The 72,089-nt window shown below is 31.4% G+C and overlaps 3 protein-coding genes across 4 annotated transcripts; 2 read left to right on the forward strand and 1 right to left on the reverse strand.

Moving 5' to 3' along the window:
- Nucleotides 1–42,254: 42,254 nt before the first annotated feature.
- Nucleotides 42,255–43,374, forward strand: Osi21 (Osiris 21). Its single transcript, XM_065502416.1, has 2 exons — nucleotides 42,255–43,030; nucleotides 43,106–43,374. Exons 1-2 carry the CDS (start codon nucleotides 42,255–42,257, stop codon nucleotides 43,212–43,214), a joined length of 885 nt encoding a protein of 294 aa, XP_065358488.1. The 3' UTR covers nucleotides 43,215–43,374.
- Nucleotides 43,375–53,450: 10,076 nt separating this feature from the next.
- LOC135951082 (probable RNA methyltransferase CG11342) lies at nucleotides 53,451–54,182 on the forward strand. The gene has a single exon (XM_065500660.1). The coding sequence runs from the start codon at nucleotides 53,453–53,455 to the stop codon at nucleotides 54,161–54,163; it is 711 nt and encodes a 236-aa protein (XP_065356732.1). The 5' UTR covers nucleotides 53,451–53,452; the 3' UTR covers nucleotides 54,164–54,182.
- A 5,174-nt stretch (nucleotides 54,183–59,356) lies between these two features.
- LOC135951429 (transcription factor SPT20 homolog) lies at nucleotides 59,357–68,817 on the reverse strand. Of its 2 annotated transcripts, XM_065501082.1 has the most exons (4): nucleotides 68,682–68,817; nucleotides 68,090–68,181; nucleotides 61,631–61,729; nucleotides 59,357–61,500 (listed from the first exon to the last, which is right to left on the reverse strand). In XM_065501082.1, the coding sequence occupies exons 1-4, from the start codon at nucleotides 68,697–68,699 to the stop codon at nucleotides 60,255–60,257; spliced, it is 1,455 nt and encodes a 484-aa protein (XP_065357154.1). In that variant the 5' UTR covers nucleotides 68,700–68,817; the 3' UTR covers nucleotides 59,357–60,254. The 2 variants fall into 2 exon arrangements, with proteins under 2 accessions (XP_065357154.1, XP_065357155.1); XM_065501083.1 differs by lacking the exon at nucleotides 61,631–61,729.
- Nucleotides 68,818–72,089: the final 3,272 nt, after the last annotated feature.

The following is a 72,089-nucleotide window of genomic DNA, read 5'->3' on the forward strand; positions in this document are numbered from 1 at the left end:
GGATATACTGGTTTTTTTTATCCACATCCATTCGGTGTGAGAGTGAATGGATTTTTTAACAATAATGTTTAGGAGGCCATTAGCAGCATCAGTATTGGTTCCTTTTCATTTTAGTTGTTCTGTTTGTTGTATGTCATAAATTGTCACCCAATTTACGTTTGTTTCGTCTGTCGTTATATTGCTGTGCGATTGCTAAGAGTAGGAGGATAAATAATTTGATTTAAAACTTAACAAACAAACAAAAGGTTTTTTTGTTTTTTTGATGAAAAAATATTTTACGGTGATTTTTATCGGATTTAGATGAGTGCCCAAAAACATCCACAGGAACTATTACAAGCCTTTTCACTACAATACCCTAACATTGGTCAGTCACAAAGCATGTGATCATAGGCCTTATCGTGCATCCCGCAAGATCTGCACTGTTTTGTTCCAACATTACCCAGAACCTAGTTAATGATATCTAAATAATAGTGTAATAAGTATTCTCAAATCTCCATTTCCGAGCGATAGCACGTATCTCCACGAGAACCCCATGTAGGAATTCTTGTGTAGCGATCTGAGCCCCAAAGCATTTGAATTGTAAATTAGTTTAACATGATTGTTTTGAAGTCCTTTAATTCCCCTCAGTTAAGATAAGGTTTCTGGATGAAACCGATATTGATGAATCTACGGACTTGAGGGGCGGGAACATTCATGTTTCATGGACCGATCAGCAACTACATCCTTTACGCGACCGTACCCAATAAATTGTCTGCTATATTCTTTGGTATATCGGGCTTGGTAAGTGTTCCAGAACAAGATGGTTGGATATTGAACATTTCGGATACTTAATATCCTCTATCCAATTTTCCTAGAGTTTAGACGCTATTTTGGAAAAATTCCAGACTTTTTGAGAAATATCCTGCAATTATTTCTGTCCTTGGTACCTCGTCTCTGAAACAACTTTTAGAACAACATCGTTCCAGGGTTTTAATGTGGAAACATGAACACTGATCCTTTGTGCTATATATGAATTCTATCGGACATCACAAACAAATTGCATGATGTTGATTGCACATTTTCGGATACTTAATAACCTAAATCCCCTTTTTTCTTCAGTTTCGAAGCTATTTTTAGGTAAATTGCAAGTTCAGCAATGTTATCTTTGGTAATCCGACTCAAGACCTTCCAGTACACCACAGAAAGCTCATCATTATGTTCTTTGATGAGAGAAAGTATTCTGCTAGTAGGGTTTTCAGGCAGTTATTTCCGGCCGTGGTAACTAGTCCTCCGAAACAACTTTTAGAACAACATCGTTCCAGGGTTTTAATGTGGGAACATGAACCTTGATCCTTTGTTGTGAACATCAGACTCCACCAACAAATTGATTTTGGGTCATCCGATGTTGATATATTCAGTTATCACATAATGTTTAGAGTAATTTGGTCATTTTTATTTTTATTTCATTTAATTTCGAAAAACTTTCGATTTTATTCAAAATTTTTAGTTTTGGAAAATTTTTAAATTATTTTTAATCTGATTTTTTGCCACATTTCCAAACTTTAGGGGCGATGCGGCACGGGTTAATATTATACGATTTGACTCAAATTTTAAGCATTGAAATTTAATACCAAAAAGTAATTTTTCAAGAATTTTGGTTTTAAATATTATGCATTATTTTTAATTGGACCCAAAATTAATTTTTAATCTATTGACGTTAATGAAATCTTAGATGTATATCTTATGATAGATTGTTCGGGAAAATGCTGATCAAATTTATTCTGATAAGCTCTTTTTTCCAGAAAGAGCTTATTGTATTTTTTGGTATCCTTATCTTTATTTATATAAATACATACATATAAATGTATGTAAATATACACATACTAAATAAGTATGAAAATAGGCTTAATAATCATACCAAAAAGTATTAGATATAAATTTTAAATCCACATAAGCCGCGTCATAAGCAATAATGTGCCATTGTCGTCTTTTGTTTTCTCCCTCTCTCTTAACTTTTTCTTTAAGAATTCGTAAAAAGGAAAGGAAGTTTAAGTTCATACACATGCAAATGGTTTTATTTAATACATACAAGTAGATTGCATTTCCTTTTTTATGTCTTATTTTTATCTTTTAAATATGGCTGCTTGCTGTTTCTGATGATGACGATAAAATTGTTGGTGATACTGCGACTGATGCTCCTTATATTTGGTTGGCTGCTCGAATGTTTGACAATAATTTTCCATCAGATATAAATGAAAGAAGAGCAAAAGAAAACATACAAAAAAAATTATCATACGAAGTTTTATATGCAAAATAAAATTAGATTTTCGTTTTTTTTCATGTGAAAAATGTATTTATTATGCTTGATAAATGTAATAAGGGAAAGAATATTTATTATTCGTGATAATAAATAGCGATTATTAACATTTTGGGATATGTCCATAAAAAAATTTGAAAAAAACCGAAACATGTATTACCCGAAATCCCACTTTTATAAATAGTTTTTCGTTAATCTAAATGAATTTTCTTAATGTGTTACTTATTTATTTGTATGTTTTTGTAGAAATTTCAAGAAATGCGGTTCGGACTATTGTGACAATATAATATTCCGACTTCGACTCAAATTCGATTGCATCTCAAATTTGGAAATGTGTTTGTTACAATTTTCTTCAACAGTTAATAGTTTTTCTAGTAATAAATAAAAGTAAAGAAAATTGGTTGGGAAATTATCAAATTATTAAAAATTCGTCCAACCATATTTGCGCCAGGAAACAAGTAAAGAAAATTTTTGGAGAAAATTGTCTACACAGAAAAAAATTACGACAAATCAATTGTTATATTAATTACCAAATTCGTCAATACAATTATTTTTTTAATTAAAAAGGCACCAACAATCACTTTTGTAAATACAAAAAATATATTTGTTACTCAAAATTGTTAACACCTAACAAATTTTTTTTTACAATTAGTTTGTAACATTGAATAACAAATTTGTTATCAATCAACTAACTGTATCTTAACAATTAGTTTATCATATTGAACAATAATATTGTTATTAGTTAATTAGTGGCCTGAGACACATTAATAACTTTAACATCTTTTAAAAAATGTTTGTCTTTTATATATCATTAGAACGACAATTACGTACACATTTCGATTCTTTTAAATTAAATTGCAAAAGTATTTTTTTAATGGCAAAATTTTTACAAAAACTGGAAAAATTGCATATTTCCACCCTGAAAATGCACTCATAACCTTGAATGACGAAGGCCGACCTTCTTAGAACAAGCTAAAAAAAAAATTGGTAGTATTTTAGGTCATTGCGAAGGTATTCAGCGGGTACCGTGTCAACATTTCAAACATTTAATTCTCCCTTAGAGTCCCTTAGAATTAAATGTTTGAAATGTTGACACGGTACCCGCTGAATACTTTCGCAATGACCTAAAATACTACCAAATTTTTTTTTAGCTTGTTCTAAGAAGGGCGGCACTCGTCATTAAAGGTTATGAGGTGCATTTTCAGGGGTGTATTTGTATAAAAACACATAGTTACTATTTAAACTGTTGTTGTGTACATTTGAATAAATAAGAGTTCCTACAATTTTAAGTTACTAAACTGTTATTATTTGCAGTTTATTTAAAGGTAATAAACCACCGTTTTTAAAAGGCAGAAACATAACAATATTCATACTAAACATCGAGAACCTATATTCAAAACACGCCAACTTCAATTTTGTTCGAAATAAGTCTTTGGTGGCAAATAGCTCACTAATGTATTTCCATGTCCGATAAAAAATTTTTAAATTTTGTGAAGAAATTATCACAATGAATTAGTGAGTTTACTTAAAATATATTATGGAAGTTATATTGTTTATTTGTACAATAATTCTTGATCCATTTAAAAATTTACTTTTTTGAAATTGGCATATTTTTAATATAAGCTCTTTGTTTATACATAAGTAGCAGATATACATAGTAAGTGTAAATATTTATTTCGTTATGTATATTTGTATGTTTATTCCACATCATTGTCGTATAATAATTTCGAACATTGAAACTCATAAAAATACATTAAATGATGGCACCCAAAGATACATATCAAATAATAAAAACTCGTCAGAAAAAGAAAAAAATAAAAAGAAACAACAACAAACGAATAAAAACAAAATAACGTTTAGACATTTATGCCACCCTTAAAAATTGCTTGACAAGCATAACAACAAAATAACGACAACGACATGAAATCATTTAAACCAAAAGGACTCAAGCTCCCAACACCCCCACAACGCACCCCAACCACAATTCCAATAGAAAATATTTATTCATGTACGAGAATATGTTGGCATGTACTAAAATTCTGTATGAAAAGAAAACAAAAAATAACATTTTATTAACAATATTCTATAATAACCTCCCCCGTACATACATATGTATTTGTTGTTTTTGAGGGGCAGAGGATCGTCTACTCAGAAATATGGCGCTTTATCGTAAGACATGGGTTGGGGGTGGTAAAATAATATGCTTGTATTTTTTCATAAAAATGTACAAAAAATAATCTACAAAAGTTTGTAGCCTTTACGAAATTACTTCTTTTTTTTTTTGGAAAATAAAAGAAAAATGAATATAAATACAATTTTGTAAGCACCCACTGATATTCAATGTTGATATCCTTCTTATTAATGTACAGGGCAGGTTTTCAAAGTATTCATTCATCACTTGAGTTTTTATTCGTATCCAATACAATTTTATTCCCGGATTTGAAAACCAAACCAAAACTAAATATCTGAACAAATCTGGAGGTTTATAGTCCCAAAATAATATACATACTATGATGACCACAGTCTGTATGCTTCATGTTTTAAATACGAAGATCAAATTCTTTGCTTCGGTAAGTTTTCAAATATCGAATCGTTAATTTTTTAAAAATATCAGGTTGTCTCCATTACTTTTCTGATCAACAAAGAATATTTGTGAACAATTTCAGAAAATAATCGAATGGCGTTAATTCACATAAACGAGGTGGCCAGTTAACAGATCCATTGCTTGAAATTATTCGTTCGCCAAATGTTTCTCGAAGTAAATTAATTGTATCGCGTGCTGAGTGATACGTGTCACCATTCCGCTGAAACCAAATATCTGCAATACTAATACCTTCCAATTGAGGCACGACAAAGTCTGTTTATTGGCAAAGCCATTTCACCAAAATTGTGCTTCATCACTGAACAAAATTTTCAAATGAAGGATGTGTGAAAATTTGCCTCCAGATTACGCCATACCCAAAATCATATTTAAAATTAAAAACAAAATTTCTGATTAATAAAGCAAATTGGATGGATATTAAAAACGGTTTTCTCTGTTTTATTTCAATTTAAAGTTCTTATAAAAAATCCTTTGCATAGTACATATATCGAGTTGAACTAAATTTCGATTGAATGACCGTTTATTCCATTAAAGGATAACATCCTTTAAAATGTCTGTTTATAAACAAGTGTAAGTAGAAATATGTACAAAGAAACATAAAGCAAAACAAGGATACAAACATACAGAGAAGAAACGAAACGTAATGGAAAATGCCGTTTATGTTTGTTATTTTATTGTATTTTATTTATTTACATTTTTATTTTCAAATACCAATATTCCTTAAGTACGTGTTGGTATGCCATAAATACAAATACAACCAAACAAATTTTCTATAAATGTTATATTTTTCTATGTATGTGCAGATATAACCCAGCAGTTCTAGGCGACAGTCCCGAACTAGTGATTTTACTCATCATTTAAGGTGGGAACTAGTTACTTCAATAGCTACATAACTAATTATTTTTGTTTTAATCCTTTTTGATTACAATGAGACTGTCTAATAGATGGTCCAAAGTAGTCACTCATTGGAGTCACATTCTGGTTACATAGCGTCAATTATGTTACTAGCTACATAATTGGTTCCCTAATGAGCTATTTATCTAGTTATTTTAACATGTATGGGTGCTAATTGACCTCAAATAGTCAGCTTAAGAGATATATCACAGACAGTCCAATAAACGATTGCTTTTAAACAAACCTTCCTCCGGATCCTTTATGGTTTACTTCCCTCACCCCCTCTGATAGGTAACACTAGGGATATTGAAAGCGCTGTGGAAAAGCTCACACTTTCTTTCAGTGAGGCCACAAGACGTACGTGAACTCCCTCTGCACGCAGAGGATAGGCGAACACTAGACGTAGTTGTCGTAAACTATTCAACAAGGCGAAAAGATCAGGCAACTGGTCAATGTACAAGCCTATGGTGAATAAATTCAAGAATCAGGTCAGAAGCGCAAAACGTAAGTCCTGGAGGAATTTCTGCAGCGACGTCGAAAGTTCCTCTGAGACCAATCGTCTGCGGAAGATCCTGTCGAAATCACCAACTGTTCAGGGTTATATTCAGAAACAGGATGGTAGGTGGACTATTTATTGATGGAGGTGAGACACTGGAAGTACTCATGGACACTAATGTTCCAGGGAACTTGCCATAAGATATGGCTAATGCTTTGACTTTTATAAGTCTCCGGGCCCTGGTGGCATAATACCCGCTGATCTACAAAATAATATAGATCTAGTCACTCCTTGGCTGATAACTATTTATCATGCCTGTATTGTATGGTTGTACATACCAAAACGGTGGACCGAAAGGTGGACTGTGACATTCATTCCGAAAGGAGGGAAAGCGTCAAACACCAAAGCAAACGATTTCAGACCAATAAGTCTATCAGTCGATCATTCTTGCTGAAAACCCTTGAAAGAATCATTGACATCCACATACGAGTCTTTGAAACAAGGATTATTATCTCCCTCTCAATACGCCTATATGAAGGGCAAATCTGTTGAGACAGCACTTCACTCCTTAGTGGGATATATTGAGAAATCCATTGAATTCGGTAACTTTTCATTAGTGGCCTTTCTGGATATAGAATGAGCCTTCAATAATGTAGAATCTGCAACTATAGTTTCAGCTCTACAGAATCTTGGTCTGGACCAATCAACTGTAAGGTTCATCACGAACCACTATCGGAAAATGCGAAATACTTAGGAGTTATTTTGGATAGCAAACTATCCTGGAAACCCAATACACTTTCAAGGACGTCAAAAACCTTGACGGCTATGTACGTCTGTAAGAAGGCAATAGGTACGCAGTGGGGTATTAGACCACAGTTCGTTAACTGGCTATTTGATACTGTCATTAAGCCGACACTATTTTATGGAGTTTCTGTCTAGTGGAAGGCACTAGACAAATTCTCAATTCGCATGCTATTCGAGAAGATTTTAAGAAGAATAAATTCTGATAACAGGAGCTCTAAGGACGACCGCAACAAAGTCGCTCTTGACTATATTGAACTGGATCCACGTGGATCTAATGGCATTTACCTCTGCATTCAGGCTTAACTCGATTGGGACGTGGAAACACGCTCCTTAAACAGAATGGCGAGACATTCAACAGTCGTACTCAAATGAGTACGGGGACACGGAGATACTACGGGCAACTGCGTTGATGATGACTTGGCGAAAAAAGGCGCCACGCTACCTGACGAAGACATAGATTTCCTATGTGGGATTCCGTTATACAAATGTAAGCTACAAATTAGTAGCTTCTACTATGAGCTCGCTCAGAAAAGATGGGGTTGTGAACTCACATGCTCTATTACCAGGAATCGTGGATGAACAACATATCTTCTAGGCTTGACATGCTCACAATTGAGTGGTGTAGTGGCGGTCATAACCTTTGGCAATCATGCGAGGAGACTTGGCTTGCCATACAACGACTTCTGCAGAAGCTGTCAAAACAAGGAGGAGGATGAGACCATATTTCATCTTCTTTGTCACTGTCCGGCATTAGGGGATCTACGCTTAAGGTTTCTGGGACATCATTCCCTAAATAGTCTTTCAGAGCTCTCGAATATGAGGCTAGAGGGCATTAATGCATTTATAAGGAGCAGTAATTGGTACGCAATATATCTCCTCTCCTTCTTTCTTCGGACATCTTCCTTTTAACTTTTTCAATCTTCCCCTTCTTTATTTTCACTTATATCTGTCCCTCTTTTTCTGAATTTCTACTTTCAGGTAACACAAAGGGACCTATAGCTTTGGACCCACGTGAGCTGCTATTCTTTTCTTCACTGCGCGGCTGCCTGAAGACCTTACCTTAACCTTCCTCCGACAACTCTCCAATAGATTGCTTCTGGTGGATAAAATAACTACATTCTAAAGTGCAGTACAAAATAAACGTTTAAAGTGACTTCACTATAAGTTACTAAGAGACACTAAAGTGACTATTGACTTCATGCTATGTTACATAGGATATCAGTATGCTTAAGTAAAAATAAAAATAAACTATATGAGAATTATATCAATACAATTTGCATAAAACAGTTTGTACGAATTACTCACAAAACGTTTAAAGTGACTACACTCTAGATTACTCAGAGACATATAAGTGACAATTGTCTTTACGCTAGATTACCTGGGATGTATAAAGTAACCAATTGTATTCTCTCTGCACTACAAAGAGTTGCAAATGACCCAAATATATTAATTAGAGTCAGCCAAGTGATCGGACATTAGTGACAATAACAGTCTACATGGGATACATTGACTACTTGCTTAACTGCTGGGATGTAAGTAAATGTGTAAATGATTATGGTGTTGGTATGTGGTAACGATTTATTTATTTATTTTTGTATAAATATACATTTTTTTCTTTTCCATTTTCATTTTATGTGTAGTTGCAATACCCGTAACCTCCCCATTTTCGGTCGTACAATCATAAAAATCCACAAATATGTATATTTTCCAATTTAATACCACATCAGAAAAAAAATGAAATGAAAGGAATAAAACGATATAAATAAGATGTGCAAACATAGACATTGATACAATCATAAAGAAAAACGAATTAAATTGGAAATGTCTTTTTTTTATAAACTTTTTATTTTATAAACTTTTCCAACACTTCTGAAATGTATTTTTGCTAATATTTGAATAGCCTTTGATATGTTGTTCATATCAGACAAAATCTCACAGCATCAACTTTTGCAAATAGTTTTATAACTACAAACCATTAATAAACTTATTAATTATTTAATGCTTCTAATAAGTAGTTACCATACCATACTCACCTAACTAAAATATATATTTCTTAACGAAATCAAAAAAGTTGTTTAATTTAAATCATTATTTATTTCCTCTCTTCTTTTGTATAAATGTAACCTTAAATCCAGTCCATTAAATACTATACACAAGATCACCATCAAAACTAATCAAATTGTCAACATTATCATAACACATTCAGAAAAAGTCTAGACTAAAAAACCCAACAGGCAAAAGCCACATATAACACCTGCAATTATGTTCTGAAATTCAAAATGTATATGGATTTGTGTATGTTTAATAAGAACTTAAATAAAATAATGATAAAGCCTTTATTATGACAGATGACAACTAAAATTGTTTAATTTCGAATCTCAAGATGATACACTGTGAATTTGTGCTTTGCAACAAGATTATAGAATGTATATGTATGAAGAAGAGTGGAGCAAAGTAAACCCTTGTCAAAAATGAACATCATGATCAGCATAATTTGATATTTCCTTGATGATGAGATGAATGAAACTGAATATTATTAAATCGAAATTTTTGTTCATTTTTATAGACAACAAATTATAACTTCAACTTGACACTTTTGAAATCAGTTTAAAGGTAATTGAGCAGAAAATTAACAAGAGATAATAAAGATTAATATTTGTATCAAAATAAAAAAAAAATACATACCACTATTTTTATACGCACTACAAAAACGATTGTCGATTCCAAGAGAAAATATAAAACTAAGCAGATAAATGGTTTTATATTAAATGCACACTAATCGGTGCCAGTATTACACTGTTGATGAGAATATAAAAATCGGACTAGTCGAATATAACACCCTTACTTGTTCATAAAACAAATATAGAAAAAATTGGGTAGAAATATTTGAATAAATCGATTTAAATTTGTGGGCCGATTTTATTATACTGATGTATTAATCATGTATAAAAGTTATTTGATGACTTCTGAAAGTCGAATACTTTCAAATACTTTTAAAAAAATGAAGCGTATCCCAGATTTTTCGGTCAATGCTCGTTCAAACGAATTAGTTACGTTCGGTACAGGTTCCCTGTGATAGTTAAGTATTACCTTACCGCAATGGATACTCGATATCGATTCGGCTGGTTGGCCGGGCTTCACATACGATCTTTTTTATCGCTATTAATGATTCGGGGAATTCAATTTCCCTGCTTTTAGATTAATCTTTCTGCTCACAAACTTTTTGAAATTGCTGATTTAGTATGATTTTGCAAGCTCTTGTTGAATTTGACAACAATCTTCACATTTGTTTGGTTTGACTGGTCGATTTTTATCTTCCGTGTCAAAATCACCACTTCTGAACCGCGCAAAACATCTCTCGCACGTTGAAATCGATGTAACATATTCACCATAAGCTTGGTGAGCAATGGCTGTGCTTCTGCTGCACTTTTTTAAAATTTAAAGTAAAGCAAAACTTCCCGCTTTTGACGTTTTATTTGTGCAAACTTAGAAATTTTCGAAGCAAAAAAATACTTTGTTGTTTACACAATAAATAAGTGAGAATAAACAAGTAAGAGCTATATTCGGCTGTGCCGAATCTTATATACTCTTCACCAAATTATACTTAAAACTAAAAATTTTAAATATTTTTAGGTAAACAAAATTTATTTTGTTTTTCCAAAGTTGTTTTTTTCATTTTTTGGAAAAAAAAATTTGGAATTGTTTTTTTCAATTTAGCGAAAAAAAACTTTTGGTGAAAAAAAAATAAGGTTAAAAAATATTTTTTCCGATTTTGAGCCATTGTAGGTCCAACTTACTATGGTCTTATATACGTCGTTGCAAAGGCCTTTGATATCCATATTGTCTATATTAATGACTTTGTAATCAAGATATAGGTCAAAAATAGGTAAAAAAAATCGAGGTTGTCCTGGTTTTTTCCATATAACTTTGTGTACCGATTTTCTCGATTTTAAATAGCAACTGAGCCGGAAGAATTCCGGAGATATTGATGTATAAATCGTGTATGTAAGTTATTTGGGAGCTTCGGAATGTTGATTTCAACAGACAGACGGACATGGCTTAATCGACTCAACTTTCTATAAGGATCCAGAATATATATACTTTATAGGGTCGGAAAATTATATTGTGGTAATTTCAAACGGAATGACAAACTTATATATATATCCTTCTCCCACAGATGAAGGGTATAATGACAGATATGTATCCTTCAAAATGACGTATAAGTTATTAAAAAGATACGCCATCTATTGTAAATCCCGCATACTAAAGATGGGAAAGATCATATCTAATAATGGCCAATACTTTGAATAAATTTATATTGTACAAATATTTTAAAATAAAATAAAACAATGTAAAAAAAATCCCGCATTTTTAAGTCATAAACCCAATATAAAACTGATTTATGCTAAAATTTAGCAATAATATTTCTGAATACATAGAATTAATATCTACTTTATATAAATTCCGGTATATTTAAGACATTTCTGAGCAAAAAATTACATTTGAATGTCGTAAGCCGTTATTGTCATAATTGTTTGTCAAATTGTATATTCCAAATTTGTATGCTAATACGCTATGGAGTTAAAAATAGAACTGGAACAAATACGGGCACCGATTTTTAAGCATTTTGCTTTTTCGGTCTTATTAATTTTTTCCCATCTCTGCGTTAGTTTAAATTTTAACTTGCTTTTACAATGACGTCCAAATAATGAAAAATATTTGAAAGAAAAAGTATAGTCTTACATTCCAAATAATTATGTGTCTCAAGGCTATTAACAACCACTTGATATTATTAAGAAGAAAATAGTTTCTTAGGCCTAAGATTTCTAAAACTTACACATATATATAAATAAATATCTTAAATACAATATATACATAGATGTATGTATGTATATATAAATAATTGTAAATATAATTTTAAATATTTATTTTCTCTAATTGTTTTTACAAAATTGTCCTTTTTTGCTTGATTGTATGTAAATATTAGCAATTCCATAAAACCACAATATTTTCTTAAGATTCTTAAATATTTTTCGCAAACAATTTGCCTTTTCTTAAATGAAATGAATTTAAGATATAACTTTAAATTATTGAGAATGCATTAGGGGGTGTTTACTTATTCTTATTTAAACCCAGCGAAATATTTTGGTGCAGAATATCTTTAAAAGGTTTAGAAGGACCAAAAGTATATATACATTTAGGAACGTCACACAGTGGGGTCAATCGCAATAAAAGTCGTAATAAATCTGAATCTTCTAAACTGCTGCACTATAGGAAATTTTACCACTTTATTTGGACAAAATTAAAGTTTTTCCAAAATGCATGTTTGAGCGATTGAGTGCAGTAAATTATGTATCAACTTCAGATAAACGTTTTATTAATAATAGTTGATATAGTTTTTAAAAATTAAAAAAAAAAACAAGTAAGAGTGTGCCGAATCTTACATTTTGAAATTTTCGTTTTTTACCTTGACTTTATTTTAAAAAATTTAAATTAAAGCCTATTTAGGTTTCAATAAAAAAAAATAATTTTTAGTGAGAAAGAAAGGGACCACATATTATTGTCGTCCCTCTTATATTTAGATCATTATAAAAAAAGCTAGAAATTGTTACAAAAAAATGAATAAAGAGATCACAGATTATCATAATTTTTCAATTTACCCCACTACTAAAGGAACTAGTAGTAGGTCTATTAAGACCTATTTTAGATTAACAATTAAAAACTAAGAAATACATATTTATTTCGAATTCAGATACAAATCTGCTTAAATAAAAATTTTAAAATTGTTTGCTGGGTAATAATATTAAAGTATGTGTGTCTGTCATAGACTGTATGTGTGTGTTCAATCAATCGTTAATAATAAATAAAAGCCTAAAGAACATTTTGAAGAAAAACTTGAGAGTTTTTCTTAGATTTATAAACATAAATACAAATAAATATAAATTTGCAGGTTTCTTAAACTTGATATGAAACTCGTGTTTACTTTTTTCTACACACACGTACAATAGCAATGCACGTGTATATAAATGCGTAAATGTTTGAGATTTGAAATTTCTTCTTCGATCTAGATACACTCAAACAAAAATGTTCCTTAGAAAACAACTTTGGAATTTTATTTAGAAATATTTTTATATTTATTATTCAATACGATATGTCAGTGGTTATAGGTCATTAATCCGTTACTTAAGACATATTTACATCTAGAATATGTCGTTTTTAACTGCAATTAATGTTATGAAGTGCAAACTTATGAATATCAGTTAATTACTAGATATTTATATGAAACACCTAAAAGTATGCTACACTTTTTATGACATGATCGAGAGGTTATATGATGGCTCACTATTTATTTGTCCAATTGGAATTTCTCAGTTTTTATAATGAAATGACAATTTGATAGTAAATTCCGAAATTATGAGTAAATAAATAATAACTGTCTATTTTTGTCGAGTGTTTTCTTATATTTATAACAAATAAAACTTGTTTGTTTAGTTTAATATTTGTCTTAAGATGATTGTATTGCCAAAAACAATACATATAACTAGGATATACATTCGCAAACCTACACAAACATTAAATATATGGCCAAAAGTAATACATAGTCACAAAAGTTCTTATCATCAATAATCTTGAAGACAAGACATGATATGAACAAATTTTTTGGTCGCTTAATTGGAAAATTGTTATATTGTTTTTGCAACAAATCTCTAAGCAAATATACATATATGTATGAATATGTGTTTATGTACATATAGTTCAAGTGTTCGCAAGGATATATATATATTTGTATATCTTAAGAAATGTCTATACACCTATTTATACATATTTTCTAAACAAGACAAATTGATTGATATGTCTGCATGTGTGTGCTTTAAGGATGATTGGTTGTTCTTAAGTGTTTATTTAAGTAGAAATAATTTTGAGGTATTTTAACAATAATGTTTGCTATATTTGCTTCAAGTTATTGACAAAAAAAAGACCAATACAAAATAATAATAAAAATCAATCAGTAACTGTAAAAGAAAATCCAATATATGGAGAGTCTAATGAAAAGTATCCCTGGCATATTAAGCAGCAACCCTGTTAGTTGGGATTTACTATTTCAAAAATTCATAACATGCGCAGAGTTTTTTACCGTTTTCTTTTGTTGTGGTTTCATAACGGGGTTGCATAAAGTTATGATTGTAGACATAATAATTCATAATCATATTTTTTTGTTATCACCACCCACAAGCTCCACCTCCTTTAGAAAATACACCCACATATCTGTATCTAAAAAAAATGGCGCTTGCTTTTTATATGGCTTTCGAAATTTATATGTATAAGAATAAAGATAACCTTGATTGATAAATGGGCCTCATCTTAGCCTAGATGACGTTTTGCTCTGTGCGGGATGTCTTGGAAATGGGTTTCGGTGGCTTTTTAGTATTATAACGGATTGTCTCGTTCTTTCTTGAACACATAATTTACTGCCAAATCCTTGTGGATCTCGAAGGAATCCAATTTTAGTGAACGGCCAGTAATACCAGTATTAATCTTAAACAAAAAGCCCAATCGAAAATTCTTAGAACCGTGATGAACGCACCATTTTACATTATAAATGGGAACATCCACAGAGTCCCGGTAAAGGAAGAGTTCAGGAAAGTCCGCAGATCTGTTTCCGTTAAGCGACCCTTTTGTTATTAATATTGACATTTCAGGAGTAGTGAAGGGCCCTTCAACTTCTGCTTTTACAAGTCAACGTGTTTTTTGGAAAAAATATAATTTTGTTGAAATTTTAAACTATTATTTTATGATTTTACCAAATATTAAGGCAAAGTAGACATATGACTTTCCCAATAGGAACTACAGGATATAATATATATATTAAACTATACATATATTGGATGTATAACTTAAAAATGTTTAGCTTTTATATTGAAACATTTGTACAATATAAATTCATTCAATGAATTTATCTATGATCTTTTCTCATCCTTTTCCGAGCCAAAGTAACTCCTCATCTTTTGAGACCAAGAAGAAATCAAATCAATTTCGGATACGGAAGTGAAGCGTATCAACGAGAGAGCGTTCTGCATCGATCGAAACAAATAGTAGTCGGACGGGGCAAGTTATGGACTATAAGGCGGAGACAAAAGTTCCCAACCAAAGTATTCTAAATACAAAAGTTCCCAACCAATTTATTCTAAATAGATTTTAACAGGTGGCAGAGCGTTGCTATAATGAAATATTACTGTTTCATGCCTTGCTGTATATTCTGGTCATTTTTCGGCCAATGCTCTCTTCAAATGAATTATTTGCGTCCGGTACAGGGTCCCAGTGATGGTCTGTTTTCAGAAGCTCGTAATAGATAGGACCAAATACAGAGCATTACATTATCGCTTTGGTGTCAATTCTGCTTGTTGGTCGGGCTTCAAATACGTTTTCTTACGCTTCGGGTTATAGTAATGGATTAATTTTTCATCGCAAAAAGTATTTTGTTTTATATTGTTCAAGCTGCATTTCAGAGTCATCTGCCCTGAATCCTTGGAATACTCAGAAGAGTTACCCACCCAGCCCCTAAATTTCAAAGGCTTTTACGACCTTCGATTGTTGGTATTCTACACAATTTTGGAAGGGGTAACTAAAAGTTAACTGCTTCAACCGAAATTCTTTTTATCAACTGACTTTCTGTTGATAGAACCGAAAAATTCTATGTGTGCAACCGAATCATTCGATTGACAACAAATTCGGTTGCTATCACGAATCTGATTTCTCTGTGTACTCAATGAAATTAGTAGTTAGTTCTACTGATAAAGACCTTTTATGTGATACTCTCCATTTACAGACCGATTATTTAGATTTATCATATAAATACAATGTCTGAACTAAGATTTTAGACAATAATGAGCTCAGCCAACTTGGATACGAAGGAACGTCATTTCGTTACTACAGAAGTACTATAGCCTTCTCGTCAGATCCACCAAAACTTCTTTAATTGTTGCCACAGAAGCGCTGGGAACGGATTACTTATACTTTAGGTACTCGCCTACCCTAGCCTGGTATTCGTAGACAACTATGTTAATACCGTCTTGACTTACAGCTAGTATATTCACTAGGGTTGTTAAATGTCCCGAATGTCGCGGGATTGTCCCGCTTTTAGTCATAAATTCCCGCGTCCCGAGTTAATATACTTAACCAGTTATTTCTTATTGATCAATCGACTCTGAATAATTAAAAATCATTATGGCCATATTCTGGCTGGTTGTCAATAAAGATAGTTGTCAAACTCAACAAGAGCTTGCGAAATCATTTGGAACTACTGAGTCAGCAATTTCAAAACGTTTGCAGGAAGCAGGATTCATCCAAAAGCAGGGAAATACGAATTGAAGCTGAGACACGTTGAAAGACGATTTTTTATATCTGAAATGCTGCAATTCCTGTTACAAACCACTTAAGACAAAGTGGTTGGGAAGTTTTGCTTCATCCGCTTTATAGTCCAAACGTTGCCACGTCCGACTTCTATTTGTTTCGATTGAAGCAGAACGTTCTCTCTGCAATACGCTTCACTTTGGAACAGAGTATCCGATATATTCTTGGCTTCAAAAGATTATTTTGGCTCCCAATATTTTCCAATATATTTTTTATTTTTTGTATGGAAAATTTCCAAATCAAGTTAAAGTAGCAAACAAACCAACAAAATATGTTACGTATTTTTTATACTGGACGAAATTTTCTTTAATTTACAATTTGGGAAAAAATACAGTAGCGGAGTTCACTATTAAGTGGGAATGGTCTAGCATCATTGCAAATGCAGAATTTTACAGTAATCCAATAACAAAATACACAAAAAACATTTACAATTTTGCATTTGCAATGATGCAAGTCCATTCGCACTTAATAGTAAACACCGCTAGTGTTAAGATAGTTGAGGTATAATTTATTATCTTTTGTGCCGCGAAAGTTTTGAAAATCCCGCCATTTTTCACCTATTTTTCAAAATTGTTCCGCTTTTAGCAAAAATAAAACTAGCGAGCCCAATATTCACATTAGTTAAGTACAATTTCCTCTTCAAGTTCAAAATCATTTGTTGATGAATTTGGATGAAAGTCTGTTAACAAGTTTGCCTTCTGATAGTAAAATTTTCTCTGTTTGGTATGTGTTAAACTTTATCAGCCCAATTATGAATAAGAAATTCCGCGAGAGTTTTTTAAACGGGAGTTTTTTCCCATTGAATTTGAATAGAAAAAATGAGAAAATGGGAAAATGGGAAAAACTCCCGGGGACTTTTTATTCATAATTGGGCTGTATATGTAATTTATTTTTCTGTGATCCTGTTCTAAGTAAAGGGATAAAATCAGAGAAAAATTTAACAGATATTTCCTTCGAAATGGAATTTTCAAATACCTTAAGTTTCTTGAAAGACGTTCCACTAGTTTTGGGATTTGAATTATTTTAGTAATACATTACTAATTAATATGTAATAAATACAATTTTGTTAACTGGGTTATAAAATACAGAAAAATACAATAAGAAAGTGTGGCATACCTTTAGGATTTAAAAAATAAAAATTGTATGTACTGACATAAATTTAGTAAAGAAACTAATTTAAACTTAAATTAAAAAGAAAATTACAAATATGTAAGTACTTTATAATATTTTATGCCTCCAGGTACGAGTACTCATTTTAATGAATCGTATTGTTTTATATTCCCTACCAAATTAAAAAATAAAAAACTTTCTACCCAGCCAAACAAATAATTCATACTCGTAATCAATCGTACATCATTTTATTTTATTACACAAAGTTTTATATTCTTCACTTTTCTTTATGCTCGTATCTTTTGATAAATATTATTTATTTTCCCTTATTTAACATTTTATTTCACCTGGAAAATTTAATTTAACTTAAAACTACCATCATTTGCAGTCGTTACCAACTCCTAGTATATATGAGCACATCCGTACATACCATACATATTCTATACATGAAACATATCACTTCCACAGAGTTGTTGAGGCACTGAACCCTTGTTGATTTGTTCGAGAGCAAAGGAATGAAAAATATAAAATAATTTTTATATCAAAAGAAAGAAAAAATCAAAACCACAAAAGATTTAAAAAAATCTCTGTCTGTTGTTAACAAACATTGCCAATTGTATCCCTTGAGAGATTCACAAGTTTCACCCGTATGCCGTACACTAGTGCAACGTGCTCATGTAAAATACATGTTTTCTTTTATTTTAGTTGAAATGTTTAAAGTTGGTACGGATCAGACGAGTACATATTTACAGAAGTCAGGGTAAGCCCTAACATATTTTAGTTTAATATAATAACTTAATATCAAACTCACTATATCTCTTCTATAGTCATGCGTTTAGAAATTATATATTTATTAAATTATTTTTTGGGTTTTGTAGTGGTATAGTATTTTTATAAAACGACATACTTACAGCCCGGATTGTACCTAATGTATTGCAATGGTTCATCATTTTTGGGAGAATTGTAATTTTGAATATTTCGGTTCTAGTAACTGAAAATCAGTGGATAAAGAAGAATTTTGATTGAAGCAACCAAACTTTTATTATCATTTCTAAAATTTTATAGCCACAACTGTAAAATGCGGTCACTAAGGCAGAATCATTCTATTGGCGTCAAATTCGTTTGTGAACACGAATCCGTTTTCTCTGTGTAGGATTTTTAATTTACTAATTTCTATCTGTTCTATCAGTATATTATGATACTTATTTATTAATGATAAAATGCAAGAGATACCCTAATCATCTCATTGCTTTAGAAAACACATATTTAAATGTTCCAATTTTAATATTTTCTTTTAAGCTAAAACTTAATTTTTATATAAATGCCTATGGACTAATATTGCAGTTTCCTTTATATTTTATTATAAATACAAATTTGTATAAGTTTAAATATTTTGCTATACGAATATAACATTATTTAATTTAATTTCATTTAATAAATTGCAATTATTTATTAAGAAATTATAATACAGTGGATGCTCGGTTTTTGCGACTAATTAAAAACCAGACCTGTCGCGAAAACTGAATTTTCGCGATAACAGAACCAAACATTTTATGTAATTTTTATAATTAGACTTGTCTTTTATTGATATACATTGGAGTGACAGCCGATTTTTTTTTTTAGATTTCAAAGAGTGCCGGGTGGAATATTGTGACACTAGGCCTAAATGTTAAGTGCTGAAAATTTGAGTCAAATCGGGCAACGATTTCTGGACGCGCATCGAGGTCAAAGTTCAGATATATGCAAAATTTTACTGTTCATATGGAATAAATAGGTGAAACTCGTTAACTTTCTGCATTGTTTTCTAGAAATATGTAGATTTATTTATACTAATGAGTATTACATTAAAAAAAAATTTTGGAAATTAACCCTGTATCTCCTTTGGTTCAAAATGACCCAAAAACTGTATTATCGCCAAAATTAGAGAAAAATGCAAATTTTTCAGTTTTTGAAAAAATTTTGCTACTAAATAAATACTTTTGCAATTTAATGCAAAAGAATCGAAATATGTACGTAATTATCGTTGTAATGAAATATAAATGACAAAATTTGATTAAAAAATTTTAAAGTTATTACAAATTCGCCAGACCATTAACGTGTTTCAGGCCACTTGAACAAAAAATTTAGAAACAAAATTAAGATATTTCGAGAAAAATTAAAATAAAAGCTCATTTTTACTTAAAATATGTCCATATTTACTTGTATATGAGTTTTTGTCTTCGTAGGATACCGTTAACCTATTCGCAGGTATGGCCAAAAAAAATAATTTTTTTTAACGGCTGTTTCAAAACTCAATTTTCAAATTTTTAAAAATTTTGTTAAACAAATTTCATATTTTTTCGATCATCACATTGGAGTTCATTGAGATCAAAATAGGGAATAAAAATATGAAAAAATTATGTCAATACCTCTTACAGTTTTTTCGTACCTGCGATTTCAATTTTTCGTTTTTGAAGAAAAACTAATTTTTTGTCCATATTTAGGCGAATGAGTCCAATTTCCTTACTGTTATGAATTTTAAGTAAAACCTATTCATAATATTATAGTCCTTGTAATTTTAAATATGTTCTGAAAGTTTTACTAAAATCGGAAAACGATAACCTTTGAATCGTGTAGGTCAAAGGTCAAATTTTTCAATATTTGGAATTTCTAATAAAAAGATAGCGAAATGTTATATATTTTTGGGCCGATTTTCATGAAACTTGAGGAAAATATATATTGGGGTCAAGCATTTACAACAACAGTGCAAAAATTAATTTTAACCTTTAAGAGGACTTGGGGTCAAAATGGTTGTGTTTTTCGTGATTTTAAAAGTTGAGGGTAATTTGGACCCCAAGTGCTGCTAAGGGTTAATTTCCATTTTTGTGCTGTTATTTTAAATTCTGGACTTTATGTTATATTTTCCTTAAGTTAAATTAAAATCGGCCCAAAAATATATAACATTTCGCTATCTTTTCATTAGAAATTCCAAATATTGAAAAATTTGACCTTTGACCTTCACGATTTAAGGGTTAACGTTTTCCGATTTTAGTAAAACTTTCAGAACATATTTAAAATTACCAGGATTATAATACTATGAATAAGTTTTACTTAAAATTTATAACAGTAAGGAAATTGGACTCATTCGCCTAAATATGGACAAAAAATTAGTTTTTCTTGAAAAACGCAAAATTTAAATCGCAGGTACGGAAAAACTGTAAGAGGTATTGACATAATTTTTTCATATTTTTATTCCCTATTTTGATCTCAATAAACTCCAATGTGATGATCGAAAAAATCTGAAATTTGTTTAACAAAATTTTTAAAAATTTGAAAATTGAGTTTTGAAACAGCCGTTAAAAAAAATTATTTTTTTTGGCCATACCTGCGAATAGGTTAACGGTATCCTACGAAGACAAAAACTCATATACAAGTAAATATGGACATATTTTAAGTAAAAATGAGCTTTTATTTTAATTTTTCTCGAAATATCTTAATTTTGTTTCTAAATTTTTTGTTCAAGTGGCCTGAAACACGTTAATGGTCTGGCGAATTTGTAATAACTTTAAAATTTTTTAATCAAATTTTGTCATTTATATTTCATTACAACGATAATTACGTACATATTTCGATTCTTTTGCATTAAATTGTAAAAGTATTTATTTAGTAGCAAAATTTTTTCAAAAACTGAAAAATTTGCATTTTTCTCTAATTTTGGCGATAATACAGTTTTTGGGTCATTTTGAACCAAAGGAGATACAGGGTTAATTTCCAAAAATTTTTTTTAATGTAATACTCATTAGTATAAATAAATCTACATATTTCTAGAAAACAATGCAGAAAGTTAGCGAGTTTCACCTATTTATTCCATATTAACAGTAAAATTTTGCATATATCTGAACTTTGACCTCGATGCGCGTCCAGAAATCGTTGCCCGATTTGGCTCAAATTTTCAGCATTTAACATTTAGGCCTAGTGTCACAATATTCCACCCGGCACTCTTCAAAATTTTAACAAAAATTTTTTTCCATACAACTGATTGTCACTCTAATATACATATCGATGGCTTAATATAAAAAGGCGTAAGTAACTATTTTGTTTCAATTGTTTTCAAAAATATCAATGAAAAAAGGGTTATATTAACAACCATAGAGAATTACACATAGAGACGAGACCCTCTGATTTGTCAAACAAAAATACAACAAATCATAAGTCTGATACAACAACAAATTACATTGACTAGCATGTACTTTGTTGTTGCATCAGATAGGTTTTTGACAATTACATCTCGTCTCTATGTTACCCTATGTAAATAACTTCATTAAAATAAAAAAAAACTTATTTTAAATGAGAAATAAAATGTGATGTTTCTTCTTATTAAAAATTGCATTACAACTTTTTTTGTATTTAAAATTGTATGGATTTTATTAAGTTTTTTCCTTCACCTGTAAAGTAACAAAAAATCGTATTCGTATCGTACCGATTTCGTATCCGATAATTCCATTTGCTCCTCATTACTTTCCACATACAATTTTTCTTGGATCCAATTGTGTCAGCATTCGTGAAAAGATTTTCTGTACCGATTTGAGCTACAAGTGTACCAATAGTTGAAAGATCATCGTTTTCTTCCTGAATTATATTTTGTTAAATATTTAAGGGCATGTTATCCTCTTCACTCCATTCAGTACCGAATTCGAGCAAGGCGTTCCAGGATTTTCGGATATTGGATACTGATATTTTATCCCAGGACGTAGCTAGAATTTGAAGTGCATTTTTGAGATTGAAGTTTTTTAGTTTGAGCTTAAAATTTTTTCCCTTCTCGCCAAGGAAGTGGGTGAGCAGTTGTTTATTATAATTTGATTTTGATCAAGTTGATAACGTTTTAATCTAACGTTGGATAAGCTCAGTGCAATTGTGTGGTAGATTCATTCCTATAATTAAACCGTAATCACTTTTTAGTTGCTCTAAACCAGTCATGGAATGTAAATGATGTCATCCAGACGTAATTAATGGAGGATTATGGAAAAAACATTTAAAGGCGTGGGTTTTTCGATTTTCCAACAACTAACAATTTCAAAAAAAGTTATTCGCTCTTTACATATTTTTTTTTCGGAAGCCGTTTTCTCATTACATGGAACAAGAATGTGATTTGGAATCATCCTATAATATAAACCGGATCGGCAATGTAGATTTGGTGAAGAGTCAATAAATCGATCAATATGATGAGGTTTCGAAGAATTCTCGCCCGTAATTTTTAAAAATTGAATTCCATGTCGATGCTTAAATGTCTTCAACTGGCATTGAATAATTTTGTTTTGATAAATTTTGGAATACAAATGACTGGCTTTTGATCTTAAAATCGCTGCTAATAAAATTTTCCCTTTGTTTTACAGACCGCTTACAAAACGTTTTTTCCATTCTTGGGTATTCAGTATTCTTTAAGGTGCAACGTTTGTCATGGCCACTTTGTGTTTGTACGATATTTTTTAATGAATTTTCATGCTTTATAATGCGGTAAATCGAAGACTTATGTAACTTATAATTAAAAAGGTTAATATACCAAATGATGGGGATTTCCCTATATACCCTTCACCAAATTATTCTTCAAAATAATTTTTTTAAAATTTTTTTTTTCCAAATAGTTTTTAAATTTTTTGGAAAAATTTTTTCCTAAGTTTTTTCAAATTTTTTTTTTTGGAAAAAGAATCTATGAAAAGAAATTTTTTTGATGAAAAAAAATTCGGGTTAAAAATATTTTTCCCGATTTTGACCCATTGTAGGTCCAACTTACTATAGCCTTATATACATCGTTGCAATGGACTTTGTGGGCCGATTTTAAATAGCAAACGAGCCGGAAGAATTCGTTCAAGCTCCCAAGCTTCCTTCTTTCGAGATCCTATCGTGCCAACTAGAGATGGACGGGCATAGCTAGATCGTCTTAGATGTTTCTAAATACCCAGAATATATAACACAGAGAAAACAGATTCGGGTCTTTATGGGAGCTATGACTAATTATGGACCGATCGTAACAAAATATGGTGACACATAAAAAATATTTGGACCGAAATTTGTGTAGATACATATATAAATTAAACATTTATGACCGATAATGTCGAAATTTAGGAGCACATTTATATGGGGGCTAAGTGAAATAATGGACCGATTTCAGTCAGTTTCAATATAAATTAAACATTTATGACCGATAATGTAGAAATTTAGGAGGACATTTGTATGGGGGCTAGGTGAAATAATGGACCGATTTCAGTCAGTTTCAATAAGCTTCGTCCTTGATCGAAATATCTTCAAAAATGCTACCTGTACTTTGTGCACAAAGTTTACATGGACAGTTAGACGGACATCGTTTAATCGACTCAGAAAGTCGATTAAACGGTGTTAGACTAATATTTTTGGGCGTTACAAGCATCTGCACAAACGCATTATACCCTCCCCACTATGGTGGTGTAGGGTATACAAACAGATAAAAAGTCGTGAAAATAGAACCTGTTTTTCGTAAACTGTCGTTATTATAGAATCTGCAATGTTAAAAAATAATTCGTCGCTATAATGAGTAGTCGCGAATAATGTACTTAATATCGAACCTTTTGTACACTTAAATGTACAATCCCATTAAAGCACAATATCATTAATAACTCATTTCAAAAAATTCATTTAATCGATTAACAATTAATTATACATGGCCAATTTTACCCATTGTCAATACCAAACATTTCTGATCAATAAGGAATGTGTGGAAAATTTTCATCCCCCTAAGTCCTTCTTTCGAGATCCTATCGTGCCAACTAGAGATGGACGGCATAGCTAGATCGTCTTAGATGTTTCTAAGTACCCAGAATATATAACACAGAGAAAACAGATTCGGGATAGCAACCGAATTTGTTGCCAATCGATTGATTCGGTTGCGCACATAGAATTTTTCGGTCCTATTAAGAGAAAGTCAGTCAGCTATCACGAATCTGTTTTCTCTGTGTACTTTTTGATTCTACGACCTATATTTCGATATGTTACAAACGGAATGGTGGTAGGCAAAAATAGAGATATAATCTCATAGGCTTTGATTGCGATTTAATTTAACCTCCTTTGGTAAAGGTTAAACATTTTGTATTGGGAACTTCTCTGCTCCTACATGGCGGTACGAACAAAGTCCCCAAACCACAAATGAACTAAAACCCCAAAATTGGGGAGTTAATTCATTATGAATTAAAACCCAAAAGTTCTATATGAAATAAATCCCCAACCAAAGGAACCGTCTTCGCATACTAAAAACTTTTTGCATTGCCGGCCTTCGGCCTGGCGCAAAGGTTTTCTTCTCTGGGGTGTATTAAAAACCGGCTTCGCCCAGAATGCGCAATGCAAAAAAAACTTTTCTGATCGAAGCCAGTTTTTGATACACCCCAGAGGAGAACATCTTGAAAATAACTTTTCTGAACGAAGCCATTTTTTGAGCAATTTCAATTTTAGAAATGAAATAAATCCCCAAAAAATGAACTAAGTCCCTAAATTTCGTTGTTGGTTTTTTCTATATAAAATTTTGGGGCCTTAATTCATTTGCGGTTTGGGGACTTTGTTCATTGGGGACTTAGTTCGTAGCGCCTTCCTACATGTGTCCGTTGAAAGCGAAAAATGGCTTAAAATGTGTAAAGAAGGAGTTCGAATTCTGGTGTAAATTTTTGTTATTGGTTAAATGTAACTACTCATTATTAATTATTTTTATTTCGAATCTAAAATTGTTCACTGAACCATAAGCAAATCGTATCTATGTGTATTGATTAATAAAACATTTCAGTATTTTCTATTTGATTAGTTGTGATTGTGCTGAGTGAATTTGTCTCATATCATCATCTTATAGTTAACACAACAAAGAAATAATAAAGAAAATTTGTCACACATTTTTATTATTCTCGGATTTTTATCAATTGTTGCCATCACAGAGACAGAGGGTCATTTTGTGGTGGTATATTATGACTGAATGGCAGATTTTTCTTTGTTTAAACTAAACATATTTTCAGTTGTAAATGATAGTGGATTTTCGATAATATTCTAACATATGGACACGGTGGGAGAGAGAGAAGAAATTCACAATCATATAAAATACTTGAGCTTTAACAATGAAAAAGTAGCAACTGAAAATAAAAACTCCATTGTCATTAAATACATCACCCAAAAAGGATAATGACACCCACTAAATTGCAGGCAGACAATGAAAAACAGTAGAAGGCATCAGACAACCACCCAACAGTCCGCACCAGTCTTTATCTACTCGTACTTTATGTACTTCAGTACATTCAACCAGACATACAAGCGAAGCGGACTGACTGACTCAGGGTACAAGCAGAAAAGTACAACAAATCATTTTTTCGCATGACTGGAATGATCCGTCTTTGAACAATTGTCTGATTGTCTTCAGGCTCTCGCGTGATGCTCTTAATGACGGATTATTTTCTTGTGGGGTGTTTTAAGTATTTTTGTTCATTGTTGGGTGGTGTTTGTCCACATGGACTTTTTGGAAATGCTTGTTGCATTTATACGGGGATGTTGTAGTTGATTAACCAAAAATTAATCTGTTAAATTGATAACTTTTTGTCATGTTAAATTGATAAATTATAGTAGTTGTATGTTTAGAAAAGTTTGAAATTGAAGGCATTTTGTGTGGACTTTCAAATTCATTGAGTATCATAGGTTTGTCAGACTTGGGGATTTGTTGCCAAAATTGTTGATTTAAAAATACTTTTGGATACAAAACATTTTGTTCGGGCACTTTATTGTGATGTTTTATAATAACAAAAAAATGATTAGAAAATCACGAACGAAGTGCTCTCTCCTTGACTGCTAGGGAAAAGAGGTACTAACATACCTACCACATACAGAGCAGGCATGTGAACTAAACCAGCACTTGTCCTAATACGAACACGGTCTCGGAGAATCTCGAGGTACGCCCATCATGGTTGCCAATTAGTCGAGTTTTATTTTAATCGAATAAAAATGTATACTTTTTTTCGATTGATTTTTAAAATGTAAAAATATTATTCGAATAATTTAAGACAATATACATTAATTAATACAAATACATAATTAATAACAAATATAGGTATAAATAATAACACTGTGCTAGTTGAAAAAACTATCAAGGGTGGGTTAAACTAATTCGGGATTGCTGAATTCAGTGGTGCTAACAGTTTTTTTAGGTAAGCTCGTATTTTCGATATATACCGTTATTTCGAAAATGGAGAAGGTTGCACAATATATATTCGCGTACCTCAAAAACGGTTTAGTTTAATGAATAAGCTGAAAAAACCGAATCAAATAAAATTACCTTTAAGAAAAGCAAATTAGCAAAATTTCGGAATTTTTATACCCTTCAGCTTCGTGAGAAGGGTATATATAAGTTTGTCATTCCGTTTGTAATTTCTACATTTTTCATTTCCGACCCTATAAAGTATATATATTCTGGATCCTTATAGATAGCGGAGTCGATTAAGCCATGTCCGTCTGTCTGTCTGTCCGTCTTTCTGTCTGTTGAAATCAATTTTCTGAAGGCCCCAGATATCTCCGGGATCCAAATCTTCAACAATTCTGTCAGACATACTTTCGAGAATTTTGCTATTTAAAATCAGCAAAATCCGTCCATAAATAACGGAGATATGAGAAAAATCAGAGACAACCTCTGAAAATTTCATCAAAAAACACAATGTATTGCATGCTTTGACAAAAAAGCAACAAAACGTATGGCTGGATGTGCAAGCTTTGCGTATTTTTTTTTTTTTTTTGTGTTTTGTTTCTTTTGGCGTTGTTGTTGTTTTTTATACAACTAAACTTTTGTTTGGTTGTGTGTTGGTTTTTTTGACAAAAAATCAACAAATCGTATGTTTGAATGTGCAAGCTTTGCGTATTTTGTTTCTTTTGGCGTTGTTGTTGTTTTTTATACAACTAAACTTTTGTTTGGATGTGTGTTGGTTTCATTGCCTTGCGTATTTTGTTTTTTCTTTTGGTGTTCTGTTTCGTTTGGCGTTGTTGTTGTTTTTTGTGTTCTTGATAAATTTAGGATGCTGTACGCTGAAAGTGGGCAATGTACAGCGTTGCCCACTTTCAGCGTTGCCGCTTTGGTCCAATTGGACCAAAATTGGTAGATTCAAGTTAACAAATTGACTTTTGGTAGTTTGGTTGGTTTGTTCCGATATTTGTCGTATTTTGGTAGGCTACGATATTTCTGAATACATAAGTATTTTTAAGAACAAAATAATTAAAATAATAACGAAAAAACTACTTATGTTAAGTCAAAATAATAAAACTACATATTTGCAAAATATGAAGATAGCATTTTCTTAAATATTTAGTTTAGTCAGGTAAATGTGTATTTATTTAGTAGTTTTGAGTTCAAAAATGCCAAAGGGCTCTCAAAACTTTTATTTTCTAATAATGTGTTAAACTCTGCTTCAATATTTCAGTTTCATCAGGCACTTTAAATGTCCAATTATATAAATTAGGACGCGTAATTTATTTCTATATGAAACTTATTTGTGTTGAATTTTTTCGGGATACCAACACTTTTAGGGCCTTGTATGGAGCTATGGTTAATTATGAATCGAATTTTTAGGTGTAATTTATTTGTAAAAATGTTATTTAATATCTATATAAATCAAGTATTTATGACGGATAATGTCCATTTCTGGAGGACATTTATATGGGGGCTATGTGAAATACATGGACAACCAGCCAGACAGACGTACGGAAGGACATCGTTAAATCGACTCAAAAATAAAATCTCGAAAACTGAACGATTTTAACATATTTATGATTGTAGTGTTGTTAAATAACTTTCTTCCTCTGGGTAATTTTATAGCAGCAACAATATAATTTTAAGTTAACTATTAATTTTGAAACGAATCCATATAGCATTTCTCAAATATTTTAAATTTGGTATGTTTTGGTATGTTTTGGTAGTTTTTAATTAGAAATTTGGTAGGAAAAATATTTTATGAGTGGCAACGCTGGTACATACATACCTATATACTAATTATAATAAATAATAATGCATCCACAACAAAGGTGAAGGGTATATAAGATTCGGCATAGCCGAATATAGCACTCTTACTTGTTGTTTATTAAAACTGCATGAAAAATTGGAAAATGAAGCTACACTATTAATTTTTTCTAAGCATATAGAAAACAGAGTTCCAAACAAAATAAGCTTTAAATGATTATAATCTGTCTACAACTTTTGATTTTATAAACACAAGATAAAGCAAATATCCCCTAATAACATTTCAAAATTTTTTCTCATATTTTTATAATGGTTATAAACCAGAGTTATAAACCAGAATGATATACATATTTCAGAAATGTTTTTCTAAAAAAAACAAATCATAAAACTATATTTTGTTTGGATCGGTCCATATTGACATATATGGCTGAGTTATAAGGAAAAAATAATGTCCACTTCCGAAAATCGCTCAAATGCTCATAATTCTCGTATAAATATTGTTATCAGGTTAAATTTTGACATAAATAATATTATTATATAGATCAACATACCAAATTTTATGAAGATCGGCTCATAATTTTTCATAGCTCCCACATAAGTATCACTTTAGTAAAACGCATTGACCTACATACATACATATCGATTTCGAACCAACATTGTACACAGATAAATAATATAAAATTAAACAGCAGGATTTTGTAAATATCTGTCCATATTTGGTTCATAAATATCGTAATTAGTTTGTAATTCGTCAACAAGAAGACCGATATTAGAGCGATAATAACTCATAGCTCCCATAAAAAGAATTGAAATCGTCAAACCAGAAATTACATTCTTCTTAAGCTCCACTGTTCCCATATAATTTGCTAAATTCAATCCAATACAAAGAAGGTGTAGTCAATTCAACTATTAATGTCTTTTATAAAATTTAAACTGATTCCACTGCTATTAAAATTAGAATTTTGAATTTCTCGAGGTTGGTTATAAGTTAACGGTAGCGCTGGCTTGTATTATTTCAGTAATATTTTTTTTAAAAGATAATGATAATTTCAGTCTGATTACACTGTACATGAAATTGCCACTTTTTTCTGTCAAAAGGGGCACCCATCGGCTTAAACTAATTCGGGTACGCTGAATTCAGTGGTACAAACTAAAGGCCTGCACAAGACAACATTTTGTAGAAAAATGTCTTACTTCAAAATTTGATGCTTTGTTTTGTTGTGTGGACGCGCACATCATGTTGTTCAATGTCATCGCGCCGCAAAAACCATGTTGTACCATGTCATTGCGCCGCGAAAACCGTGTTGTGCCATGTCATGTCTATAACTATTGATGATGCTGTTGTTATGTGTGGTAGCTTGAATTGAATTGATGTTAACAAGTGTCGCATTGTTAGGCAGAATAAAATTGCATAGCAGAATGAAATTGTACATAACTGCTGAACTGTGAAAATCTGAGAACTATTATTATTTAGCATTATATATTTTTTTTTAAATATTTAGAACAAATAATATAAGGATTTTTAAAAATATAAATAATAAAGTGTAACACAGGAAAAAGAAATTCATAATTGGAATGAATTTTTTAATAAATATTATTAATCGAACATGAATTTTTTCCAAACTTTTTTCATTCAGAATAAGAACATGTTCATAAATATTATTAATTTGTACATGAAGGAAATTTTTAATTTTTTTACACAAATTTGTTGCTATTTTATAATAAATTGCATTATGTAGTTCAAATATTTTTGTATAATATCCCAATATTGGCCAATATTTCTAAATGTATAGAAAAGTCTGAAACGTATACATATTTTCTCATTGTATAGCTGAAAATCATAAAAAAATTAAATATTTTCCAAGAAAAATTTCAAACATTTTTGAATAACATAAAAATATACTAGAAAATTTAAATAATTTTGTTCAAGCCTTCTAGATTTTATTTGAAAACAAAAAATAGGGAAAAAAATTCTGTGAAGTTACGCAATAAATGCCCTACACTTTTTCTTCAAATCGTTGGGCAGTTGCTTTTGTTCCATTGGATCATTTTAGTAGATTTATATTTTTGTAGCAATTATGCAGCGAACGATTCAGAGACACTTCATTAAATTTAAACATTAAATATATTATAAACTTCACCGTTAAGGATTTATACATTAATTTAATTTTCTTTAATTAAACACCGTCTAATAGGCCAATTGGCTTTGTTCATGAAGTTTTATTTTATTTAGCAATGTAATTATTAAATGTCCCGTTAATAATATTCGAGCGGTTGTACCTAAGTCAGGTAGTATTTAAAATATGTATGTGAAACACATTACATTTTTAATTCCATGAAAATTATTGGCATTTTATGGCTTATATTCCACGTATTCCTTTTAAAGTAATAATATAACAGGTAATATTACTAAATATTGTAAAATTTTCCAAAACAACATTGAAAAAACCCATTGGTGTACTTTCGTATTTTTATTTTGACCTACTATATAATATAAATATAAATTTCAGTTGTATTTTTATAGTCAACTAGCTTGACTCGGTGCGCTTCGCTAGCCCTGTCGTAGTAAAAAAATATATAGCCTATTGACGCTTCCCAGTAAGGATCTATCTACGTTCCAAATTTCAATAAAATCGGTTCAGCCGTTTAGGCGTGATGCTCAAACAAATAAACAAACCAACAAACTTACAAAGACATTTATATATTAATATAGATTTTTTCTTATTGCACACAATAAATACTACAAGTGAATTGAAATCATCTCATACAAAAAGGCCTCATACATGATTTAAATGACTTGAAATTATTTTCCATGTCATCCATGCATCTGTTAATTTTTTTAATGTTGTGTGTGTTATGATGTTGTTAAAATGATGCTGCGTTTGTTTTTTGTTTTGATATACATTGCCTTTGCGTGTTGCTGTTAAGTAGGTAAAAGAACATAACATGACATGACAAAAGCATCATGTGGCAATTGTCTTCGTGTTAAACAATGCAGCTTGTGCAGGTCTTTAGTACAAACCGTTTTTTTTTTTGTGTTAGCTCGTATTTTCGAGATATACCGTTATTTCGAAAATGGAGGAGGTTGCATAACATATATTCGCGTAACTCAAAAACGGTTTAATTTATTGAATAAACTGAAAAAAACGCGCAATAGAATTACCTTTAAGTAAGTCTAAAACATTTTTTTTATCTGCGAAGTTGTTTTAGAAATATAAATTTTGTTGGCAAACAAAAATAATTTTTTTAGGAAAATTTCGAATTTTTTGTTTTTTAAAACGGTATAAAAAATTGCAAAATGCAGCCAAAACAAATTTATATTTCTAAAACGATTGCGAAGATTAAAGAGATGTTAGGCCTTAATTTAATACAATTTTATTGTTTTTTTTAAACGGCATAAAAAATTGGAAAATGCAGCCAAAACAAATTTATATTTCTAAAACGATTGCGAAGATTAAAAAGATGTTAGGCCTTAATTTAATACAATTTTATTGCGGAATTTGGTTTTTTTCAGTTTATTCAATAAACTAAACCGTTTTTGAGTTACGCGAATATATGTTATGCTACCTCCTCCATTTTCGAAATAACGGTATATCTCGAAAATACGAGCTAACCCAAAAAAAATGATTGGCAGCAATTAATTATCATTCCCGAATTAGTTCAAGCCGCTGGATGCCCCTCTTGGCAGAAATAAAATGTGTCAATTTCGAGCATAGTGTTATTAATATAATTTACACAAATCATAACATTATTAAAGGATTAACGCTAGCTTAGCGAACTGTAGCCAACCTTGGAATTTCTTAAACCTATAATAACCAATAATCATAATATACACAGAGAAAACAGATTCGTGTTAGCAACCGATTTTGTTACCAATCGAATGATTCTACCTTAGTGACCGAATTTTACAGTTGTGGCTACAAAATTTTGGAAAGGGTAACAAAAGGTTGGTTGCTTCAATCGAAATTCTTCTTTATCAACTGACTTTTTGTTGATAGAACCGAAAAATTCTATATGTGCAACCGAATGATTCGATTGGCAACAAATCCGGTTGCTATCACGAATCTGTTTTCTCTGTGTAAGAAATTTTATTTAATTAAGATTTAAGACGTAAGCTCGAATGGATAACATTGTGATTTCATTGCCGAAATAAAGAAACAGTTATTATACATTTTAAAGTTATACCTATCTAACTAAGTATAATATCAATTAAGTTCATAGTTTTTGTTTTTACTTAAATTCTAACTAATCTTCTTTTCACTTTTTGTAAATTGTTTTTTAACAACATTTTTAAAATTATTTGAACGTGGAAAAACACATTAATTTGCCATTATTTGTTAAGAAAATAGTTGCTAGACTTTTTTAATTTACTCTCATCTTTTAGCAGCGATCAAATCATTTTAAATCATCTTTTGCCAACTTTTCCCTCAAACCGAAACATGCTTCACACTTGATGAACACTTGCCGCCGTAAAAGATGTGTTCATTTGTATGGTTGTATGATGAAAACAAAATCTTATATTTTTAATGGAGTTTGGATTTAAAAATGTATACAAATAAATATATGGGGCATTTCATGTCAAGTGAACCAACTTTTGAAATCGATGTCTTCCGATCGGGATGAAATTTGCACCAAGGTTAGCTCTATTGGATAGTAACTCAGACACAATTTTTCAACAACATCGGTCGAGAACTCTCTGAGGGGGTAAAATTTTGACAATTTGGTCAAACAGGGGTTTTTTCTTATCCATGTAACTTATTACCTATTGTTCTTAGCAAAATGTGTCCCAAATAGTATAGATAGCTATTTCTTCGATCTTTCGAAAAAAAATATTTAAAAAAAAAAATAAAAAAGTTTTAATATTTTTTTTCCGAAATCAAAAACTTTTTTGACTTTTTTTTAAAATACTCCCTTTTTTTTTTTTTTTTTTTTTTCTTAAAATAAAGTTTAGATATTTTCCTTGAACACCTACTTGGTCGCTTAGTGGGATGCGAGTGGGATATCTATCAAAATAAATATTTTGTAACTCAAAACATAAAATTTTTGACTTTTTTTGCAAAATCAAAAACTTTGTTGACTTTTTTTTCAAAATGGACCCTTTTTTAATCTTTTTTTTTAGGTCAAACAAAAGCTTAGGTATTATCCTTGAAGACCCTTTTGGTCGCTTAGTGGGATGCGAGTGGGATATCTATCAAAATAAATATTTTTTAACTCAAGACTTACAATTTTTGACTTTTTTTTTGCAAATACGATTTTTTTTCCAAATGGGCCCTTTTTTTAAAATTTTTTTTGTAGTCAAAAGAAAGCTTAGGTCCATTCCTTTAAGATATTTTTAGTCCCTTAGTGGGATGCGAGTAGGATATCTATCAAAATAAATATTTTGTAACGCAAGACATACAATTTTTTAATTTTTTTTTGCAAAATCAAAATTTTTTTCCAATATGGGCCCTTTTTTAATTTTTTTTTTTTGCTCAAAAGAAAGCCTAGGTCCATTCCTTTAAGATATTTTTAGTCCCTTAGTGGGATGCGAGTGGGATATCTATCAAAATAAATGTTTTGCAAAAAAAAAAGTCAAAAATTTTAAGTCTTGAGTTAAAAAATATTTATTTTGATAGATATCCCACTCGCATCCCACTAAGCGACCAAAAGGGTCTTCAAGGATAATATCTAAGCTTTTGTTTGACCTAAAAAAAAAGATTAAAAAAGGGTCCATTTTGAAAAAAAAAAGTCAACAAAGTTTTTGATTTTGCAAAAAAAGTCAAAAATTTTATGTTTTGAGTTACAAAATATTTATTTTGATAGATATCCCACTCGCATCCCACTAAGCGACCAAGTAGGTGTTCAAGGAAAATATCTAAACTTTATTTTAAGAAAAAAAAAAAAAAAAAAAAAAAAAAAGGGCGTATTTTAAAAAAAAGTCAAAAAAGTTTTTGATTTCGGAAAAAAAATATTAAAAATTTTTTATTTTTTTTTTTAAATATTTTTTTTCGAAAGATCGAAGAAATAGCTATCTATACTATTTGGGACACATTTTGCTAAGAACAATAGGTAATAAGTTACATGGATAAGAAAAAACCCCTGTTTGACCAAATTGTCAAAATTTTACCCCCTATAACTCAGAGAGTTCTCGACCGATGTTGTTGAAAAATTGTGTCTGAGTTACTATCCAATAGAGCTAACCTTGGTGCAAATTTCATCCCGATCGGAAGACATCGATTTCAAAAGTTGGTTCACTTGACATGAAATCCCCCATATATATTTAATAGATACCATGCATTCCCTATTTAAACTCGTAAAGTTTTTAAATTCAATTTCACCCAGTGGGCCACTGCACCAAATGTGCACTCGCATACTTTAATATTTATATAAATATAAATACCCTACATCATTCTTTTGAATAAACTATTTCCAAAATGATGTGAAACACTGTAGAATTTTTTAAAAAATAGCTTTGAATTAAAGAGTTTTAAACAAAAGGTCCGATTGGACTTACTTTACTTAATCATTATATATACACACATATGTATTAAGATCAGCACTTTACAAAACAAAATAATTCATTCATTTTTATTTTATTAAAACAATTTAAAAAGCTTTTCTTTAACTTGTTTGTTAGTTTAAATCATGATACAACAATATAAGGTACACTCAGTGGAAAATTAATTCTCAATTATACAATTCTTGTAACGTCAAACAAAAGAAAATATAAAAAAATCAAACTTCAACGTTATTGAAAACTCTCCCCAGTGATTCTACCTTCTACAATTATTGTAAAAAATCATGGTTTAAATAAAAATTTGTAACTGAATTTTGAACAAGTTCTCTTAGCCCAAATAGGCTGAAATTTGGTATTCACCCTATGACAATGCAATATTATATTCGAAAATTCGAAATTAAATTCGAGGGTTTTGTTGGAAAAATTTTAAAACTACCTATTAAAATAATCTCTAAGGGCCATTATTACAACTTGCCTTTATAGTTAAAGGTAACTTTAAGCAATAAAAATGTACCCTTAAAGTTTACTTTAAATATAAAGGCAAGTTGTAATAATGGCCCTAAATCATACATAATAATCCTAATGACTATGTAATATTTCAAGACTAATTTCGAACTTCAAAATTTTGAAAATAAAATAATAATAATAAAAGTTTTTATTTAAATGCTCTAGAAAGAAGAAATTAAATTTTCATTTAAATAAATCAAACTATTTTTTATTATTTCATTTAAATTTAATTCTTAAAGGAAAAAATATTAATATTGATAAATACGGCAAACTAATGAAAAACAAAATTTGATATTGATGCAGCATATCGACCCCTTTGCGCGAAATTATCGTATGTTACATTTTTACATAGTATTATTATTATTATTACTATTTTATAGTCTTTAATTTAAAAAAGTATTCAAAAATATTCATTAAATTAAACTGTTTAATTAATTATAATTAACAAATATTTTAGGGTATAATTCATTCCACCCGTATCGACTATAATTTTACATAGTAAGTATAACCAAGTTTATTTTATACTTTTTTAATATTTTGGAAGACTTTTTGCAAACACTTGCTTCATTTATGTTGCACAAACTGAAACAATGCCTCATCACACACACACATAGTCACATCTTACGAATGAGTAAGTACATACCTAAATACTAGAAAGATCAATTTTATTAAAATTTAAATAATTTTTTAACACGCATTACGTGTTCAATTTAGGGTGTAATGCCTTTTCTTTGTATTTTAGGCAAGTTAATAACCTCTTGTTAAAAAGTAATCAAAACAACAAAGTCATGATTGAAAAATTTGAAAATTCATTGACCGCAAGTTCGATCATGTCTGTAGTTAATAAACCAGTACAATAAATTTATGATAATTTCTCTTTTATTAAAAAAAGAAACACATAATTCTTCTACAGATTGAATATACTTAGATATAGACACTTACAATTATGTTTAGAATATCCCTCCATTAATGTCAAAAATTAATCCCGTTTCATAATTGGCCCTGGACCTAATACAAAGCATGCCGCGGAAAGTACTAAACATTTTAAATGTGTTTTGAGTATCGCTATTTCGTCGATCAGTCGAATTGTTTTTTTTTCGTTTCGACATATAAACCCAAAAAATGTTTTCTTTGTAATCATGACCAGAACATCTATACAGTGGGGGAAATGAAAAAAAAGTGAAAATAATTCTGTAACTTCTAAACCGATAATCCGATTTTAATAAAATTGCCCACGACAGTAGAAGAGGTGTAGCTGAGTTTATGTTGAATTTGGACTTCAAACGAAGTTTTACACCTATATATCGTCCCCTTAATAAAACAATAGTGTATAATTTTTTTGCCATTTCGAAATAATTGAGTTTAAAATGTTTGTGTTAGTAGACATTTAGAATAATAGTAATATTTCAATTGATATTTTAACCCACTTTGTGGAAGTAGAATTTCACCAAATTTTAACCACATATAGAATCAGTTATGTAGATTCTTATTATGCAATAAAAAAATAATGGCGTATATGCATATACACTATTGTTTTATTAAGGTGACGATATATAAAAATTTTTGATCAAATGCAAAATTGAAAAATATTCATAAAGAACTTTTCAAAAATCCCAAAAATGGTATTTTTAGATTTTTGACTCTGTTGACGGTATAAATTTCCTTTGCAAAATATTTAAGAACGTATTAGGTCATACAAAAGACGTTTTTATTTTTAGAAAGCAAACTTACATACAAAATAAGTATATCTAGTTCGGAAGGCTCTCGAACTCGCAGTTATACATTTGAAAAAAAAAATCATTTTTAATTTTTCATATACCCGACATACCTAGCAAACCTCATCTATAGTGGTGAACAATTTTATTAAAATCGGACTGTCCGTTTAGAAGTTCCCTTCATTAAGTGAAATATTTAATAATACTACTTTTTTGATTGGTACCACTGTGCACAGTTTGGTAGAGTGATTTTTGATTATTTTTATTAGTTAGTTAACGCATTTGTTTTTTTTAATAAATACGCCACTCCTATTGAAGCTTTTGCAACTTATAATATATTTTAGGAACTTAAACAACTCTATAAGGTTTAAATAAAACTTTTAAATTTTATTGTGTCTTATGAAGAATTTTGATTTAATGTGTGCATTAAATATTCGATTTTTTTGCTTTTAGATGTTTGGAAAGATTGATTGATAGGCTCCTTACGCTATCCCGATAACTAAACTCAATAACATTCTCAATGGTATTAGCAGATGCTGAGGTATTGTTGGTTGATATTTTCATACATTTTGTTTTACATTGAGTGGTGCAGTCTAGCAAGCGTCGAATGCGCGCATAGATTCGACAATAATTATGTAGAATGGTGAATTCCATTTGATTGACTGCTCTACAATTATTTCTAATACAAACTTGTTCATTGCGTAGGCATATTTTAATATCATGTGATATCTGATCCAAGGATATATAGAGTTTAGGTATATAGAGTGTTATACCCTGACAATTTCCTTGCAGATCTGCAGTATGTTTTTTTGCAGTTCAAGCTTCATAGATTAGAGGACTTGAACTAGTTCTGGAGCGAATTTGAGTAACACCATCATTTCTAATTTTGATTGCAGTATTATGTTCAGTTTTCCATTTATTCGATTGCGTTCCACGTTTCGTCAATTATACCTGCTTTAATATGATGTTTACTGTGGCCATGGATATTCTTTGGTCTTTTGTGATATGCTGTAAAGATATTTTCCTAATTGTTTGTGACCTAAAAATGTGCTGAAACAGCATGTTTCGGATTAAACTGTCGGTCGGTTTCGAGTTTAAAAATAGGTTTCCGCCGGACTCTACAAATTTGACAGAGACATATAACAAATTTGTTATTTTGAATTTTGTTTCGATATTAGGTGTGTTCGCGTACATTCCAGTAAAAATATCCAGTAACTTTATTTTAGAGAGTAAAAATAAATTACTCTCAATCTGAAAAGTAAAAAAAGTACGAGAACAACAATTTGAAAAATGAGTTGTATTTTATTATAAATCAATTTAAAACGTTTGTTTTGTACTATTTGACTTCTTTTCTTTGTAAAACTTGTACATTGTATTAATTTTCAACTTTTTAGTTTTATTTATATTTGCAACCATATGTTTTAAAAGTTTTTTAATAAATTTCTATATAAAAAGACTTGTGCACCAAGGGTTTCTTCACCCTTACTCCTGGTGACTATGCAAAGAATTATACACAAACCGAAATCGGTGTTTTGGACCTATGTTGAAGAAGAAATCACTCTAAAGTCTATGTTATGGGAGATCATTTATAAGAGGTTAAGAAAGTTCGTCTTTTTGAATAATTTACAGAAAAAGTGAACTAAATATTGTTGAGTCTTTTGTATTCCTTTAAAAAAGGAATAAAAATTCAAAAGCCTTCAGTTTTTTCCCATTTTACATTTCGGTCGATTTTTATTTCAATATGAAAATTTTGTTCATCTACCTACATATGTATATTAAAAACTTTCACAAAATATCTTTTGGAGCAATCATATCAAAAATATTATAATATTAAAGTTCTAATTATGTATTTTCCATTCACTGTTTATAATGAAATGAATTGAATGGTTTTACAACTAAATTAGTTTTAATTAGTCTTTCTTTAGATTCTTATAAATAAAATTGTAAAATTATAACAAATAAATAAACCATTTATTGTTCTTAATTAAAGTAAAATTTTGATAATATACTTCCATTCATTCATCAAATAATAAAATATGAATAAATATATGTTGAACATACATACATACATTCACAAACTTCGAATTTTATTTATCAAGAACTTTCAACAATTATGTTCGCGTACATTGCAAACTGCAGGTGTAATAAATTAAAAGCAAAAAATTATAAAGAAAGTGCAAACAAACACCACACCAAGTGCAGCTAATTTTAAACTCTTCTTCTTCAGTTTGGATCTTCATGATCATCATGTTGAAAATGAGAGAAGAAATTATTTATACTGGAGTAATGAAAAATTGCAAATGCATCGATGGATAACAAAAACATGTCAGTTAAATGAAAATTTGTTGTTTAAAAAAATTATTAGCAAAACCTGTGGCCCCAGAGATGATCATCAAATTTCTAAAAATAATTTTAGAATGTTATAATATGCAAAGCTTTAATAAAAGCTTAGATGTACAAATATCAGCGTAATTTCAAATATTATAACCACACGCTGTGCTATATCACTGTTTCTGAAACATTATATTGGCTGTTAAAACTATAGGAATTATGATCCTCATAAAAATCCTTTCAAAGTTTTACAATATGCTCGCTAAAACGGGTTTCGGGAGTCTGAATTGTGAGTGATTTTATATCTCTTATGAACCGATCCTCAAGGTTATTGTACGTACTAGGGTTCTATAGCTGAAACAAAAAGTCGACTTTTCGACCTTTCGACTTTTTTCGTTTTTTAAAAAGTCGACTTTTCGAACTTTCGACTTTTGGTAGTTTATGAAAAGTCGAATTTTCGAACCTTCGACTTTTTAGTTAATCGACTTTTTTCGACTTCAACTTTTTACCATTTCTTGTAAAAAATACATGGTTTCTACATTTATTGATGCGCCTTTTGTAATGTTCAGCAATAAAAATGAAATTTATCAAGGCGATAATAGTTTGTTCGAACAATCGACTTATAGAACCCTAGTACGTACCCAGGGAATTATTATTTGTGTTAAATTTTTGTAAGGAGGCAAAAAAGGTATTGGTCATCCCAACTAAAATTAAATTTTAGTTTGCTTGAGGTGACCATTTCTTAAAATGTTTGTCCTGTCGTCAATATTTTGTAGATAGATCCAAGGATAAAAAGGTAATTTATTATAGTTTATTATATATTAAAATAAGCAAAATTTCATTAGCTTTCCATAACAATTTATTAAATATAAAAACATAAAAACTTTAAAAAGGACCATTATCCTTTGATCCAGATCACCAAATATTGAATTCGCTACAAACTCTTCAAGAAATTACTTAAACTCTTATTTTAGTTGGGAACATCCACAACTTTTTTGGGCTTCCCTAATGTATATATAATAAGCCCTGTAGAAATACGTTAGAGACAACAGGTGTAGTGTATTTCTGGTGACATTATCAACGAACGTCAATAGTTTCGTTTTTTTATTATGCTGTGCAGTCAATAGCAAGCTAATAATGTTAAATTTCAATAGAAGATTACATAGACTGGGGTACACCTGTCGGTAGTACTACTGACAATGTCACTAGTAAATCACTACAAATTCACTATTTTGACCTCCCACACAACCAAACAATAAAAAAGCCAATAAATAATTCTTTAACAAAAATATTCGTAAAATTATCGAGAATTTTTATAAATATGTATGCTTACAGTAGCGAATAATTCTATATTAGTTTCCGAAAGGTATATACGATAAATTGTAGAGGATTTTTAATTGTAAACAAATCTCGATCGATTTTGCTAATGATTCGTTTTTGATATCGTTCTCGAACCTTCAATCGTATGCAACCGTATCACAGTGGAACAAGTAAGTTTGCAAAAATCAAAAATTTCATGTGCCCCTAATAAGTATTCAATATTGAAAAGTATTTTACAAGAATTTGTCCAACGATTTTAAATATGATGATACTCTTATTACAATCAGATTTTTGGTTTAGAAGATATAGCGCTTCAATGTTGCTGCTTTCAGATACAATATCTCGAAAACTAGGTAACGGATTGTCATTATTTTTGATTCTATTGATAGAACATTTATTAAGAAAATAATAAAAATAAATTGTTCTGTTGGCTTTGTATTTGTCCAGGTAAATCGATATTTAAGTGGCGCCACTGTGCGTCGTGAATGATTCTGGGAGATAGATGAAATCTGGTCAGCTTCATTAATTGCATTCTCAATAAGGTTTGTTCCGAACAATTTCAAACTTGCGTTCTGTAGTTTAATTGCCAGGTTTACTGGAAATTGGTTCTGTATTGGTGGTGGAATTTGTTCTACCATTTCCTATCAATTCCTAAACCAAAAGAGAATATACATATCAACAAAATTGGCATTGCACATTCCAGATCTCTAATAAATTTACTAAAGAAGTAATAAAATTAAACTAATTAAGAGTCCAAGAAAATCATCTTAAATACATTTGAATCTTTAGACCACATAAGAAAATTATGAACAAAAAGAAATTATTTTGTACACTCACGTTTAACTAACTTACTAAATAATAGTATTACTTAGCAGCAGATACATATTTATTTATATTTTTTTTCTTAATCATATTTTTAAGATGCTTGTGGAACACGCCAATAGTTTCCATATCAATGATTTGCGCAAAATGAAAATTAATTTATAAAAGCTGGTAGCATCACATTATAAGACAGCAGTTGCATTTAAGATACTTTAATATCGATATCAGCCAAAAAGAGCTGATTAAAATTATCGATCAACTCACCAAAAAACCAATTTACCAACAACCATCCATCGTCCACATCACCCACATTGAATGTTTTTAACTTTTTGAGAAAGAAAACCGAATAACAAGTGAAAGGATTAACACGATTTTTTATAATAAAAGATCTGTTATAAGATCGCCCAGTGTTGAAATATTTTATAGAACAACCGAACGAATGTAAACGGATTAAAAGTGTTCAAAAAACAAAATGTCAAGTGAAAAGCAATTAAAATGTTTAATATTTGTAGTCTGTATTATGGTGACAATTCTACCAGTTACCTTGGCACACCGAAGAACCCACAGGAGTACAAAAACAGTAGCATCAACGGCTTCGGCGACGTCAGCGAAAACTACCAATACAGCCTCTTCACAAACGTCCACTTCCTGGTTAGGGCCGGAATTTCAGATAATACGACGTGTATATGACGACTGTCAGGCTAAAAATGATTTCATGAGCTGTTTAAAGCATAAAGCACTGACGGGTCTAAGCAGGGCCATCGAACAAGACTCCATAAAAATTGTGGATGGTGTGGTGTTGGAGAAACAAAATCACACAGAGGAGGAAAGCATCATAAGTGCGTTAACTGATGCCAGAGCTTTCAATAGTTTAGCTCCACTGGATCGGGCTCTTCTGTCAAAAATCGATAAATTAGTGCGTACTCATTCTCTTAAAGTGGATATGAGCACTGCTCGTTATGGTGGTGGAGAAGGAGGTGGCGGTGGTGGCCATGAAAGTCATCATGAAAAGAAGCAGAAAAAGAAGGAAAGTGGCGGTCATGTCAAATATGTTATTGCAGCTCTTCTAACAGCTATGGGCATAGCCGGTCCCATAGGTCTTAAAGCTTTGGCTGCCATTGCCGGCAAAGCTTTAGTCATAAGTAAAGTTGCTCTAACTATAGCCGGTATTATCGCATTGAAAAAGCTCTTCTCTCAGGATCATCATGAGGAAACTAGTTTTCAAGTTCATGCCGGTGAACACAATAGGTAAAATAAATTGTTGGCACTCTAACTTGTATTAATCAAAAATAATGCTACAATGGTTTTTTATCCTCATTTCAGACGCAATACTTATGTCATACGTCCTGTGCCTAAACCTGGCGGAATACCAGCGGCTGCTGGCGAAACTCCTGTCGTAGATCCTTATCGTTATTATTATGAGTATCATTGAATTGTAGTCATGGACCCGGCATATAGAAGTCATTTATTTAGTTTTAAGTTGTAACGTATTTATAGAAATCAAAATATTCAGACAGCTAATATACCAAAGATTCAATTCAAATAAATTGCATGAAGTTTGTAGGCAAATAATAATTGTACCTATTTTAAATAAACGAGTAATTCAAATTCTTAATAATATGGAAACAATTTTTATTTAAACTTCTTGGGCAGCATCATTAAAAGTAAGTCAAATATTTTTAGGAGCTTGCTAAAAGAGATATAAGTAAATCATATAGAAAAAATAAAAAAAATTTAAACAGATGCCTGTTTTTCATCAAAAACTAATTAATTTAATTAATTTTCTGTTAAATATAAATTTATTTTTCACGTAATAATCAAATCTGCTTTATTAAGCCCCATTTTCACGACTCACTGTAGGGTAATAAATATGTATCTCCTAAACTAGTGTCCGATTGCAAAATTATGTATGGACGAACCGTATAAGAGGACATAGATAGACTTTAAGAAAATTAAATTTGTGATGATCTGTTAGAATACAGGGAGATACAGGGTGTCAAAATTGAGCATATCGGGTTAGGAAAACTTTTTCCAGCTTGTAACTTGTACAAATATATGTAATAGACAGATTTCAATTAATAAAACTTTGTTGTAAAGGAAGTGGTAGTTCAAATATCTTCGGTAATGAATGGATTTTCAACTATTTTTCTAATAAATTCCGAAATACCACGTAAAAAGTTTTTTGGTAAATAATCAAAGTCAAACATTTGAAATGAGTTTGAAAAATAGCAACATTTTGATAAAAATATTTCTCAGAGATGTTTAAAAAAATTTATAATATTTTGACATATTTAGTAAGAACTGGCTTATTTTGAACTGTCTTATTTTGAACTGTCTTATTTTGAAGCCAGTTCTTACTAAATATGTCAAATATGTATTATCAATTTTCTTAAATCCTATGTCCTCTATATCCACTATACCATTTTGCAATCGGACCACTACTTTAGAAGATTCAGATTTATAACCACATTTTTTGCGATTGAACCCAATGTGCGACTTCTGATCATTTATTAACTTAAAGTTATACTCTCTGTTAAAATAATTAATTATGAAAACTGTCAGTATAAATTTAGGTTAAACAAGTAAGAGAGCTATATTCGGCCGTACCTTCACGTACCTTCACCAAATTATACTTTAAAATACAAATTTTAAATATTTTTAGGTGAACAAAATAATTTTTTTTTTAATTTTTTGGAAAAAAAAAATTTTGAAGTGCTATTTTAAATATTTAAAAAAAAAATTATATTTATTATTTTTTGTTTTAAATTTAAAAAAAAAATATTGAAAAAAAAATCGGGTTAAATTTTTTTTTTGCGATTTTGACCCATTGTTGTTGGTCCAACTTACTATGGTCTTATATACGTCGCACGGTGGCTCATATATCAATTTCATCGGCCAAAAGTCCAACTTTTTGTTAACTCCGATTTCAAAAATTTTAATGCCATTCAATAGTAAATACATTGGAACTAAGGTAGCCAAAAAATTAGATAAATTGTGCGAGTGGTGGCATGCTATTAAAGTCAAATATTTTATGTCATTTTATAAAAAATGCGATTTTTGTAAATTTGATCAGAAGTAAATTATCATTACTAGCAAACTATTATCGATAATTGGGTGATTTTTTGTTTGTTATATTGGTAGGATAATAGTTATTAAGAACTGGTATGTATGTATCACTGTATCGTTTATACATGATGAGTTATTATTTTTTTTCTCAGTTACTATATTTTAGTCAAATTTGAATTTTAGTGCTTAGGGTCAAAAGGTGTTAAACAAATTTTACTACCAGGAGAAAGGCCAAAGTGTCCTTTTTAACGCCATATATATATACTTGTTGACCTGTTTGTTGAACACTTTTTTCATTTGAATGAAATTACTCCCAAATTTGTTTCTATTTTTATTTTACCTGTTCATATGATTGGGGCAAAGTACAAGTCACAATTTTCAAGATATTGCTATAAAATTTGGTACATACGTTTTTTTTCGGCCCAAGGACGTAGCCTATCGAAACTGACTGAAATCGGTGCATTATTTCACATAGCACCCAAACAAAGGTTCTCCCGAAATTATATTTTATCGGTCGTAAATGGTTAATTTATATAGGTATCAACACAAATTTTGCTCCAAATAAGTTTTATATAAACTGAATTAATGTCACCTAATTTTAAGATGATCGGTCCATAATAAGTCATAGCTCCCATATAATGCCCGCTTCCAAAAATCACTTTAACGAGCATAAATCTATTAAAACTACAGGTATAAACATAAAATTCAACAGAAATAAACTTCATATGGACATAAATCACACGAACAAATTTCATGGCGATCGGTCGATAATAAGTCATAGCTCCCATATAAGGCCCGCTTCCGAAAATCACTTTAACGAGCATAAATCTCTTAAAACTGTTGCTATAAACATAAAATTCAACAGAAATAACATTCATGTAGACATAAATCACACGATCTAATTTCATGGCGATCGATCCATAATTAGTCATAGCTCCCATATAATGCCCTCTTCCGAAAATCATTCACGAAAATAAATTATATTGTAGGATATTATATGGTCGAGCTTGACCGAACATACTTCCTTACCTGTTTTTATCTACTTACAACTTTTTTATGAGTAAAGCTGAAAAAATCCGAATTTTCATACTAAATGCTATAAAAATTTAAAAGTTCAACTTTAACTTTAAATTTCTCACTGGAGAAAAACTCAAGAAGTTATCTGTCCATCAAAAAAAAAAAGCTAAAATATCTTTATTGGTTCAAAAGTTACAGAGTTTTGGCCGATGAAAAACGATAATGAGCCACTGTGCGTCGGTGCAAAGGTCTTTAAAAAATCTATCATTAGATATCCATATTGTCTATATTAATGCGATATTTGTTGCGATTTTGATCTTGAAGATGAATTTTTTTTGATTTTAAAAATTTTTTGGAAATAGAATTTATGACAAAAATTTTTTAGATTTAAAATAAATTTGGGTTAAAAAATATTTTTCCCGATTTTGACCCATTGTTGGTCCAACTTACAATAGCCTTATATACATCGTTGCAATTGACTATAAAATATATATCATGATATCCATATTGATGACTTAGTTAGTAATCCAGATATAGATAAAAAATAGGCCAAATATCGAGGTCCCGGTCCTTATATCTCAGCCATTTGTGGGCCGATTTTGTCGATTTTAAATAGCAACCGAGCCGGAAGAATTCCTGATATATTGATGTATGAAAGCTATTTGTGGGCTACGAAAAGTGGATTTCAACATACAGACGTACATGGCTATATCGACTTCGCTATCTGTAACGATCCAGAATATATATTTGTGTGCACTCAAATGAAAAATATAGAAATTACAAACGAAATGACAAACTTATATATACCCTTGCCACTCATGGTGAAGACTATAAAAATAGGTAAAAAATCGATATAGTCGTGGATATATTGATGTATCAATCATGTATATAAGTTATTTCGAACTTCAGAGTGTAATATTCGGCTGTGCCGAAAATTTGGTAAAAAGACTTAGGTTAGGTTCATAAAAATAGTTTATGTCAAATTTTATCACGATATTAATTATTATAAAACAATTATATATAAAACCTAGTAAATGTTGGCCGATTTTCGCCTCATAAGATTCTAAGACGATATGGCAATGACCGTCCATCTGTCTGTTTAAAACACGAAAGGAGCTGGCCAAAACGAAAGGAGCTAGATGGAGGAGTTGACATTTTCAACAATACTCTTTCTTGATAATGTTTGTTTGGTATTGAAAATGGGCAATATCGGTTCTAAATTCCGGAGGAATCTAAGTTGGTGAGTGATTTTTTGGGGAAATTGGATGATGTAGTTAACGAGGATGCCCTCTTAGATTCGCACCAAGAGGAGTCAACGCAACAATCGTCCCCAAAATCGGAGATGGGGGTCAAATGTTTGAATATGAATATAATAAAAATGCATCAATTTATCATTTATTGATTTTAGTCCAAATTTTAAAAACCTGTTAACTGATTGATATAAACCGGTTAACCGAAAAGAAACCTTACAGGTTTTGATGGACGCTCATTTCCCTGGCTGTGTCCCTCAATACCGTAATATTGCGGAACTTTCCGTTGAGCCTTTTGAAGTCTTAATTCTCATAAACGAGATTAGACTGAAATGAGCCCTGCGTACATTTGACCCATACAAATTTGTTGAAAAATCGAGCACAAAGAATAGGCCTACAAACTTCACTTATCCATTGTAGCACTGATAGTGGACTTTCAAGAAGGTACAAAATCCCCTCCTTCCCATTACAGCGCCTTAACGGAGTGGAACTTAAGTTAGGTATCATTCTAGACTCCAAGCTATCCTGGAGCCCGAATAACCAAATGAGAGCGTCCAAGGCAGCTATAGCTATTTATGCCTGCAGATGTGCCATTGGGAAGACTTGGGGAACAAGCCCTATGCGAAATGGCTTTTTGACATGATGGTAAAGCCCATACTAATAATGTACGGAGCACTAGTATGGTGGAAGGCTCTAAGTAAATCCATCTACTGCGGGATGATTGATTCTAATCTGGAGTTATTCTGGGTGCCGGGTTACTCTTGTGTACTTGGCAATGCTATTGCGGACTGGCCAAGAAAGGCTCTCGTCTGCAAGCTGACGAGATCTATCTTTTGGTCGTTCTATCGCTATCGTGCTGTAAATCACTCATAACTACAGCGTAAGTTTTTTGAGTCTGCTCAGCTCAGATGGTATAGTTTGACAACTTGCTCGATATAGAGGCTCACATGACCCGTTTTTGACCATAATATGTCAATGTGCCTCACGGGACTACCACGGCTACGAATTTTGATATCCGTACTTTCTGGGCACTGCATTCTAGGAGACTGAACAACAACACTCCATACAACAATGACTTTTGTAGAAGTTGCCATGGTAAGGAAGAGGAGGAAACGGTTCTGTCTTTTGCTCTGCTCTATCGGGGGCACGGACTACGACAATGGGTAGTCATTTTTTTCGCTCATTCGAGCGTCGGGATGGTTCAGCATTCCGACATGTGAAGGACCTGAGCATGATCCTTAGGGTATCACGAAGAGTCCAATTCAAGGACCCAAGTGAGCTAGCTGGTAATACTGGCAGCCTAACACCTAACAACCTATGACCCCTAATAGAGACATATACAGAATCTCCGTAATGTGGCAATGGCATAATTTATTAAAATTGTGGAAAAGCTTGCTTGTTTTTTGGTAGATTAGATACCACCATATCTGACCCAAATGGTGCGAGCGCATTTTTAGTCGACTTTTTATTGAGTACTCCGAGAGAAAGACAAGACGAAAAGAAGTATTGTTCGCAAACTACACGACTGCTAAATGCAGCTCTTCTCCTCCACCAATTGAACCGCCAACTATCAGCAGCTCATCTCAAGCATAAATTCCGCAAGATGCACCATACAGCATTCATTATCCGCTATAATAACTCGGATCGCATATGCTTAAATCAGTATAGAGACTTCCTTTCTGTGACACTTTCGACACTTTCATCTTCTTATACGATGATGATCAGGCGTAGATATTACTGAAACTACGCCAAATTCTACGATGGAAGATACGCCACAACCTCTAATTTCAAAACAACCTTTTTTCAACTTAATTTGAAAACATTCCGTGGTGCGAGTCACAGTTGCACAACATTTGGCCCTGTGAGGCAAGTGTTGATGATAGCATGGATTCATAAAAATAATGCCATAGTTTCAGTTGTTTGTTGGTCTATCGCTGTTATGAATGAGCACTACACGTTATCATCTTTGAGTGGTTTCCGCTTGTTGATCTGTTGTTGCTTATACATTTTTTAGCTGCTCGGTATAAGTACCGATACGATAAGTGACTACCTGCTCTTCCCTAGCTCTGCTTTGTCAGTCTTGCTTGAGTTAAGCAAAGCTCTTTCTTTCTTCCTATCAAGCATAAATAAGCGCCACGTCTCACAGAGACATAGATGATAGATGGATGTCTTCATACATTTTTGTGCAAAAATTATATGAAGTGGTCGTAGAGCATTGAAATTTGGCACCGAGAATTATATGGACCAAATTTTTCGCATTAAATTGTTGATATCCAAGCAAAAGTCTAGAAATTTGGTAAATCAATTTTTTGAAACAAAAAAAGAACGAGTTTCAATAAAACCGGTCACGCACACCGCCTACGAAACCGATACAGATAAGAATTTTTTGGATATTTCGTTTATTATTCGACAAAAAATTTTAAGTTTTCATCCTGTTCCGAAAACTTCCTTTCATTTTATTAAAACAACAACTTGGGGGATACAGGGCTACATTATTATGTGGATGTCGATGATTCTTTCAAGGGGTTTCAGCAAGAATGATGATAGACTTATTGGTCTGAAATCTTTTGCTTTGGTGTGTGACACTTTCCCTCCTTTCGGAATGAATGTCACAGTGCATTCGGTCCACCGTATTGGTATGTACGACCATGCAAGACAGGCATGATAAATATTCATCAGCCAAGAAGTGACTAGATCTATATTATTCTGTAGATCAGCGGGTATTATACCATCTGGGCCCGGAGACTTGTAAGAGTCAAAACTCCGTATGGCCCATTTTATCAAATGTTCGTCAATTATAATTGACGGATTTGTCCGATTGTTCGGTTGGAATGCACTAGCCATGTCTGGAAGCAAGTGTCTCCAGTGTCTCATGTCCAGCAGTAGTCCATCTACCATCCTGTTTCTGAATATAACCTTGAACAGTTGGTGTTTTCGACAAGATCTTGCGTAGATGATTTGTCTCAGAGGAACTTTCGATGCCGCTGCAGAAATTCCTCCAGGACTTACGTTTCGCGCTTCTGACCTGATTCTTAAATTTGTTCAACATAGACTTGTACATTGACCAGTTGCCTGATCTTTTCACTACGCCTAGTGTTCGCTATGTCTAAAGACCACCATGGAGGTCTTACTTTTCCTCTGCGTGGGGAAAGAGGGAATGCATGTATGTCTTGTGGCCTCACTAAGAAAAAGTGTGAGCTTTTCCACAGTGCTTTCAATGTCCCTGGTATCACCCTTTAAGAGGGGGTGAGGGAAGTAAACCATAAAGGATCCGCCTATGATTATCCCATTTTGGTTTTCCTCCTATTTAGAAAATGCTTTTCCTTTTCAACTTCCAATTCTATTAAGAATGTCAGATACCTATGATCCGACAGAGAGCAATCATCTGAAACCTTCCAATTCCTTATGAGTTGCGAGTGGCTTGCACTGACAAGCGTAAGGTCCAGAACTTCCTGCCTATTTGCTATCACGAAAGTAGGTTCTGAACCTCGATTGATAACTACCAGATTAAAGTCTAATATGAAGTCTAGAATGTACTCACCTCGTTCGTTTATATCTGAGCTACCCCAGATTGTGTGGTGAGCATTTGCGTCAGCTCCGATAATTACCGGAGTTCTGGCCTGGTTTGCGGCACGCATCATATTAGATACCAAGTTGTTTGGTGGTGGTTCAACCTGGTCGTGCGGCATGTAACTTGAGAGCAGCCACACCTTACCTGCACCTGTCTCCCAAGCAGCAGCTACTGTATCTTCATCGCTATAGTCAGGAAGAATGAAGATATTAAGATGGTTCTTAGCCAAAATACAAGATCTTATTACCTGTGCGTCTTATGTACAATAGTTTGTACTCTTTGGCGTTGAGTCCACGTATTTCACCATATCCTGCGGAGCGTCCAGTTTAATACCGGAAGTTTCGGGGTCGAGCTTGTCGTCACCACGGTAGATGCGCAGTTTGATACTATCGAATCCTTGCCTCTCACGTAGTGGCGCCAAGGATTCCTTGTTAAAGACTACGACCACCTTTCTGTGCGCACCTTCAGGAGCGGAAACCTTAACCACCTTCCAGTTGTGGGTTGGTAGATTGGGATTACCGCTCTGAATGTATGCCAGAACCTCCTCAGGTTCATGCGGTTCCGCCGGAAAAACTGCGACTGATCTCGGTCTGCGAGGTATCTTGTTTACCGGGATCACGTCCAGTTAAGCGCATCGGCCGACTTGGATCCAAGCCGATCGATAATGCGCATGGCGGCACGCCTTTGTACGAAAGCCCTTCTAGATAGTTCTTTGCGAATGGGGACGTTCGGTTCTGCCGTAGTGGCGGGTGAGGCTACAGTGGTTGGACCCGACTTCTGGTTCAACCAACCTGTAGCATTTTCGCAGGGACAACTGTCTTATCGACATTGTCCAATATGGGGGTTATTTATTTATCAGCATACATAGGTTTCCCCTGCTGACCTTTTGCTGTTGTTTGTTTTTGTATTTGTTTTTTCATTCATTTTTGTTCCACGAGTGAGCGCATAAGGGGATGGACACTCCATGCATGGATTAGGCAAAAACTGTATTACAACCGACCCGTGCCCTGGCGTCGGAGGGGAGCTGTTAGCGACTGGTTTTCTTCTAGCCATTCAGGTTGACCTTACAAGTGGAGGGGGAAAGAAAGAGTAGAGAGAGGAAAGAACAGTTTTGGTCCCCTGGTTGTAACACTAAGAAAAGAGAAAGGATGTGCCAGCAATAAATAACATTATCCTAACACGAATTACATCCTACTGTGACCATTTGTTATAAAATGCATCACAGTATTATGATAGTCGGCTAACGCAGTTCCGTTTACTAACTAACCTAGCTAGCTATGTCAAGAAATTTAGACCATTTGTTAAAAATTTATCTTAAGATATTGACATAGCTTGAGCATTTGTCAAGGCTAATGACCTGTTGTCAAAACAGTATCACTAGACTAGGCAATTGCTCCCCCTATCCGCCACCTGGGACGCGTCCGATACTACCTCATTTGCAATGAACGTCCAACCAGTGTCAATTTGATTTTCAGTGTTTCCATCATCATCTGTTGATTGATTGATTTTGATCAAGAGTTTAGATAGATAGAGAGAGGTGCTTTACTGTGAGGAAGCAATGAAGTAAGTATATTTCCATTTTCCGGTAGGCTCCGCCCTAAGATCCGATTTGGGCATTGAAATAAAATTTCCTCCCATCATATCACTATTGTATTGTGTAAGTAAGTAAGTAGGTAGTATCCACGAAGATTATATATATATGTAGATTCTTCCTTCGAAGAGTTTTCGTTCGGTTGAACGGAGGAGGTGGTGCGTGCTCTGGTCGAAATCAATGGTCCTGTTGTAGAACTGTTTCCAATAAAACGTTCTTCGCGAGAAAGACGAAAGAAAAATCCAACAAAGCTGGCTCCTTGGTTTTCCAGAGTATGATGGATGATGAACAACCATGTGTCGAATGTGTCCAACGAATTTCGCAGACCCCCATCATGGTCAGATTGTATTTTAAAATCCAGGCATCATAAGTTAGTTTATTTATTAAAATTGTGAAAAAGCTTGCTTGTTGTTTGTGTATATGATAAAAATAATTAGTGGTGAGAAGTGGAAAAAGGACTTGGAAGGACACCCACCACCCACCAGCTTTCTAATTCAACAACCACCGTAAATAACTGTAAAAAAAAGCACATTGCCTACTTTTAGGATGACAAATTTGGAATGACCTTGAAAAATTTGACATAACGGTATTTGAGGTGAATTTCTAGAAATTCACCACGATTTTTTTATTCACCACGATTTTTATTCACCACACTTTTTATTCACCACACTTTTTTTTTATTCACCACAAAAAAAGCAAAAAAAATTTTTTAGCCGCCGGTGGGGGGGGGGGTTTTTTTCCTTCCGTCATCCGTCCGCCCTTCCTTCCTCCGTCTTCTTTCTGCCTCCCTCCCTCTTTCTTCATCTCTTTTCTGCTACCGCCGCTGTCGTCGTTCTTTCCTTCCTGCCGCGCAGTCGTCGTCGTCCGTCGCTCGCTTGCTGCGCTTTTTCCTGGAAAACCGGGTTCGTGGTATTTATGCGAACTTTAAAAAAAAAAAGAATTTGGGAATTTTTTCAACAAATTTCGTTCGTTTTGTCATCACTAAAAAAGTGCTGCCAAATTTTTAGCTATGCACAGCAGAGTTGTTATTTTCGTACTCACTATAAATTAGTATTAAAAGTACTCTTTCATAATAGTACATTAATTTACAACACAGCATCGGATGTCATTTTATTTATTTGTTTACATTTTTTTTTAGTTGATATTTTAAAATAAAAAAACACATTGATCCAGTTATGGAATTTCGAAACAAGGATCCAGGTGCCGTACAGTTCGGAAATTTTATAAATTACTATCAGTTCAACTCTGCCGAAGACAGACTGAAACTTTTGCCCTCAAAATACTGGCTGCCGGAAGATGGAAACCCGACTTCCGAACCCTACCTAGTCCTAGATGTTGGATGCAATTCAGGAGTATTCACACAACTATTACAAAAATACCTAAGTAGTTTAATGCCTCAACGTAAAGTTTGTGTTTATGGCATCGATATTGATGAAGCCTTAATTTCCCGTGCCAAAGTGGACAATTCCAATTGCAAAGAGATTATTTCATACGATTGTGTCGATGTCATGGATAATGAAGCCTTTGAAAAAGTACAACAGTTTCTAAAGCTCAATAATAGAACGAATTATGATGCTGTATGTTGTTTTTCCATTACCATGTGGATACATTTAAATCATCACGATGTCGGACTGCAAGATTTTCTTCGGAAATTGGCCAACATAGCCAAACTATTTATAGTCGAACCCCAGCCTTGGAAATGCTATCAAACTGCTGAACGAAGACTGAAAAAGTCAGGGGAAGTTTTTCCATTATTTCCGGAACTTAAATGGAGATCACAAGTAGAAAGCGAGATTGAAAACTATTTAGAATTGACATTGCAGAGGCAAAAAATTTATGAATCTATTCCCACCAAGTGGCAGAGAAAGATTTGTTTTTATAGATAATAGCAATTCTTTTAATTTATGTACATAATAAATTATGTTTTTATACAAATTACACAACAAATTTTTTTTTATAATTAAAAAATTAAATTATTTTCTAGAATTCCATTTTTTAACTGTATTGTTTCGAAAATCGTTATGAAGTTAGAAATGCTTGCAATATTATTTGCAAGGAAAAATATATTTGTTTCAGTTTTTGCTAAGAAAAACCTTTTTTTAGTTGTAATAAAATCATTATCGAATTTGAAATTCGAAAATATTTTCTTTCGAATATATATAAAAAAAATATATAAAAACCCATTGTAGAATAAGCAAGGTACAATTATTAAAAAGTACGTTCTCAATTATACATTCCCTATAACGTCAAACAAAAGAAAATTAAAAAAAATTAGAAAAAAGAACAAAACGAAATGTCTAAGATAAAAATAAATTAATTAAACAAATTTTTGTGTATTTACTTTTTTTTGTGAAATATTCAATTCAAATTCAATTTTTTCCAAATAAATATGTGTTAGTTTTAATATAACGTGCAAAACATTGCGAAAACAAAATAAAAAGTGATGAGAGTAAATGTGTTATTTGACGTTGTAGGGGTAAATATTGAAAACTCTCCCTAATAATTGTACCTGGTTGGTTCTACCATGATAAAAACCTAATTTTTCATACAGAATTTGATTTATAAATCTGAAATAAATTTAAAAATTGATTATGAATAAGGGCTTGGTGGTATCAATATATCTATCTGGTATACTCATAAGAATTGGTATTTAAAATCTGCAATATTTTATATATTTCAATAATTAATATTTGATATGTTTTCCATGGCTATATAAATTTAAAGTTCTCCAGAATTTCGAAATTCGCTTTAGTATGGTTTTATATAGGTTCAAATTTCATATTTTTTAATATATGCGTGTAAAATACCTAAAATAAAACTGCAAATAACTTAGAACTGTTAGTCCGATTTTTATAATTTTTTATCTCATATTCAAGCCATATTGAATCATAGATTTTTAGTTTATTTTCTACAAATCATCAAAACAGGATATATCATTGAAAATCGTCCTTGTACAAAGGATATATCAAAAAATATATTCTCCATTTTCCAAGATAATTTAAATTTAGGGATATATAGCACTGGTTCCTCTAAAGAGAGTCAAATCAAAATTGAAAAATTTTCAGTAAAGGCATTAAACTGTTTTTATACAGTGCACCACCATAAGTGGTGAATGAGGGTATATATACATATAAGTTTGTCATTCCGTGTGTAACATTGAGAAATATTCATCGGAGACCCAAAAAATTATATATATTATTGATTGATCCTTATGAAATTCTAAGTCGATTGAACTATGTCCATCTGTAAGTGTAATAAACTCTCACGTCCAAAATACATAATGTTTATAATTTTTCTAAGCAGTTTGGTATTGAAAATCAGCAAAATCGAATTTGTAGATCCAGGGTTATGGATCAAAATGTAAGACCTCCAAAAATTTTGATAATTTTCACAAGTTTTTGTGACTTTGGTAAATTCATTGCTGAAAATACTATGCAAAATTTCACTCACTATTAATATGATAAAAGGACAAATTTTGTTGAAAATGGTAAGAATGGGTCCATAAAATTTATTCCCGAAATATGGTACTATGTCATATAAATGGCCATAGAATTGCAGTATCCATACAAAATTCAGCACAAAATTCGTGAAAAAAGAGAAATCGAGATCGGGCATTATTTGACAATAGTCCCATATAAAGTTCACTTCCGAAAATCACTTAAATATACTTAATATACATTTTTGCGAGTGCCTTGGGTATGCTTGGGCATTAGATCGTTATATTATCATAAGTCTTTTATAAAAAGATCTATCAGGTTAAAATTTTAAATAAATATTTCCCATATATACGAATTTGTAGATCCAGGGTTATGGATCAAAATGTAAGACCTCCAAAAATTTTGATAATTTTCACAAGTTTTTGTGACTTTGGTAAATCATTGCTGAAAATACTATACTAAATTTCACTCACTATTAATATGATAAAAGGACAAATCTGTTGAAAATGGGTCCATAAAATTTATTCCCGAAATATGGTGCTATGTCATATAAATGGCCATAGAATTGAAGTATCCATACAAAATTCAGCACAAAATTCGTGAAAAAAGAGAAATCGAGATCGGGCATTATTTGACAATAGTCCCATATAAAGTTCACTTCCGAAAATCACTTAAATATACTTAATATACATTTTTGCGATGAGTGCCTTGGGTATGCTTGGGCATTAAAAAGATCTATCAGGTTAAAATTTTAAATAAATGTTTCCCATATATACGAAAATCTATGTATTGAATTTTGTGAAGATCGGCCGATAACACTGTGCTCGAATTTGATACTTTTTTGCTCTGTCAAGCGGGGCACAGAGTGGATTAACCTAATTCGAGTACGCTGAATCCAGTGGTGCTAACCGTTTTTTTAGGTTAGCACTTATTTTCGAGCTATACCGTTATTTCGAAAACGACTTCGCAGAATAAAAAAAAGCTTGAGTCTTACTTAAAGGTAATTTTATTGCGGAATTTGGGTTTTTTAGTTTATTAAATAAGCTAAGCTGTTTTTGAGTTACGCGAATAAATGTTGTGCAACATCCTCCATTTTCGAAATAACGGCATATCTCGAAAATAAGAGCTAACCTATAAAACGGTTAGCGCCTGGATTCAGCGTACTTGAATTTTATGCATATCAATATATTGTATCCAAAAATAGCACCCATATTAGGTCCTTTTCCGATAATCACTATAATACCCATAACACTTTTTTAAATAAAGTTATTGAGATAATCACCCTTATCGTGGTTGGCATCAGCCCAATTATGAAAAAATAAAATTCCCCGGGAGTTTTTTCCCTTTTCATTTTTTTTTAACATAAAATTTGAATAGGAAAAATGAGAAAAGGTAAAAAAACTCCCAGGGATTTTTTTTATAATTGGGCTGTATATCTCTCATATAAGTCCCATATCCGAAAATTCATTAACGCATTTAAACATTCATATCGGTAAAGAATGTAACATAAATAAGTTTCAAGTAGATTTGGTGACTATGGGATCATAATTATATATAGCTTCTATATAAGGCTCACATCCGAAAAATTCATTAAACGCGAATATGTATCATATATTTATGTAATTTTCCATATGCAAAATTAAGTCAGAACAAAAAATTACTTTTGAAGTTTTTAGTTTACACTTTTTTTATACTCTCATTTGTGGTGAATAAGGAAAATGTTTAGCCAATCGGTAATGGTAACCAATTTTTAAGTATATAAATTGTTACATAGCACATTCCCATTATAAAATTATAGACTCTTTTGGAAATAGTACGAATATGTAGTTATTTCAATTATAAATTGCTGAATAACATAGATAACATTTTTATACATTTGAAATAAAATGTCATCTGCGGAAACTAGTTTTTGTAGCAACCCTGTAGCCAGCCTAGGACCATATGTCTCTATATCAATACTATTTCTCTACAGACAATTGCACTAGTTAAAATGTCGACAAACTTTCCTTTAAGCGTCAGTAGAGATACATTAGAGACAACAGTTCTAGTGCATTTTTGGTGACATTGTCGACGATCGCGTCAATAGTTTGTTTTTTTATATTATGCTGTGTAGTCAATGGGTATAGAAACCCAGCAAAAAAAGTGAGGAAGAAGATGCAGAATTTTCACAACAAATAGCATGCTTGATGTACTTCCAATTTTGGTGAAAAAGCTATGAATTTTACATTAGCTTGTCATTGGAGGGATGTTGTTCATTTTTGACAACTTTTTACTTAATAAATTCGATGCTTTCGATGCGATTAAATTTCGATTTTAAGGTGTTATTTTAATGTAGGTAGTGGATACCTATATTTTTTTGGCATCTTGGATGGAAATATAAATAATAGAAAAAAAGTGATGTAATTGAGCATTTATGAATTGATTTTAATGTAGTTATAAAATTTATGAAACAATGGTTGATTAATTTTAATGATTAAAAAATATAAAAATTGTTTGTACACCAATTTTTACAGGTTTTAATAAATTTTATAAAATTCAAAAAATGTAGGAAACAATTACATCAACGAAATATTTATAATTCAGTGTCAAATACCCATATTTAAAATCACATCTTCAGAGGTAGAAAAGATTCATTTGCAACTTTAGATGTGATTAAAATGTCATATGTAAAGATGCACTTCCATTATTTTTTGCTGGGCCCAGCAAAAAAAGTGAGGAAGAAGATGCAGAATTTTCACAACAAATAGCATGCTTGATGTACTTCCAATTTTGGTGAAAAAGCTATGAATTTTACATTAGCTTGTCATTGGAGGGATGTTGTTCATTTTTGACAACTTTTTACTTAATAAATTCGATGCTTTCGATGCGATTAAATTTCGATTTTAAGGTGTTATTTTAAAGTAGGTAGTGGATACCTATATTTTTTGGCATCTTGGATGGAAATATAAATAATAGAAAAAAAGTGATGTAATTGAGCATTTATGAATTGATTTTAATGTAGTTATAAAATTTATGAAACAATGGTTGATTAATTTTAATGATTAAAAAATGTAAAAATTGTTTGTATACCAATTTTTACAGGTTTTAATAGATTTTATAAAATTCAAAAAATGTAGGAAACAATTACATCAACGAAATATTTATAATTCAGTGTCAAATACCCATATTTAAAATCACATCTTCAGAGGTAGAAAAGATTCATTTGCAACTTTAGATGTGATTAAAATGTCATATGTAAAGATGCACTTCCATTATTTTTTGCTGGGGTGTTTATATCAATGTAATTTTTATCATATTTTTGTGAATGGTATTGAAGATTCTATCTTGTTTTTTGTTGCCCTCTGACAACGCAACTAAAGTTTGGTTTACATCCATAATCGACCCATTAATTTTAATATAAATTTGATATCAAACTGAGAAAACTTCATTTCTCAAATATTTTTCTTGAATTCAAACACAATTATTCAAAAAATTTTTAAATTGAAAACAACATTTGATATCAAGTTGAATTTCAATTTTAAACTTAAAACTCAAACTTTGATATCAAATATTAAAGCCATCTTATTTCAAACGTTTGACTTTGTGTTAGATGGAATAAGGCTCGTACGTAGACTTTAAAATAAATAATTAATTAAAACCAACTTTTTAAGTTTAATTATATTTTGTTTTGTGTTTTTTTTTTATTAATTTGTACATTTTTTATACACTAATTAAAGACCCTAAAACATGTGTTTTCTCTCTTTTTTATATTAAATACATTATTACATTATATACTTTAATCTTTTCTTTTGTTTTACTTACTAAAATTAATTAATGATCATTTTTCATTCTTATAATTTTTGTAAAATTTTGAATTTTAAAATTTTGTTTACCATTCTTTTGGGTTAAACCCTCATACGTTCAACGAGTGCAAACGGAGTGGGGTGTTAGAAGAAAAACAAAAAATTAAACATAAATTAAAATTCAAACTTGTATTAGTATTTCTTTTAAAATTAAAAAAAAGAAATTAAATCATAAACGCTAAAGGAAAATATAAAATAAAAGTAATTTCGTTAACTTTAAGTTTTAAGTAAAGTAATGACAATATACTTTGTTAAAAATAATACAAAGAGTTATTAACAATTTTATTATTATTTAGGATTTTTTCTTTATGTTTTTAATAATAAGGGGAAGCGGGCGAAGGGTTTAATTTCTAAGGAAATAGTATGAGAAAAAATTAAAATATTTAAAAATAAAAATCTTCATCTATTACATCTGTTGTTGAGTCGTGGTGGTGATGATGATCATGATCATGATGATTTACACTTTCTTCATCTTCGTCTGTTACAGTAACTGTATGAATGACATTTGCTAACTCTAAGTTAGATCTTCTTGATGTTGATGTTGTTGCGGTTAAATGACGTACTGGCTGTGGTTGTGATTTCTGATGATGCTGCTGGAGGTGTGGTTGGTGGCGATGAGGTGGGGATGATATTATTGCTGTTTGCGTGGGCGATGTTGCTAGCGTTATCGCTAGATTATTGGATTGGGAAGCTAAATTTCATCCAGCAACTTCTTCGCCAGCAAAATCCAATTTGACAACATCGGCGGGCAAACATTCTTCAACATCGACTTCGTGTTCCGCCGTATTGATGCGATTTAAGGTCATTGATACATCTGGGCCAGATTTCAGCGCCAGCGAAGTGGCTGCTATATTGGGCACTGTGCTACCGGCAATTGCGGTGGATGTCACTGCATTGGTGTTGGTTATAATGTTGGTTGCATTTGTTATCAAATTGTTGCTGATGGTTGTGTTACCGCCAACATTATTGTTGCTGTTTGCTGCCACTAATGTCGTTGTGTTTGTCGAGGGACCGGTGACAATTTGCTGTGTTGTTGGTTGTTGTATTACAATGTTTTCGGTAACCGTAACTGTGGCAGGGGTAGAGGGTGTCGTCGATATGGTATTTGTTGTTGTTGCAACATTCGCGGAAGTACTGGCGGATGCTGCCGCTGCTGCGGCCGCCAACAATGCTTTTTGAGCCTGCATTTGCTGGAATTGTTGTATGGTAACGGTTGTTGTTGTGGTCGTGGTGTGGGAGGGTTGTATTACTTGAGTCTGTTGCTGCTGCTGCTGTTGTTGTTGATGCTGCAGCTGCTGCTGTTGTTGTGCATGTTGCAATTGCTGCAACTGTTGCGGCTGTAAATGTACTATTTGCGGTTGGGTCAATTGTGGTGATCCAGTTGCAACAATATTCGCCGTTGTTGTGACATTGTTAAGTGTCACTTGATTGCCAACCAAATTGCTGCTGCTGCTTGAACCAACTGACGATGCGGCATGTGGTGATGCCTGTATTATAATCTGTTTTGGTGTAGTCTGCAGAATTTGTGTTGACGTGTTGCCGGATGATGACGATGAAGATGTTGCGGATGAGGACGACGATTGTTGTAGTACCTGTTGTAAAGGTACAATATGTTGAACATTTTGTATATGAACTGTTTGATGCTGTTGCTGTTGTTGCAATTGTTGCTGCTGGTGAATATGATGCTGTTGCTGTGAATTAATTACACCTGTGGCAATTACTGTTGCTTGTTGCTGCGGCTGCTGCTGTTGTACATGATGTTGTTTTATGATTTGATGAGTTGTTGTCTGTTGTTGTGTTAAATGTTGCTGCTGTATGGGTTGTTGTTGTGGTATTTGTTGCACCGTTTGCACCACATGATGTACTTGTTGCACTGGCACTTGTTTCGCTGGTATTCCAGCATCTTCAAATGCTTTTTTCTTTAAGGCCTGTCTTATTTGTGTTCTAAGAGAAAAAGGGAAAACATGTAGATACATATCATTAGTAAATTTAAAAGTGCAATCGTCTTTGTTTGCCCTCTCGCTATATCCTGTTGAGAGGTTTTTTTCTTTTCGATAACAAATTTTAAACTTACACTGTCCTATTTTTTATGCTTAAACTGATTTTATTTAAATCGTCCGAGAATCGTATTATTGATGCGTGTAACATATCAATTTCTTCATCTGTCCATTTTCTGCATTGCACAATATATTTCAAATTAATTTGATGTTGTTTTGTTGAGATGGGCATTTTGATTAAAGATGGACATAGCGAGAGAACAGAAAAATAGTTGTTAATGATTAGATTTTAAGAATTTGGATAAATTTATCAAAACAAAATAAAACAATTCTACCACAAGAGTTAAGACATGTTCGGCTTATGTACTAGTTTGATAAATCAGTAGTAGACTCATTTGTTTCTAATATTAGAATAAAATAACTATAGTTCTTATAATCTTTCTTTTGATGACAGCAAAAAGTTTCCTAGTGTAGTCAAAAACTATTTTTTTTTCTAATAAATATTTCGGGGTGCGGTTAGAATGAATGCATAATGCGCTGCGAATTTTTTTTAATTGTTTAGTTTAAAGGGGATATGTCCTCCTCTTTAACGTTTTTTAAATAAATAAAATCCGGCATCTAGATAATGGTTTGTGTATATTTACAGTTGTACACTGCATAGGGTTCCTAATTTAACGGACTTTTTTCTTTCCCGGATTATTTTCTTTTATTTTCTGTAAATATGAATAATGATCATTGAATATCCCTAAAAAAATGTATAGCATCCTTATAATTCGTTTAAGAGCATAAACTTTAAATTTAATTCATTCTTAATAACCAAATTTTTCTGCTGTGACTTGAGTGAAAAAAATTTGATTATTACTTCTTTTCCAACTGACTATCTGTTGTTAGAACACAAAAAAATCGATGGATATAATAGAATAATTCAATTAGCAACAAATTTGGCCATCGAAACGTATCTGAATATAGTAACTTTTAGAAGAAAAATTATGAAGAAATTCCCGACAAACAAAATTAACAAAAAAATATTCCCGGGAATTCCCGTGAAATTTTTCCCTCGTAGGAACCCTAACACTGCACGAAAACGAAATACAAAATTACTTGAGTAAATACTTTATTTATTGAGAAAACAGTTGGTGTTAAGTCTAAAAAAATATAAAAAGAAATGATTTGTTTGTTTAGTCAACAAGGCATCGCCTTGGTACCTGGTAGACAGTTTTTTTGGTCATACAAAATTTAAAGTTGCTCAAAAATTTAGCTTAACCAATTTTTACAATATTGGTCTCTTCTTATCTACATAGTTTCAATATATTTTCCTAATTTTTTTTTTTAACACAGGATATTGAACCGAAAAATAGTACTTGATCCAATGATATCTTAACAAAGATATCTTCCACTTTCTAAAGCCAATGCATGGTTAACAACACATACATACAAAAATTTAGAGTGGGACCATTAGAGGATCTCGAGATAGTAAACATTTTCCTCAATTATAAGCAATTGTATAGTTAACAACACACAAAATTTAGAGTGGGAACATGTGTTGATCTCGAGATAATAAACATTTAGTAAAAATATCTTAATATTACCCAGAATAATCAAAAAATTACAAATGTATATGCAGGCATATCTTTTTAATTGCTTTTCCAATTTTTATAAACTTACAGTATTGGTCATAACTAAAGCACCCCCTCAATGAATTTTTCATATAGTATTTTTTTGTATAAAATCAAAGTTTTAAATATCTATTATGTATTATTTTCATTTTTTAATATGTTTAGTATTGATAAACAAATACTTTCAAAGTTAAACTTTCTATAAGAGGTAACTTAAAATCAAAAAATATTTTAATGTAGAAAAGGATATACTATAAAAAAAAATTTAATTAATTTTTTGTTGCAAATCCTTTGTTTTGGATGGCACAGGAACATCTCTTGGCATAGAAGATATTATGTTTTTATGGCGTTTTTCGATATTCCTTCCCAGGCTATTTTAACGGCATGAAATAAATCGTGAAAATTTCCGATCCTTATTTCAGCAATTTTCACGATTTATTTTCATTATTAACAATGTGCCACAAGTTCTCAATAGGATTGAGATCGGGAGATTGACCAGACCAATGAAGAACTTGAATCTTATTTCTCTGTAGCTAAGTCTTACAAACTTTGGAGGGGTGCTTAGGATCGAAGCTCCCTATAATTGGCATCTCTTCACTGGCATAAGGCAACATTACAGCTTTCAATACATCACAGTACATGAACCGATTCATCCCATTCATCCCATAAATTTTATGATTTGGCCCAAATCCTTGACCAGAATAGCAACCCCAGACCATTACATTGCCTTCCCAAGTTTAGTTGTTCCTTTGCAATACTTAGGATTCAGTCTGCGTACACGCCTTATTCCATCGGAACTTTTTGAGTTGTATTTGGATTAATAAGTGAACAGTACTGTCTTCCATTTATGGACACTCTAGTCGATGTGCGCTTTGGCAAACTCTAGTCTAGCTTTCTTGTTCTTAGCTGATATAATGGGTTTTTTCCTGGTCGTCAACTGAATAATCCGACTTCTACTGCTCTTCAACGGATTGTTCTTTCGCTAACGCATAATCTTAAACTTGTTTATACTTGACTAGATTATGCTATAGGATATTTTCGAATTGCTCTTTTGATCAAGGAATCATAATATCGTGTTTTTTTCGCGGACGTCCTCCAGAATTCACCGTTGATATGCGACCAGTCTGCGAAAACTTTGAAATGAGCCTGAAAAAACCTGATCTGTTAATTGAAAATTATTTACTCAATTCATGTCGTGATAAACCCGTCTTCCAGTCTTCAATAACTTTAATTTTAAATTCACTGGAGAACCTTTTCCATGCCATTGTTTTTATTACAATAAACTGTATAAAACTTAAATTATACTCAATACGCCTTCCTTTATTTTTATCTTCTGGAATTTTTACATCCATTCGTTGTCAGTCCCGTCAATTCACAATGCAAATATACAGTAACGTAGTCAAATTTTTAAACATCTTATAAGGGGGTGCTTTTGTTTTGTAAATTGCGTTTTGTGTTTTTATATGATTTATCATTTTAAATTAATTGTTCATAAGATTATCTTTTTCTAAATGAATGTTATATGAACATTAACAATATAAGTTAATAAAATATATACAAATCAGAATTCAAAAAAGCATTTTTTATCAAAAAAATTATGTTTTGAAAAAATCTATTGAGGGGGTGCTTTAGTTATGGCCAATACTGTATATATTTAGAGCTCACTTTTTACTAAATAGTTTTAATTAATATTGAATGAATCTATTTTAAAATAATAAGAAACTAAAATACTACAGATATGCATGCTTCATTAATATTCAGTTTTTTAGTTTTACCATAAAATTCACCGTTGTAAATCTACATATTTACATAAATTATTTGTAAAATTGGCTGAATAAACATTGTCATTCTCAAGTTTTTTTTTTATAAAAGACGCGATGGGTCGAAAAGGAAAAAAATACTTCGTTAGAACAAAGAAAAATAGTGAATTTCATTACAAAAAATGAGAAAAAAATGAAGCCAAATACTGTCGGTGACATTATCCGAAGATATAAAAATCAGGATCGAATTGATTTTAAAAAAAAATCAAAATAGCTTACCGAGATGAAGATGTCCGTTTTGTTAGAAAGCCAGTGCCCCAAAATTGTTACTGAAGTTATGGCGGAATTTGGAAAGACCGTATTGCCCGAAAAAAACCTTTCGAAACCTTTGAATTTAATGGTTTTTTTCGGGCAATACGGCCATTGAATAATTGGTTAAAATTTACTAAGGAGCATATAAAAAAAGATGAAAATTGGTGAGAAGACGTAATTTTCTCGATGAAAGCTAATTTAACTTATTTGGAAGTGATGGAAAAAATATGGTGTGGCGGAAGCCTTATTAGGAGTTAAAAGGAAAAAATATTACTCCAATAGTTAAGCATGGAAGAAGAAGTGTAATGGTTTGGGGCTGCATATCAGCGAAAAGGGTTGGGAAACTGCGACCCTAAGCATAAAGCCCACGTTGTTCGTGAGTGGTTGCTTTATAATTGTCCAAAAGTGATTAATACGCCTGCTCAGTCCCCAGATTTGAATCCCATAGAAAATGTATGGGATTATTTAGATCGCCGAGTCCGCGGAAATCCCGTTTCTTCGAAAAACGAACTCTAAGAAAGTCAGCAGGAAGAATGGCATAAAATCAGTGTTGATTACTTGCAAAACTTATTTTTATTTATGTGGTTTGTTCAATATTCAGAATTCTGAAATAAGTTTTTATTGATCTCTTAATATGTCTTATGAATAAAAAAAATAATGTCACCGGTTTTTATTGTTTTCTATTAATTTTAACTTTTAATAACTCGAATAAAAAAAACCAAATATTAATGAGAGTCATATAAGAATAAAAAACCATGGTTCTATATAAAAAAGATTGTAATATAATCCATACATTGAATAAAAATATGTACCCTTCTTAAGTAAAAATTTATTAGAAAATATGCTATGTATGTAGCTTGCAAAAGTAACCTTTTTTATCTTATGACAGCCTTACAATCCCACTTTTAAATTTTTGGCAGGTTTTTGATAAAAAAAATATTTTTTGTTGAGTTTATAGCAATTGGACAATTAGTTATAAAAATATACACAAAAACATAAATAACATTTTCAAATATATCCCAAAAGTGTAATTATCTCGAAAACTTCTGAATTTCCCAATCTGAATTTTATATCGTATACACCAAAATTTGGTGACATTCTACTTCCACAAAGTGGGTCAAAAGATCATTTGAAATATTACTTTTGTTACAGATGTCTACTAACACAAAATTGTTAAACTTAATTATTTCGAAATAGCAAAAAAAGTATACAATATTTTTATTAATGGGACGATATATGTTTTTGCAATGGCTAAGATTTAAGGATAATCTTTAGTAAATGGAAGATATCTTTTTTGAAATATTCTTTGGACGAAAATTATAAAATCGGTCTAACAGTTCTAAAGTTATTAATAGTGTAACTTTAGGTATTTTGCACTCATGTATTAAAATATCTGAACTTTGAAATTCTGAAGAACTTCAAATTTAATTTTTAGCTTTTATTTTGAAATATTTGTATAATATAAATTTATTCAAAGTATTGGCTATTGTTAGATATGACATTTTCCCATATTTCTGGCAACATATCAATTCCGCTAGGTACAGGTTCCATGTGATGGTCTTGCCAGATTTCAGGAGCTCAAAATAGTACCTAATTTTCCTTGTTTTGGATGAATCCTGCTCGCAAACGTTTTGAAATTTTTCTTTGAATAGCTTTGAATGATTTTGCAAGATCTTGTTGAGTTTGCCAACAATCTTCATGGGGTAATCAAAACTTCTGAACCGCACAAACCGCGTTGAAACCGTTGGATCACATTCGCCATATCCTTTAATGATCTTTGTTGGCACAAAATTCGATATTTTCGAAACAAAAAAAAGTACTATATAATGTTCATTAACTAAGTAAGAATAAATGACAGATATGTACCCTTAAGTAATAAAATTAAACAAAAACCGCGTACAAAAGACACGCCATTGTCAATCCTGCATTTTTAAGTCTCAAACCCAATAATTAAAATAAAGAACTTTTATAAATTTCAATAAAATTGAAACAATAATTTTTCTTTTAAATTTATACCAGAGATGTGGTCCTCTTTGCTGAATAGTTTGCCATTAACTCATTTTCATGATAGGTATATGATATTTTTCTTAATGAATATTTAAAGAATATGTTCAGGAAAAACAAAATGATTTAATTTAATATTGGGATAACATTAAGATTTACTTCTGGGAAAAGTGAAAATAGGCATCGGTATTTCTTTCAAAAAACTAACAGGATATAAGAGAAAAGCTTAGATCAAGATATGAATTACAAAATTATGTTAGCGGTATTCCTGATGTGGAGCTCTTACCCTGGTTAAAGAGTAAAAGTGTAAGTAAAATTTTACAAATTGTTAACGTCGAACAATTAATAGCATTTGTAAAGCACTTTTCAGCTTATTTTTATGGATTTTTCTATTATGTTTTGTACTATACACTATTTTTTGTTTATATACAATTTATTTTAAAATTCGTAATAATAAATTTATTTGCAAAACAAAAAAAAAATGGTTTCTGCTAAACTGCTCTTTTACTATATTGCTAGGGCAAGTACTCTCTCTATATTGTGAATACTGCTATTATATTTGATTTAGAATTTATTTTTCTATTTTTATTTTATTTAAATTTTAACTAAAATTAAAAACGTACTTTTTATTTAAACTAAATCAGATAATCCACTTTGAATAATTAATTTCGTTTATCTTATTATGGATTTTTTTAAAGCTAACTGATGAGTTTGTTTAAATTTTAATAAAATTAAAATCTGTTTTAATTTTTGGGTAGGTAAGTTAAATCTCAGCATTTTATTTAGAAATTTATAAAGGAATTTATCAAAGAAACAAATATTTGATTTTATTTGATATACATACCCTGCTGGTGATTCTGCATTTGGATGCAATTGCATGGTTAAATCACCTAAACGACTAAATGCCTGACCAGCAGCTGTGAATATTTCACCCACCTAGAATACAAAAACAACAATTTTAAACAAAAACAAATATTTTCATAGAGAGCGTTCAAATATAAATAAACAATTATGTTAATTGCTTATGTACGAGTATGTTTATTTTGTTTTCCACAACAAATCAACAGTTTCCTTTAACAAATCAAATTGTGACAATAAAATTAACGCCTTGCTCAGAAAGTTTGTCCTTAGATCGGCCAACATAAATTTCTTTTAAACAAAATTTAGGTGGGAATCTCCTCACCACCCTTCCCGCTGAATTTAAACAATTATTGTTTGCAAACAAAACGCATACGACGTTTCATTTTAGTTTTCTTTCCTCTTGACCGCCCTAAGGAATTCTATGATCTGACACTTGCCGAGCGAGAGTTGTTGTTTGGCACTGTGACATTGACGACGTCGCTCAGGTTTTTCCCGCACAAATTTTAAAACAATGTTTTTTATGTTTATTCAACTCATTGAGATGGTTTTCGTAGTTTTTTATAAATTCAACTTACTTTTGTGGCTGAATTCATGGTATTTTTATGAAAATTGTATTAGATTTTCTAAAATATTCTGTGAAAAATATAATATTGTACAGTTGTCAAAAACAGCGCGTAGATAACAGAGTTGTAAAAAAATTGACAGTTGTTAAAAATGTGCTACTTCTCCATAACAGGGTGCTTCTGATATTTATTAAATTTAATTCTAGCAGAAGGGTAATGTGGTGTTAAAATATCATATATTATGTGTTTTACAAATTTATTTTGAAATCAAAATATAAATGTTTACTACTGAATTATAGTTTTACCACATTCAATTACTTTTTAATGATTAGAATTAAATTATTTAGGCGCTTGACTTGAGGCAGTTCCAAACATTTGATTGAGCAAGGTGCAATTTTTTTACTTTTTGGTGATAAACGAACTTTTTGATATTTGAGTGAAATTATTTATTTATTCCACTTCTATTACCCAGCATTTGTTTAATTAAACACATTTGTCAATGCTTCCAAAATATCTACCAAATAATAATATAAGGATAAATGGAAATGAGAAACAAAACATAATTAATTTATGAATAGTGTTGCTATATATTTTTATGTATTATAAGGGTTGATTATTATTTTTATTATTTTATTTAAATGTTGCAATTCACAGTAGTTACTGATATTTAATACGGATAACTATTGTGATTGGCAAGCAGCGTTTGCTGCAGGGTACGGAATTCGCAATAAAGCTTATCTGTTGATAACGCCTAAGCCTCTTCGGATGATATCTTGGTGGTGGGGGACTCTTGTCCCGAATCAATCAGGGTATCTATCCCAACGGATGAGGAAGATGCTATACTGGTTCCAACACCTAACACACAATTGTTCCCGAGGACTTCCCAAGGACAATATGCTCTGATAACAAGCTTAAGCTTATACAAGCAGCAGTCCTGGACAAAATTGTTGAGTTGAAAAAGAGTTCTATAAAACCACAATTTGCAGGCTGCACCTTTACCCCAGGCTGGCTTGTTTTTAACTGCATGGTGGATCAAGGAACAGAAAGCTGTGATAAAGGTTGTATCGAAGGTGAGGTACCAAGGACGGATGTATATGTCGGATATTTTCCCTAGGAGCCTAAAATGCCTACTAGCAGGATTCTATCTCTTATTGAAGGCTAGAATGATGACCTGACGGTAGAGTTCTGGAAGGTCCTGATACAGGTCAGCAATTGCAATTGATCCAAAATCGGCCTCCAAACTTAAGGAAAAGGGACATCATATTGGCTATGGGTATGGCACTGTGCACATCTGGCCTACGAATCGCCATCGTGGAGCGAATAGAATAGAAGGCAAAAGTGAATGACAGACTAAGACAGACTGCGTCTAGCACGTAGGACAGTAAGTGTTGCTCTGTTACAATCACCAAGCCTGTATCGAAAAGAATGACGTACCCAATGTATCCGCATAAGAAGCAGCACTACATAGCACCAACCGTGGTAGAAAGATGGCGGCGCGGTCCAGGAAGGACTAATGTTTCCAACCGTTAACAACAGTAAGGCCAATACGCAATTGAAGTGCGTACAGTTGAACCTTCGCCATGCCAAGGCAGCCTCTGATTTGCTATGCCGTAGGTTCACCAAAAACCTCCTTAACATTTGGTTTATCCAGGAACCATAGATCAACTCAAGGGTAATTAAAAGACTCCATTGTGATAATGGTAAGCTAATTTACAATTCAAACTCAAATTGTGAACGTACCTTTATAATTCGTTGTCGATCAATGTACTTTTTAGCTTCTTTCTTTGGCTTTTTATACCCTTCCCCTTCGTTATTCCGTTTGTTATTTCCACAATATAATTTTCCGACCCTATAAAGATAGCGGAGTCGATTATGCCATGTCCGTATGTCTGTCTGTTGAAATCTATTTTCTGAAGACCCCAGATATCTTCGGGATCCAAATCTTCAATAATTCTGTCATGCTTTCGAGAAGTTTCCTATTTAAAATCAGCAAAATCGGTCCACAAATCCTATATCTGCATTACTAGACAATATGGATATCTAATGATAGATATTTCAAAGACCTTTGCAACGACGTATATAAGACCATATTAAGTTGGACCTACAATGGGACAAAATCGGAAAAAATATTTTTTAACCCGATTTTTTTTCACCAAAAAAAAATTTAAAAAACCAAAAAAAATTTTTTAAATTTTTTTAAAAAAAATAAATTAAATTTAAAAACAAATTTAAAAAAAATAAAAATTAAAATAAATCGAAAAAAAATTTTTTAAAAAAATTAAAAAAAACAAATTTGGAAAAAACAATCTTGTTTACCTAAAAATATTTAAAATTTGTATTTTGAAGTATAAGTATAAGCACTGCCGAATATATCACTCTTACTAGTTCTTATATGTATATTTTTTTCTATAAAATATATTTTAAAATAAAACTGAATTTATTTATGTATGTATTCAATCGATTAACCGTTAATCGGTTAACCGATTAAATTTGGCCGGTAACTGTTCGAATAATTTTTTTTCGGTTTCTCGTAGAACTCGTAGAAATAAGAAGAAAAAAGTTTTATTTATTAAAATAATAGTTATTAAAACAAAAACAGTTCATGGAAAAATATAACAAAAGAAAAAAGAGATCATATAATTATGATAAAGAATATACAATGTATATAGAATACATGTATAATTATACATGTATTCTAGTAAAAAATCTTTAATTCTAACTTTGATTACTTTGTTAACCTTTTTGAAACTAAAATTAAATTTTTATATTTTTGATATTCTATGAATTTTATTTATGTCAACAACTACGTTAGGTTTTTAGAAAAACAAATTGGTAAAAAAATATTGGACCTGGAGCAAAAATCTTGAATTTGTGTTACGCACAATTAAGTTAAATGTTTTCTGAGCTTTGGTAGCACTAATATACATATATCTGACTTTTTTCATCATACCTGCGGAACAGTTACTTGTATGAAAACTGGGATTTTCCCGGGTAGATAACAAAGCAATGTTTTTCTTATCCTTCATAAGGTTTACGGGTCAAATTTGACCCATTTTGAAATTAAAATTGAATTTTTTTAAAAAGTGAGTGGTTAGCTTTTTTAAAAAATAAATTGCCAAAAAATATATACATATGTATTTTCCTTTTGTGTTAAATTTGAGCCGAAGATCGTTAACATCAGTAAATTTATACCCCTTAGGAAGGCTAAAATAATTTCTTAGGAATAAAACACAGTTTAAATATCGATTTTTTAAAGTTAAAGTTTTCAATACACTAAAACTCTTAAAAACACACAAAACCATCTATTCGTGGAAAACCCGGTTTCTTCGATATTCGAAATGTGAGCTTTTCAAAAAAACCGAAAGCGACTTTACCAAAAAAATATAAAAATATAAACATATTTAATTTACGTGTATTTGT

This window comes from Calliphora vicina, chromosome 2 (genome assembly GCF_958450345.1).
Source record: "Calliphora vicina chromosome 2, idCalVici1.1, whole genome shotgun sequence".
In the NCBI taxonomy this organism is placed as follows: Eukaryota; Metazoa; Arthropoda; class Insecta; order Diptera; family Calliphoridae; genus Calliphora; species Calliphora vicina.

What these genes read in the sequence shown, in the direction of transcription:
- LOC135951429 (XM_065501082.1), bottom strand. An exon ending in AATGCAGAATCACCAGCAGG is followed by an intron (nt 61,730 to 68,089) that starts GTATGTATATCA and finishes TGTGCAATGCAG; the next exon opens with AAAATGGACAGATGAAGAAA. An exon ending in AGCATAAAAAATAGGACAGT is followed by an intron (nt 61,501 to 61,630) that starts GTAAGTTTAAAA and finishes TTTTTCTCTTAG; the next exon opens with AACACAAATAAGACAGGCCT.
- Osi21 (XM_065502416.1), top strand. Translation starts at nt 42,255, where the DNA reads ATGTCAAGTGAAAAGCAATTAAAATGTTTAATATTTGTAGTCTGTATT. An exon ending in CATGCCGGTGAACACAATAG is followed by an intron (nt 43,031 to 43,105) that starts GTAAAATAAATT and finishes TCCTCATTTCAG; the next exon opens with ACGCAATACTTATGTCATAC.
- LOC135951082 (XM_065500660.1), top strand. Translation starts at nt 53,453, where the DNA reads ATGGAATTTCGAAACAAGGATCCAGGTGCCGTACAGTTCGGAAATTTT.